Here is a 69,352-nt window from a genome sequence, read left to right on the forward strand (position 1 = left end):
TCTTCTTCTTCTTCTTCTTCTTCTTCTCCTTCTTCTCCTTCTTCTTCTTTTTAAAGATTTTATTTGAGAGAGAGAGAGCATGAGAGGGGGGAGGGACAGAGGGAGAAGCAGAGAGCCCGATGCGGGGACTGGATCCCAGGACTCCAGGATCATGACCTGAGAAGGCAGGAGCTTAACTGACTGAGCCCCCCAGGAGCCCCCACCTCCTGTCTTTGAGCAGGACTCTGGGTGGGTCCTGGTTTCAGGCTGGCTTCCTCAGAAGCAAAGCCTGAGGCAGAAGTGGTGACGGTGATTTATGGGGAAGCTGAGCACAGAGCGTTATAAGGTGAATTAGATCCCCCAAATTCATGTGTCCAAGTCCCAAGTCCCAGGACCTCAGGATGAGAACGTATTTGGACAACGTATTTAAAGAGGTGATTAGGGTAACATGGAAACACTAGGGTGGCCCGACTCCAATCTGACCAGTGTCCTTATAGGAAGAGATGACTAGGACCCCCAGAGGAGCGTCCTGGGCTGGCGGGTACAGAGAAATGGCCCTGTGAGGATGCAGCGAGAAGACAGGCATCTGCGAGCCAAGGAGGGAGAGCTTCTCAGAAACCACCCTGTCAGCACCTTGACCTTGGACTTCAGCCCCTAGATGGTGAGAGAAAGAGGCTCTGTTGTTTAAGCCCCCAGTCTGGGTTCTGTTATGGCAACCTCAGTAACTAACACACACGAGGAAGGAGAGAGGGAGACAGGACGGGCGAGACGGCTAGGATGTTGGCTGGAGAGGAGCACTGACTAGGCCCACGGGGGCTCAGCCTGAGAGCTGTCCCCTGGGGAGGACCCCAGTCCCATGGGGGCTCAGCCTGAGAGCTGTCCCCTGGGGAGGACCCCTGTCCCATGGGGGCTCAGCCTGTGAGCTGTCCCCTGGGGAGGACCCCAGTCCCATGGGGGCTCAGTCTGTGAGCTGTCCCCTGGGGAGGACCCCTGTCCCATGGGGCTCAGCCTGAGAGCTGTCCCCTGGGGAGGACCCCTGTCCCATGGGGGCTCAGTCTGTGAGCTGTCCCCTGGGGAGGACCCCTGTCCCATGGGGCTCAGTCTGTGAGCTGTCCCCTGGGGAGGACCCCTGTCCCATGGGGCTCAGTCTGTGAGCTGTCCCCTGGGGAGGACCCCTGTCCCATGGGGCTCAGCCTGAGAGCTGTCCCCTGGGGAGGACCCCTGTCCCATGGGGCTCAGCCTGAGAGCTGTCCCCTGGGGAGGACCCCTGTCCCATGGGGGCTCAGCCTGAGAGCTGTCCCCTGGGGAGGACCCCAGTCCCATGGGGGCTCAGTCTGTGAGCTGTCCCCTGGGGAGGACCCCTGTCCCATGGGGGCTCAGTCTGTGAGCTGTCCCCTGGGGAGGACCCCTGTCCCATGGGGGCTCAGTCTGTGAGCTGTCCCCTGGGGAGGACCCCTGTCCCATGGGGCTCAGCCTGAGAGCTGTCCCCTGGGGAGGACCCCTGTCCCATGGGGCTCAGTCTGTGAGCTGCCCCCTGGGGAGGACCCCTGTCCCATGGGGGCTCAGTCTGTGAGCTGTCCCCTGGGGAGGACCCCTGTCCCATGGGGTCTCAGTCTGTGAGCTGTCCCCTGGGGAGGACCCCTGTCCCATGGGGTCTCAGTCTGTGAGCTGTCCCCTGGGGAGGACCCCTGTCCCATGGGGGCTCAGCCTGAGAGCTGCCCCCTGGGGAGGACCCCTGTCCCATGGGGGCTCAGCCTGAGAGCTGTCCCCTGGGGAGGACCCCTGTCCCATGGGGGCTCAGTCTGTGAGCTGTCCCCTGGGGAGGACCCCTGTCCCATGGGGCTCAGTCTGTAGATGTCCCCTGGGGAGGACCCCTGTCCCATGGGGGCTCAGTCTGTGAGCTGTCCCCTGGGGAGGACCCCTGTCCCATGGGGCTCAGCCTGAGAGCTGTCCCCTGGGGAGGACCCCTGTCCCATGGGGCTCAGTCTGTGAGCTGCCCCCTGGGGAGGACCCCTGTCCCATGGGGGCTCAGTCTGTGAGCTGTCCCCTGGGGAGGACCCCTGTCCCATGGGGTCTCAGTCTGTGAGCTGTCCCCTGGGGAGGACCCCTGTCCCATGGGGTCTCAGTCTGTGAGCTGTCCCCTGGGGAGGACCCCTGTCCCATGGGGGCTCAGCCTGAGAGCTGCCCCCTGGGGAGGACCCCTGTCCCATGGGGGCTCAGCCTGAGAGCTGTCCCCTGGGGAGGACCCCTGTCCCATGGGGGCTCAGTCTGTGAGCTGTCCCCTGGGGAGGACCCCTGTCCCATGGGGCTCAGTCTGTGAGCTGTCCCCTGGGGAGGACCCCTGTCCCATGGGGCTCAGCCTGTGAACTGTCCCCTGGGGAGGACCCCTGTCCCATGGGGCTCAGCCTGAGAGCTGTCCCCTGGGGAGGACCCCTGTCCCATGGGGGCTCAGCCTGAGAGCTGTCCCCTGGGGAGGACCCCAGTCCCATGGGGGCTCAGTCTGTGAGCTGTCCCCTGGGGAGGACCCCTGTCCCATGGGGCTCAGCCTGTGAACTGTCCCCTGGGGAGGACCCCTGTCCCATGGGGCTCAGCCTGAGAGCTGTCCCCTGGGGAGGACCCCTGTCCCATGGGGCTCAGCCTGAGAGCTGTCCCCTGGGGAGGACCCCTGTCCCATGGGGGCTCAGCCTGAGAGCTGTCCCCTGGGGAGGACCCCAGTCCCATGGGGGCTCAGTCTGTGAGCTGTCCCCTGGGGAGGACCCCTGTCCCATGGGGGCTCAGTCTGTGAACTGTCCCCTGGGGAGGACCCCTGTCCCATGGGGGCTCAGCCTGTGAACTGTCCCCTGGGGAGGACCCCTGTCCCATGGGGGCTCAGCCTGTGAGCTGCCCCCTGGGGAGGACCCCTGTCCCATGGGGCTCAGTCTGTGAGCTGCCCCCTGGGGAGGACCCCTGTCCCATGGGGCTCAGCCTGAGAGCTGTCCCTTGGGGAGGACCTCTGTCCCATGGGGCTCAGCCTGAGAGCTGCCCCCTGGGGAGGACCCCTGTCCCATGGGGCTCAGTCTGAGAGCTGCCCCCTGGGGAGGACCCCTGTCCCATGGGGCTCAGTCTGAGAGCTGCCCCCTGGGGAGGACCCCTGTCCCATGGGGCTCAGTCTGTGAGCTGCCCCCTGGGGAGGACCCCAGTCCCATGGGGGCTCAGCCTGTGAGCTGCCCCCTGGGGAGGACCCCAGTCCCATGGGGGCTCAGCCTGTGAGCTGCCCCCTGGGGAGGACCCCAGTCCCATGGGGGCTCAGCCTGAGAGCTGCCCCCTGAGGAGGACCCCTCCAGAGCTGCAGCAGCCCTGAGCCCTAGCAGCTCACCGCTGGGGTGGGTGCCGAGGGCTGGAGAAGCGGGGTGCGTGGGCACCCACAGCCTCACAGGGGGACGCTGCAGCTGGCGTGACCAATCCCGCTGCCTCGGGAGCTCACGGATCACCGCTGCGAGTAGGGGTGTATTACCATTTGGATATCAGTGCACAGAAGGACAGACACTGATGAGGGGAAGCAACGTGCCCATGGCGCATCTGGACTTTGTGTGAGCACAGAGTCCCCTACTCGGGTCCCCTCTTAGTCCACCCGACATCGTGCAGGTTTATTTAGCACTTTCTACCGCCATGTGCTCATCTATAAAATGGGGGACGCATACCTCCTGCCCCCGCAGTTGCCGTGACAATGACATAGGATCTCCACCAGGCCCGGCGGGGAGCACTCGCTGACTGTCCTTGGTCCGTGTCCTTCCCCGGGCAGGGCTCCTGCGCTCCTTGGCATTCGCACTCCTTCCTGGGCTCCCCAGACCTGGCACTCCCCAGGGCTCCAAACCACCAGGTGCCGGGCATAGTAGGGTGGGCACAGTGTGGACCCAGGTGTTGACGGTGATGGCGGCAACGGTGGTCCCTAGCTTGCTCCTCTGCCCCACGTGGACAGGGCTCCTGGTCGGGCCACGACCAGCAAGGGAAGTCCCTGCACTCCTTCTGCCTCTCCCGCGATGGCAAACCAGGCGGCAGGGAGAAGCCGCATGTCCAGAGTGCCCTAAGGCACCCCTGACACTTCTGTGGCAGGCGCGAGCGAGCGTCACCACCCTCCTCATCTGGCAGAGCAGGGGACAGAACCCAAGATGAGTCAAGGACTCGCGTGAGGTGGCCGGGAATCCCTGTCCCCTGTTGTGCCCCTCTGTGTCCTGCTCCCCATGGACGGCTGTCAGGGACCTCACACACGTCTCACTGTGTCCCTCACCCCCTCGGAGGGGCAGCTTGAAACAGCAAAACCTGGCCTGTAATGACAGCAGCCTGGGTCACACAGGTGTCCAACGTGCAGGGCAGGGAGACAGAGCGTTCGTGTCCCCTTAAGTGAGGGGAAAGGCGGGAGCCACGCAACGGCCACCATGCTGGAGCTGGCGTGAATGCTGCCTGCAATGCCCCGACCACCCCTCGCAGACGTGAAGGGTAGAGCTTGTCTTCGCAGAGCGGCCTCTTTGGAAAGACCTCGTGCGCGAAGGCAGACGCCCACGCCAGCCGGCGGCCCAGCTCCAGCTGTGTTCGGTGAGTTCCCTAACTGGGTAGGAATGCTTTCGGTCACAGCAGTTTGGGCGGTGGCCCTGCCCAGTGGGATGGGACAGTGGAGGGTTTGGCCCAGGAGAGCTGGCCCTGGCTGGGTGAGGTTCCAGAAGGGACACTGTGAGGCCGGGCCCGGCCAGAGGGTCGGTTCACAGCAGCCTGGGTTTATGACATCTGGGGAGAAGTCCCGTGTGCGTTTGGGTGACAATACACATATAAGTAAGTTTTAGGGTGAGGACAGGGAAGGTCACAAAGGATTGCCAGGCCAGAAGGCAGTGTTGATTTGTCTGGCATTGTGTGAAAGGTTTACCCAGGCTGGGAGAACGTTCTAGACAGCTGGACTGAGTGCGGCTCCCCTTTCTGTCCCTCCCAGGAAGCAGAGGAGTCCCTGATTCCCGCCCCTGAGCACTGAGCTCTGGAGTCTGTCCCAAACTGTTCGTTGCCTTCCCTGGGGGAGACCGGCCCTGCCACGTGGGAACCGTGGGCGAGGGACACAAAGGACCCGCGGCGAGCAGATGTCACCCGCCCCGGTGAGTCCGCGCTGCTTAATTTAGGCTCAGTGTGGAATTCTGAATCACCGCTCAGGCACAGCTCAGAGAGGTCGCCTTGTTCTCCAAGGAAAAATGTCCTCGGGAATTTCTCTCCGTGCGTGTTTTCTCACGACCCCTCTCCTTCCCTCCCGTGTCCCATTTCACGTCCCTGTCTGCCGTCACATGTGGCGTCACCCTCCCCTCCCCTCAGCTGCTCGGTGAGCCTCTCCCAGCATCACACGCGGCCTACGGTGCGGCAGCCCCCACCTTTCCTTCCCTCCCATCTGCCGCTTCCTTGTGGCCACTGCGCCACTGACCCCGGGAGGTGGCAGCCCCCGAGGCGGCCGCCTCTGCACCTTGCCACCAGCCAGCCGCTCGCGCGGCCTTTGGGACCTGCTGGAGCACGAAAGCGTTCTTCATTCGCTGCGCTGGACCTGTTCCTAAAACGTGGTCTCTGTTTGAAAAAATGAATCACACAGCCAATGCACTTGGGGAAGTGGTTACAGTGCTTCTGGCAAATTAAGGGTGTTCTTTTTTGGAAAAAAGAAAAAAAAGGTCCTTTGGAGAGTGAATAATCTCTTCCTAATTTCCTTGATTTTGCATGTTGGGTTTCTTGCAGGGAAGCACCCCTTTGGGACTGTGCTCACCATAGAGCAGGACCAGGACGGCCCACAGCTTATCACTCAGGCCGGGCCCCTTGAGGACAACGGAGGGCCTTGGACCCAGGCGCGCTGGGAGCAGGCGGCAGCCGGACCCGAAGCGGGAGCCGGCCTCCATGGTGGCCCTGAGCACAGGTGTGGTGCTGACCTGCCCTGGGGCCCGTCCTTGCCGCTGTCTTCTAGACTCACTCCCGGGGTCCCAGGCCTCTGGGCCCCTTGTCCTGTTCTCAGGCCATGGTCTAGGATCTGCCAGGACCTCGTTTCTGATTCAGGAGTCTACCGGCTCAGCAAACGTGGGGTGCAGGGTCTCTGTCAGCAGGAGCTGCAGGATCAGGAATGAACACGGCCTTAAAATGACTGATCCAAGCCCACTTCCCTGCCCTCTCCCGCCCTCATCCCGCTCCAGTTGAACATTTTCCGCCAGATAGTAACTGAGCAAAATGGGTCTCGCCAGCAGTGGGCCTGGACAGCGGCGGGCTGTGCCTGGGGGCTCCCTGTGCCACATCAGGTCAGGGACCACAGAGGGATCTCGGCTCTTCCAGCGGCTGCACCCGGGAGAGCCTCCCACGGCTACTGGCCTGTCCTGGGTCCCACACAAGCAGGACTGGGGCTGGGGTGCTGGTTAGAAATGAGTCCGCAAAGGTGCAGCCCGCGGGCAATCTCCTTCCATTCCCATGTCTGCATGAGAGAGGCGAAGGGTTGACTCATGCCAGGTCAGCTTCCCGCCGTCTGATGGGCCCCTTCCCTGTGGCCTGCTGGAAAGAGGAACCTGCAAGGCGAGCGCCCGCCCTGGGGGCATGTCGCAGGTGGACGGAGGCGCTCAGCATACTCAAAGCACTGGATCTGCTTGGGTCAAGGACGAGCCCACCTGCATCCCGAGGGTGTGGACACTCCTGGGGGCATGGCTGGGAGATCACTGGGCTTCGTCCCCAGATGAACTGCTGGAACCAGGGAGGGTCAGAGGGCCCAGCACACGTGTTCAGCAGGGAGCCCCCTACCGAGAGAGGACACCCCCACTGAGAACGCGCCCCTTGGTGGGGGTGGGGGGTGCCGTCTCCCCCAGTGCTCTTTGCCTCCCCTCACCTCTATTCTCGGCAGGGCTGATTGCCCAGGGAGAGGAGCCCACACGGCAGGTGGGTGGGTGGGACCGGGCTCCTGCTCCTAGCCCGGGGGAAGACTGGGCTTCTGGGCTGTGGGCGGCAGGCGTGGCCGCCTGGAGGCTTGGCTGGTGGAACGGACATGGTGAGAGAGCCGGCAGCCCCTGAGCAGATGCCTCAGGGGCCGTTGCCACCTCCGGGGGCTCTGATCCCAGGGCCATGATCTTGAGGAGGCGCCCCGTGCAGGGGCTGCATCGTTCTGCTGGGTCTCAAAGCCAGCCCGCCAGGACAGGCACGTGGGCAGGACGTGGGGCTCCTGTCGAAGGGCCCCGTGAGTCTCTGTTCCTGCAGTGTGACCCGTGAGGCTGACTGAGCGAGGGCCGTTGTGGAAAAGAGGCCGGGGCACGCTGGCACTTGCCGTCTTGCTGCTGTGGGTCGGGAGGCCCTGTGCGCATGGCTGTGGGATGAGGGTGGTCCAGCGCAGGCCAGCTTCCATTGCCCTGCCTGGCAAGGCACCGGGTTCTCCCTGGGAGCCCCCCAACTCCCCGTCATAGACTGGGTGGTGCCCGGTGCTGGGTTCTGGGCTAGGTGACCTGCGTGGGCTGAGCCGAGCCCCAGGCCAGCCGCCCCTGAGAGAAAGGAGCACTTCCCCCCTTCTGCCGGCCTTGGAGGGTGAAGGTCCTCAGAGGAAGGAGCCGGCATGCGGACGGGCAGCTGCCTCGTGGGTCTTTTCTCCCTCAGGGGCCAGATGTTTTCCTCATACTTCCCTAAGGACTGGAGGGCCACTTGCAGTCGCTGTCATAGACTCGTCTTTGTTTTGCATTTTTACAGCCTTTGGGGATTGTGCAAACATGGAAGCTCAGGGCTGATCTCAGACACAGACCCCTGCCTCTGTGGGCCGGGAAGGACCTCTGGTCGGGTCAGGAAGCTGGGGCTGTCAGCAACACACGAGGACAGTGCGGACGGCCCTCCCGACAGCTGGACGCACCTCGGGGCCCTGTGTGTGACCGGCCCTGCCTCCTGAGGCCCCGCCGCGGCCGCGGCTCTGCTCCCAGCAGCTGGCTGCAAGACCCAGCCGAGAGGAGCACTTGCCCTGGTCCGGCAGGCCCCCCGCCCACTTCTGGGCACAAGCAGAGAGCGGCTCAAGGGCAGCGGGCGCAGAGCCAGGCCGGCCGCACCAACCCCCTGAAAAATCACCTGGGGGCTGCGCGGAAACTAGCAGAATCCTCTCTGCCCGTGAATAATTCATGAGGATGGAGGACTTCCCAGGCCTGGTGCCAGCTCCCCCGCCAGCCTAGCTGCCAACTGAAGGCCAAGTAACAGCCGGGGGTGGGGGGGAGGAGGGGGCAGGGTGGTGTGTGTCCAGAGCAGGACGACAAGGGTCAGGGTGGCTCTGGTCCGACCGACAGTGGGGAGGCTGCTGTGCCCCCCCGTGGATGTCAGGGCCATGGGCCAAGATGCAAGTGACGCTGAGTGGGGGACGTCAGCGCTGTTCCGGACCCCGGGGGAGGGGGGAGAGCCTTTTGCCCATGGCTAGCCGGGGCCAGGATCCAGCTCAGTGACTCCGGAATCAACCCTGTCCCTGTTCAGGGAAGTCTGGTTAAGTTTCCTGGGAATAAAATGCTGCCCTGGGGGCTGTGGGGGCTGTGACAGGTGCCAGACCCCTGTCTCGGGGTCTCGAGTTCAGACAGGGGGACCCAGGGCTGCATAGCACCGCAGAGAGTCCCCACCCACCACCCCAGGGTGCATTCCAGAGACCGCTGGGTTTTGTTTTTCCTGTTCTTGTCTTCTTTCATTACTTTCCAATCAAAAGCTTCATTTAAAAGCACACTCTGAACTCTGCGGGGAGCAGAGAGGTCGCGGCTGGCTGGCGGGTGGGGTGAGCCCGCGGAGCACAGAGGATCTGAAGGGCAGGGAGGCTGCTCTGCGTGGCACTGCGATGGTGGACACAGGGCATCAGACTTTCGCCCAAACCCACAGAGCTCACACCTCCAGGAGTGATCCTGACGTAAGCCACAGCATCTGCGTGGCGATGACGTCAGTGGGGCCATCGATCTCCGCGATCCCCATGTGGCAAGTGTGCTGCTGCGCTGGGGGCGGGGGCGGCTGCGGCGCGGGGGGACGGGCAGATGGGAAATCTCTGTACCGTGCTCGGCTCTGCTGGGAACCCTGAAACTGTTCTAAAGAATAAAGGCTCATTAATTTTAAAGCTTACGCCTGCAAGTCCTTCAAAATGCACCTTTCCCTAGAACTTCAAATGTATCTCATTATTAAACGACTATGTATTTATTTGAATGTTTAGCTCTATTAAGCCCCTCTGTGACTGCAAGATTTGTTCTCGTTCTCTTTGAGGAGAGACATAGCCCAAGGAACCCTGACACGGGCCCTCGCGTCCCTGGGGACAGCCACGTCAGGGCCCCTGGCTCGGCTTCCTGCTGACTCCCAGACACCCTCTTGTCTCATTCCACCTTCCACCCTTCCAGAACCTTCCCTGACTCTGCCGTATCGCTCAGAGCCCGCACATCAGCAGACCCAGGTTTTGTGGGCCCGAAGCTGTCGCACTTCGGGGCACCGTTCCAAGAAAAAGAATGCAAAATTATAACCACAAAATGTAGGTGCAAAAGTGCCTATTGAGAATGAGAAAAGAAATCATAGAGGATCATATTTTAAACTCCACATACACGACAAAATCAAGAAAAATTATCGATCACTTGACAACCCTGCGTAATTCCCTTTTCTCTCTTTGACTGGATACTGAGGTCGTCTCTTCAGGCAGCAATGATGGCAGACTGTTGTAGCATTTCCTATAAAAACATCTCCTATAAAGAGAATAAAAAGGTAATCCAGGCTTTCCTATTGCATGGTTGATCAAAATTTGTTTTTGATTATTTATGGAATCTTTCTTTACTGATGATGTTGAGCATATTTTCAGGATAATCAATACAGGGAACCCTCTGCTGCGGTGTTCAGCTTTGTTTTTATATGAACTGTCAGGTTTGGAGGACATTCCACAGACCAGCTCTGGCCGCATTCCCCAGCCCACACACTTCCAGAACCGGGCCCCACTGGACGTGCTGGCATCCAGACTCGAGCTCTCACCCTGTGGTCTGTGTGGCGTGGCCACTGAGGCCAGGGCCGCAGAGGTGGGCGTTTCTGGATGGCCACGACCTAGGTATGCCGCCCAGAGGTGGGAGTGAACCACGAGGACAGACATCCACTCTACCCGAGCCAGACGTGGCCCCGACTCTACACCCCAGACGCCTGTGGCTCCTGCAAGGCCCCTGAGGGGCCGTGCCTGGGGTGGGGAGGGGTCCAGAGTGGAGAGAGCGAGGTCATAACTGGTCATGACTGGAATGTCTCACTTCTGCAAAATTTATGCCAGCTCGGGAGAGGCCAGAGTCCGTGCTCCCGCTGTCGGAGGCCCTGCCCTCTGGGTGGGTCTGAGCCCACGTGCCCAACCAGGAGGATGACCCAGAAACAAGCCGCGAAGGGAACGTTCCCGGGGTGTGGGGACAGCCAATCGGAAACTGCCTGCAAAGGACAGAGCCTTGCGCCTCTCCGGGCTCTAGAGGACTTCACTCTTGGCTCTTGAAGGAACCCGCAGCCCGGGTCTGTGGGTGGCGCATCGGGGTATGTCCGGACGACTGACGAGAGCGCTCCTGACAGGACCGGTCAGTCCAGGACGTTCTCAGGAAGCGCCACTCTGGTCCCCCTCCTGCCGTTCCTTGAACAAGGGTGATGGTCACCCGCACAGAGCGTGAGAAGCTGCTCTCCAGCCCCGAGAGCAGTGTCCCCCACCCTGCCCAGCAGCAAAACGGTACTAATTCCCTAGCGTGATGGGGAAAGACGGAGCAGACACTAAACAGAGGGAAATCTTGGGAAGAGGTTGGGGGCGCCTTCATGGGCCTGTCACTCCCCGCTCAGGGAAGCATCTGAACGGGGAAAGGAGGGGCCGAGGTGGGCTCCCTGCAGTATGTAGGAACAGAGCACTGTCCCCGGGTCCCCGCACTGTGGTTGAGAGGCAGTGAGGCCGGTCATCAAAGCGGTGGGCACGGTGCCCCGTGTGAGAAGACCAGTGGTTTCCTCCCCTCCTGCCCCGGGCTTGTCGGCGACGGCTGCCCTCCCCGATCCTTCCCACGGGGCCTTGCTCGCTGAACACCACCTGCTGCAAAGGCAGAGGGTGAGCAGGTGACGGTCCCGCCTCTGTCCCCCCGCCCGGTGCCGCATGGTCACGGGCACTCCTGTGCTTCAGCTTCCGGGGCCCCTCAGCGCCATGAACACCAGCTCAATCCACAAACGTGCGTCGTGCGACTTCCCTGTGCAGACACCAGCGGCACAGCAGCGAGCAGGGCCGACGCGACACTGCTTCGGAGCGTCCGTCCGATCACAGAGCAGACACTGACCCCCAGAATGGCACGCGCACGTGCGCACACGCGTCATTTCCAGCTGTAACGAGCGGCTGCTCGGGGGTGGAAGACAGGGGCCTGGTGCTGGGGGGGAATTAATCACATCTTCCCAGTGACAGACACTTGAGGTCACAGGATGGGGGTGAGCTGGGTGGAGACCAGGCATGGCGGGGGCAGAGGGGCAGGAAGGGAACCCACCCTGGCAAAGGCGTGGGGCTGGGGGGTGGGGTTTGTCAGGAGCTGAAAGGCTGGTGGCCAGCGGGCTGAGAGAAGCCATTGTGTAAGGCTTTACCGGGCAGCCATCGCACGGGTAGGCTCTGATCCACCTTTCCGGATGCTCGCGGAGCTGCTCTGCGGACGTGCTTAGAAGGCAGGGAGCTCCATCCTACGTGCCCCGGCTGGAGATCTCCAGAATACACAGGGGAGGCCTGCGAAGGCCTGGCCAGGTGTCAGCAGTGTAACAGGAGAGCACACAGGCTTCCATCCGTGCGACCTGGTCTGTCCTGGGTGTGGGGTGAGGAAGAGGAGGGGACCAGGGTGTGCCTCTGCTTCTACAATGACAGGTTGGGAAACGGGCAACGGGGCCCTCATCAGTCACAGCAAGTCAAGTCACACTAAGGTAACAAATAGCCCCAAGACTCCGAGGCTTAGGGCCCCCATCTTTCTCTCACTCGTGGACCCTCCCAGAATACGCAGTTGCCATGGCAGGGAGGCTGGGGGAGACTTGGGAATGGTGCCAGTTTCTACAGGCTGTCCCCCGGAAGTCATGTGTCCCTCACTCACTCCCACTGGCCAGGTGAGTCTCACGCCATGACGGAAGCCAGACGGGAAGTGGAACTGTCCCTGGGGCTGGTGGGGTGGAGGGAGACAACGCCAGCCCATTTGGGACACTCAGGGGAAGGGTGCTGAGTAGACTGACCCCCAAGGAGGCCAGTCAGAGCTGGGAATCCCCAGGCCCCGAGAACCACAGCCGAGGCCTGGACGGAGACCCCAGGCTCAGAAGTGGACAGGGATTTGAGTTGGAGGAGGACTCAGAAAGTAGGAGCCAAGCAGCAAGAGGGAAGCCAGATGTGGAGATTTGGGGTTTTGCTCTTTAGTTGTCAAAGTTGTCTTGTTGTTTTTAGGATAAAGAAGGCTTCTTCCTCCTGAGTGGACCAGAGTGATCAGCCCCGTCGTTTAGCTGCCTAACAGAGGAAAGAGTTCGTGCCTCTGGGGGAAAGCAACACTCACCCGCTGTCTGCTGTTCTGTTAACCATAATGCCCAGAAGACAGTAACAGATTATGAGACATGAGAAGAAGTAGGAAAATGTGACCCTTAATCAAGAGGAAAAATTTGGCATGAGAAGCAGACTCACACATGACCCAGATGTTAAAGTTATTGAACAAGGACTTTAGAAAAACTATTACAAATGTGTTAAAGAATTTGGAGAAACATATAAAATGAATTAAAGATGGAGAATTTCAACAAAGAAATGGAATCTCTGAAAGAGAAGCAAAGGCACTCTACACCTGAAAGCTCCATGGCTTTGTTGTATGGGTGTGAGAGAGTGTAGCCAGAAGAAAGGGTGAGACACGAAACAGCATTCTGGACATGGGCTTGAGTGATGGAGACTAACTATGAACACGGGGTGTCACATTGTTTATGCACTAGATTTACGTGAGTTCAACACTACAGTTGGGGTGAACACAAGTCAATATATGTTACCCAAAGTGAGGCATAGACAGGGAAGAAATGGGGACAAAAGGGACAGAATTTAGGGACATATGAGATAATTACAAATAGTCTATCATTCAAGCTCCCATGTAATTGGCATCCCAGAAGAAGAGATAGAGAATGGGACAGAATAAATATTTGAAGAGATGATGGCTGAGGATTTTTCCAAAACTGATAAAAGACATCACCCCATAAACTTAAGACACATTGTAAATTTCAAAGAGGATAAAAGCAAGGAAAACCACTCCCAGGCACATTTTATGGAACCTGCTAAGAACTAAAAATACAGAGAAAACCTTAGACGCTTCCAGAGAAAACGACGCGCTGCCTCCTGGGGAAGAGCAGCAAGAATGACGAGTGCCTTCCAGTTAAGAACAATGGGAGCCAGAAACAAATTAATCCATCTTCAAAGAGCTGATGGAAAGAACTTTCAACCTACAACTCCATACCCAATGAAAACATCCTTCCGAAATGAATATGAAAATGAAGGTTTTTTCAGACAAACAAAAGCTGAAGGAATTTATCACCAGTAGACAGACCTACACAACAAAACAACACCAGAGGAAGCCCTTCAGGCTGAAGGAAAGTGATCCCAGCTGTGAATATAGATCTGTAGAAAGGCAGAGACAGAGAGCCAGAGAAGTCTGGGAAGGAGGGACAAAGGATAAAAGAGAAGGTGGGATGAATGAAGAAGCAAATAGCAAGGTGCAAGGTCCAAAGCCAACCATATCACTAATTACATTAAATGTAAATGGACTAAATATTCCAGTGGAAAACAGAGCTTATCAGACTGGAGAAGAAAATCAAGACTCAACTGTATGCTTTTGCCAAGAGACACAGGTTAAATGTTAGAACACAAAGAGATTGGAAGTAACAGATAGCAATAGACACAGCATCAAACTCTAACCGTAAGAAAATGGACGAGGCTGTGTTAATACTGGACATGTCCACTTCAAGACAAGAGCATCACCTGAGCTAAAGAGGGACGTTTCTCCCTGAGCGAGGTGTTGACTCATCAGGGAGATGAGGAAGAAGTGCTAGGGATGTTTGCAGGGATGTTTGCAGACGTAGGCAAAGAGCCTGCAGGCAGTTTGCACATGACACAAAGAATGAGTGATGTGGATCAGAGTCCCAGGGAAGAGGGAGGCTTGGAAAGGAGACAAGGCTTACCTCCCTTCAAGAAAGAAGAGAGAAAGAGACACAGAGAATGGCTAGCAGGTGAGGAAGCACGTCTGCAGGCAGAGAGCGGGTCCACAGGGGCTCGAGCAATAACTGTGCTCTCGTTTACGAAGTATGTGCCAAGGTCGTTTTCTGGGAGAGTGAGGTAGGTGGTCTATGGGGTCCTTCCTCGTTGGGTGTAAATGGGAAAAAGGAGGGAGGATGTCAGAACTCCATCCAATAGCCCCCCTACAAATACTAACTGGTACCCACCGTCTATCCAGCAGCGGGCTGGGGGCCAGGACCCAGGGTGAAAAGCTGGACATGGTCACCATGCTGATTCTGATTCATAAGCGGAGTCCCTCCACCCCCAGGCCACACGCAGGAAGGAGCCTACCTGTGCTGTGTGACCTTGGGCGAGCCCTGGCCTTCCTGGCCTTCAGTTTTCTCAGCTGGATACGGGGTACTTCCCCTGGCTGGATGGTGCCTGGGCGGCTCTACCTGCCCAACAACCTTTGATTCCATCAGGAAGGTCTTCAGGATTCCTTCAGATGGCCCATGTAGGAAGTAGGTCTAGTCGCGGGGCTCACACCTCCTGGGACGGCCCTGGTCAGGCAGTGAGGCAGGTTGGGCTCACCTGGACCCAGGTGCGCAGGCCTAGTGGGAACACAACAGGTGGTTTAGATGGGGTGGAGGGGGAGAGTGGAAACACAGCTCTGGCTGATGTGTGACCTGGCAGCTTTGTGTGCGTGTAAGAGGAAAGTGTAGTTCTGTGTGTGTGTGTGTGTGTGTGCACATGTGACACGTGTGTGCATGGCACACATGCTTGCAGGGTCTACCCACACATAATTTGTCTGATGTCCTTTGGTCTCGGCCCTGCCAGCAACTCTCTGAGAGGCAGCGCGCTCCCTGCAGAAACTGAGCAGGCAGGAAGGAGCCTTTGCCCTCAGGACGGGGCTCCTCCAGGTGCCCCAGCAGCCGGCGCTCTGGCCCCCGTGGGCTGTCGGGTGGGGTGGGTGCCCTCTGGTTGGCCCTGAGCCTGGTCAGCCCCACACAGGACAGACGGTGGACAGCTTGGAGGGCTCCCGCAGGGCAGCCAGACCAATTGTGGCGGCCCACCTCCCCCGTGCCCTTCCCTTCTGGTGGCCGCCTGGACCGTCCCAGGGCTCGGCTGCAAGGCCCTCGACCAGGCCGATGGAGAAGCATCAGAAAGTGGAGCCCACCACGTGTTCCTTTTCCGGGGGACTCGGTCTCAGGAGACTGGGGAGCTCCACGCTTGGGGTGCCCCAGGGCAGGTACCAGGCAGCCTCAGACAGGTCACTGAACACACCGAGTGCCAGCCACACAACGGGGGCCAGGACGGGGGTGGCCGACCGGATGAAGCCCCCAGCACAGCACCAGGTCAAGGAGCATTTGCTGCCCCTTCCTGTGTTTATCCAATGGAATAACAAGGGTCCCCGGGGGCCGAGCTGGCGAGACCTGGCCCACCCTCTTCTGGGAGGATCCACACTGACCCTCGGGCCTTTCCTGCCGCAGAGGCTGCCTGCCGTCCGGAGCACCGCCTGGTCACTGCCCGGGACGGCAGCTCATGTGGGCAAGCAGACGGACAGTGGCTTCTCTGCGTCCCTCCCACGGCCATCCTCTGTGCTGGGGGCCCGCTGCTGTGCAGCGTCCTGCCCTGGGGGGGTCAGGCCCCTGATGGGTGCTGCTGTTTACTGGGCTTCTGCCGGGGTCTGCTGGGGCTGGCCCTGGGCTCCAGTGAGCAGCGGGCCCCACCCGCGCCTATCCACCTGGGGTTCAGGCTCTGCGGGGACGGCCCTGATCAGATGGCTTTCATCGTGTGTCACATCACTCAAGGGCAGAAACCAGACACCAGCCTCAGGGCGCAGGGAGGGAGATACTCCTCTTCGTGCAAAATTTAAGTGGGAGTCACTAAAAACTCACTTATCAAGATCAACGCTATTTTAGGGCAACTCTCTTAAAAATCAAAATTAACTCAAAATTCAGAGTGAACGAAATATCAAACTTTTAAACAAAGTAGGCTCCGCCCCTGCTGTCCCTCACTGCAGGGGAATGGGCCCCCCCGGGGCTTCCCTAGTGAGGCACCAGCCAGAGCCCCTGCTCCCGGGGAATCCCTGCCAGGAAGAGAGCGAGCCTCCCTCCCGCGCTTCCTTCCTTCCGAGGGAAAACATTCCAGGGATGTGGTGAGAAAATTCCTCCTCCCGGGGCTTTCCCGGAGTGCAGGGGTGCGTGGGCCCCCAGGGCAGGGTCCGAGCCCCCTCTACCCTCTCTCCCTGGTGGAATGGGGCTCCTGGAGGCACAGAAGGGGCTGAGCCGAGGTTGACCATTAGTCAGAAGGAAGCAGAAGGTCGTTTCAGTGCCTCTGATCGCATTTTCTTTGTTTAAACGTCCTTGCCAGTCACCAGTGCTCTTGAGGGTAGATCGAAGGAACAGGTGAACGCTGCCTCTGGATTCCTCCAGCTGGGAAAGGCCTGGAAAGTCCCTTCCAATGGCAGTGGGCTGGGTCTTGGCTTGGGATGGGGATGCTTTGCCACATATGGGCTGGACAAGAAATTCGTTCAAACCCGGGTCACTTGAGGAGCGTTTCATAAAGATGCCATCTGCAGATGTGTAGACAGATGGGGGTGCTCTGGGGGCTGGAGGGTCCTGGGAGGTCCGGGAGCAGACCTTGGGAGCCTGGGAGGGCGGCGTATGCGCCTGCTGTGTTGGTCAGAGCACTCCAGAGAACATGCGTGCACACACACGCACACGCACACACACGCACACATGTGCACACACACATGGGAGAGGAGTCCGCCATGGCTGTGCAACACCTCCTTCCAGAACTTAGCAGCTGAAAACATCAAGCATTTATTACCGTCCACTTCTGTGGCTCAGGGATTTGGGAATTCTGACTCAGGGCTGATCCCCAGCTTGCAGCGAAGACGTCAGACAGGCTTGCGTCATCGGACGGTGTCGCCGGGGCAGGAGGGTCTGTTCTCAAGAGCGCGGGTTCCACGGCTGCCGGCAGGGGCCTCTGCTTCTTGGCGTGTGGCCCTTCCCCGGAGCTGCTTACAACACGGCAGCCGGCCTCCCCAGGAGTAAGTGATCCAAGACGGATAAGGTGGAAATCACTGTGTCATTCGTGACCTGTCCCAGGCTTCGCGCACCATTGCACAGAGCAGCTCGGACTCCACAAGCGCAGCAACGCCAGGAGGTGGGGGGTTCCTGGGGCTGCCTTGGGAGCTAGCAATGGCCCATCGAGCACTGGGGCTGTGAGTGACAGTTTGGGTGAGGTTCTCACTAGAGCCCTGGAATTGGGGACCAGGGGCCCACATGGCAGCAGCCCTGAGCCACCCCTGACCCTCCCACTCCCCCTACACGGCACACCCATTCCTAGAGTCCCTCCAGGGACACATATCTCCCTGCAGGGCTTCATGAGATGATTCACCAGGACAGACACGGGGCTGCTGCCCCGCCCAGCCTGGGAGTGGGGCTGGGGGACGTCAGAGCTGCTGGCACCCGAGAGTGGGGGGCAACCCGGAGAGGGGAGGGCAAACACGCCTGCACCCTCTTCCAAGCCCCACGAGACGCAGCCCAGCTCCGGGGGCGGGGCACGCGGGGTGGACAGCACTGGGACAACCCCAAGTGCCCGGGCGGGGTGGCGGCTTGCACGGGGCAGGGAGGAGGCAGAGTGTGCCTGGGAGGTGCCGTGGGTCCAAACGAGATGGTCCCGCCTACGAGATGGTCCCGCTCCCGCTGAGCCGAGGCTCTACAACCACGGTGTGCAGAGAGAGCGCAGCTGTCATGGGCTCGCGGCTTTCCTGCAGGAACATACCGCACCTGCGGGGTCCAGAGAAGCCGTGACAATGGTGCGAGTGTTTGTCTGCAGTTTTAGCCTGTGTTTTCAGTGAAGAGGAGAGAGTGAGGACAGAAGGTAGCTAGAAAGGGAGGCACTGAGGGGCAGAGTGAGCTGGAGACCTGCGTGTACTGCACACCCCGCACCACTGTTCCCTGTGCTCAGAGGACCCCGGGCCCGGATACACCCTGTGTGGCTGGGTGGGGGGTTCGGGAGCACCTGCAGAGCAGGGAGGCCTCCGTTGGCCCTTGAGGAGAGACGACCTTGGAAGCGGCCAGCCCCAGCTGGTGGGAGGGGGGTGCCCAGGGGACAACACTGCTCATTGCACGTCACGAACCAAATGCAGGTGAACCCCTTCCCCACCCCTGAGAGCAGGATGGTCCTGTTAACAATGGTGCTGGCGGGGCACATTCTCACAAAGACCTAACCCCTTCTTCCAGAGTCTGGAACGTGGTAATTGGGATACCGATTCAGATGAACTTAAGAAGACAATGTGTTGGGGCGCCTGAGTGCTGTAGTCATTAAGCGTCTGCCTTCGGTTCAGGGCGTGATCCCGGCGTTCCAGGATCAAGCCCCGCATCAGGCCCCTCCGCTGGGAGCCTGCGTCTTCCTCTCCCACTCGCCCTGCTTGTGTTCCCTCTCTCGCTGGCTGTCTCTCTCTCTGTCAAATAAATAAATAAAATATTTAAAAAAAAAAGAAGAAGAAGAGGACAATTTGTTGGCTTCCATACTGTACCACCCAGAGCAGCTTCAGGCATGGCTCGATCCAGGACCCCAAATAATGACCTCAATGCTCTGCCTCTGCCAAGGCTGGCACTGCCATCCTGTCGGGATGACCGTGGTAGACAGTGTCCAGCCTCCATTCCGTGTTTTCCATCCCACCGTTGCCAAAGTCAACCTTGTAAGCCACTGGTTTGGATTTGGAGTTGAACAATGCATCATTGTGAGAAGGGCCTCAGGGGCAAGGAAAGCCTGCCCACCCCTTCCTCCTGTCAGTTCTGTTGCAGTTTCATCCTTCTACTGGAGGCCACCAAAGGAGGAAGAGGCGGACCCGGGCAACTGAGGTTTCCCCAAAGATGACCTTTGTCACTTTATAACTTCCCCAGAGCCCATGTGTTCCACTCTCTAAGGCCAAGAAAAAGGGGAAAGGGGTCAAGAAAGATCATACCGATCCATGTGCCGGGCATGGTGCAAGGTGGCTGCGGGTATGGAGACACTTAAAATGCACAACGTTCCTGCAAGGAACTCACCCATCCTGCTGGGGATACTGCCCACCCTCCCTCTCCTGTCCGCCAGGCAGCAGACCTCTCTCCCTCCTACGGGCTGACCTTGTCCAGTATAAGGACAGATGTGTAACTCATCTGCCAGCCACAGTGGTTGGCTGTGGGGTATGCACCTGACCCAAGCCATACCATGAGTACCCCCTCTGGGATTTGTTTACAGAGTGACCAGAAAACCGACCTCTTCCTACTTGGGACTGTTAACTTGGTAGGAGGCAAATGTGGGATTGTCAAAGGCCACCTCCACCTCGTGGGACAGAGTTGGCACCCAGAATTAAGTCAATAAAAGACAAACAGAATCAAGACATGCAGAGATAGGCAGAGCTTTGAGACCATGATTTGGGCTCCTGGATCCAGCCAAGCCTGAAGCTGTTCCTGGGGGATGTAGTAATCCTGGGAAATATAAGCCAATGAATTCCCTTTTTATTTATGTTCGTTTGAATGGAGATTCTGAGCCAAGAGAGTTCTAATAGAGACCAACACTCATGCAGGGATGCCAGCTTAATACCGGGGTGCTCAGGTAGCGGGGCAGAAAGGTACCACAGAAACCAGGGGAAGGGCAGGGCTGGGTCTTGAAGGACGTGTGCAGGTACTCAGGCAAGTGTTCTCAGGGTGTCCTGGCAGGAGAGTGCATAAGCATCAGAGAGGCTGGGGGCAGGCCAGCCCAGGAAGGACGGAGGACCGGCAGGGGGCGGCGCGGTGAAGGCCAGGTGCTGCAAAGCCGAGAGGTGGGCATCTGGGCACGGGGCTGCCTCTTTCCATCCGGGAGCACCATGGGATTAAACACACAAGACACCTGCTCATGGCAACCAAACATAATTTGCAACTCAATCCTTGGCCTGCATTTCCTTCCAGCAGCGTGATGGGATGCATGGACCCAGCATCTCTTCCTGAAGTCCCCGCACCCCCACTGGCTGACCCCACCCAGCAGAAAGACACTGCCTCACCTTCCTTTCCCAAACTCCCCGTTCAGCCACAAAGTAGATCTCTTCCCCTCTCCTTCCACCTCTCTGCCTCTCACCTCCATCTGCCTGATTCATGGGGGCCATCAAAACTCTTCAGGCAGCACCCCCAGCCTCCAGCCTGGGAGCCCCGGTCCCTGCCTGTTTGCACCCTAGGGCAGGGGAGAGCCCCAAAACCCCAACGAGGCCTCAGAGGGCTCCTGGCGGCACAGAGCCAGGCAGGGAGCTGGTCAGGACTCCTGAAAGCCATGCTGGCCTCCGTACAGGGTGGAGTCCGTGCCCGGCGTGGGCCTTGCCTGGGCAAGCTCACCGGCTGCCTCTGCCCCAGGTCACGAGTAGGCGCCGGCATCCGAGGCTTCCCAAGCCAAGCGCAGCCAGGGTGAGCAGGGAAGCTCGTCACGACTCCACACCTGGGTGAGTCACCCCGGGAGCATCTGCTTGGGGTAAAGGGGCCTCCCTCCCACTCTCAGTCCATTGCACCTGGGTCAGGCTGGGGAAGTGGTCCCCAAGTCATTGTCTGAGTTAGACTTACGCGTCCACTCACACCAGAGCTGTGATTGGACGGGCCTAGAAGCCGGCGTTGGCAAGAGCAGCGCTCCCTGCGGGGTGGGGCCTTCGCTGAGCGGGGCTGGGGAAGCGTGGGCACCCCCACCCACGGCAGACTACACCTGTACTCGTGGGGAGGGGGCCTCCTGGCAGACAGAGCCTCCCAAGGGGCCCAGAAGGATCCTGACGGGTCCTCAGGAACTCGGAGTCAAGCCTGTGGGGCTCCCTGCATTTGGCTCTGAGTCTGTCCCCCAAGATAAGCTCTGAGTCTGTCCCCAGATAAGCAAGATAAAGCACAAGTCACCTAGGGCTCAAAGTCAAGGATGAAATGCCACCTGAAGAGAACTCGTGTTTACACAAAAACTTAGAATAACGTCTGTGCAGAGACTCGGCGAGCTCACACCCAGCGAGCCCGTGACTCAGCACTGCGCCCCGAGGCCCGAGCGCTGGCACCGAAGGTGGCCCCGCAGGCCCGGGAGCGCGCGCGGTGAGCTGTGACCCCAGCCCCGTTTCCCCGGGGACGCTGGGCTTCATAGGAACCCGGAGCTGGGGCAGAGCGGCCCCTCCGCCTCCCGGGGGCTCCGCGCACCTGCAGGCTGGGCCCGCTCTCCCCACAGGGCCTTCCTTGCAGCCGGTCTTTGTGACAGTATTTGACAATAAACGAAGGCTCCCGAGCCCTGTTTACAGTAAACGTTCATTTCCTTCTGCCTGGATGCACAGGATTCGGCCCGGAAAGAAGATCTGCCTGGATCCGGTTTCTGGAGCAGAGATGACCTCAGGCCTCGCCTCGCCGCCCTGGCCGTCTCACCGGACAGACCCTCGGCCTCTGGACTGCAGAGGCCTCGGACTCAGGAGCGTGCGCGTGCACACACACACACGCACACACGTGTGCACACACGTGCGCGCACACATGTGTGCATACACACAGCGCTCTCCCTCGCAGTGGGGCTACTGCAGCTCAGCACAGCCGGCCTGGACAGTGGCCAGCACTGGCGCCACCGGCCCGGCTCTCGGAGAATCCAGGACCCCGGTGACACGGGGCCCGATGAGCGGCTCAAGCAGGGCGTGAGGGGCAGCAGGCCCCACAGAGCTCAAGAGCCCGGACTAGCGCAGAGCGCCCCAGGCAGGGGGAACCGAGCGCCACAGGCCCAGAGGGGACAGAGGCCGTCTGTCCATGGCCCTCCCCACACAAGGACACAGGGTATGTACCCCGTCCTCCTCTGAGGAAGGCCTGTCCTACGTCTTGCGCTACGGGGGGAGGGGAGGGGAGGAGAGAGGGGAGGTCACGTCCTGTGGTCACCCCTCCCTGTCACATCAACCCACACGAGACTCCCTTCTCCTGCCAGGAGCTCGCCCACCTAGCCCTGGTGGTCGGTGGTACTGTCCCCAGGCTCTCGGAACGCTGACCTGGAGTCGCGCAGGCCGGCACGATCTACAAGCTGAGCCCGTGGGAGTCACCAGATCCCTCGAGCTTCCTCCCCTGCAGCTTGGGGGCAAAATATTTGCTTTTTCAGCCTGTGGTGGTGACCAAGTCAGAACAAGCTGCGAGACGGGTTCTGTGCCTGCACCCGGGTCCACACGTGTGGGCGTGTGTGTGTGTGTGTGCGTGTGTGTGTGTGCACGTGCAAACATACATCACCGAGCGGCCCGCTCCAGCTTGGATTCTGCCCAGCCTCCTGGCCACCCCCTCCTGTTCCCTGGCCCCCTCTCATAAAAACCGGCTCGAGAATGCACATCCCACTTGGGGTGAAGCAGGAGGAGTCGGGGGGCCGGGGCCCGGGGAGGGGGCTGGGGGTGCAGGCGCACCACCCACACCCTCTCTCCTGCTTCCTGCAGGCTGAGCCCGGGGTTCAGCTTCCTCATCAGGGTGCGGGAGACACGAAGCCTGCCCCGCCAAGTGGGTGTGAGGGTGAGTCACTGCATGTGACAGCCGGCACCTCGCCAGAGGGCATCGGGGGGGCAGAGATAGCACGGGGGTCCTGCCCCCTGCTAGCCTCAGGGCTGCAGGGCTCGCTGCCCCCGGCCATTGGCGGCCCTGCAGTCACTCCTCCCCGCTCTGTCCTTGGTTTCCCTGCAGCTCCCCAGGCCTTTCCTGGGGAGCCCCTGCTGTCCTGAGCCCTGACACATCGTGGAAGAAGGCTTTCCTTTCTGAGCGATGATCACGAGTATGTTTCCAGGGCTGCCCCCCCCGGGAGCAGACGGCCCTCACTCACTACATCCTATCACCTCTCCGCCCCTCGTTCCCCTCTGCCCCAAGTCCTGCTCCAGGCGCCCCACAGAGGAGCAGCCATCGTGGGGCCAGCCATGGGGCGCCCCAGCCTGCCCACAGGCAGCACCACCTGCTTCTCGGACTTTGCGGGGGGCCCTGCCGCACAGGGGGCCTGGAAACCCAGGGGTGAGGTGATGGGAAGTGCTGTCCCGAGACGCCCTGCCTGCTCTGCTCAGCAGCCCAGCGAGCGGTCTCCGTGTGTGTCCGCGGATCTGGCTGCGAGAGGGCTGGGGGCCTGAGGGAAGAGCAGCCCGGCGCCCGCTGCCCCCGCCGCCCCCACTGCCACCTTCCATGTCCTGGGCACTTGTGACACTGCCGTGTGGGAAGCCACTTCCTTCCCGTGTGTTCATTTCCCTTTTTCCCAAAAGGGAAGACCACCAGCCCTTGGCCTAGCACAAGCCCTCACCAAGGACAGCGTGTTCCCAGGCCTGGCTTGGAGGGGGCCTGGCGCCCAGGGGCAGCAGGGAACTTCCGTGTCCTTCTTGTATACAAGTCGAGAGACGTGTCACCAGCCCCCAGAGGGGAAGGGACTGAGGGCCAGTAAGTGGCCATTGAGTCTGGCTGCAGGGGTCCCGCAGCCGTGGAGCAGCTTTCCCCCTCCGTGGCCTACCCACAGCCTCTGCACCAGGAGGCTGCCCTCCCCTCACCATCCCAGGTCACCCAGCACAACCGTCGGGTCCCCGTGGCCAGCACCCTCACCTGAGCCCCCCCGCTGAGGCCAGGAGGTAGCATGAGGTGCCATGGCCGCCGATCGGCAGCTGGCCTGCTGGGCGAGCCCCTGCCTCAGCCCCTGCTTGCTGGCCCCACACCCAACTGTCCATAGTCGCTGGGGACCACATTGGCCCCAACGTAAGCCACTCACCCCCCACCTCCTTGTCACGCCCCTTCTGTGGTTGGCGTGGGGCAGACCGTGTGCCAGGCTCTGCACCTCCACCCCTCCACTCCTCCCGGGTGGTCCTGAGCGACCAGCTCTCCCAGCTCGACCCTCCACTGACCCCTCCAGGAACCCCTCCGGGAACCCCTCCACGTGCCAGCCCTGGCGCACCTGCACCCCACTCCGCAGAGTGCCCCTCGTCTAGCCTGAGCCTGCCTCCTGATGTCTCCCTCCCCTCAGCCCTGCGCCCTGGGAGCAAGGCTGCCCCTTGGCGGGTGGGGCAAGGTGGCCCATGGCCGAGGTCCCCGAGAGCCCAGGAGACCCCCAGGCCATTCCACAGATAAAGCGCGGACCTCACGGGCAGCCAGTTCTGCTCAGCCAACAGCTCCACAGGGATGGACACGGCGTTGTCTGCCCAGCAGGGAATAGCAGCGACTCACGTTGGCCCAGCATCCTCGTCACATTCTGCCCATGCCTGCCTGGACCCTCCCCCGACCACCTGGGGTACGTGCCGCCGTTAGCCACCTCGTGGCAGGGGAAGACCGGGCTGGAGAGGCTGCGGCCCAGCCGGGCCACAGAGCATGGGGCTTGCTGCCTCCACTTGCAGACGACTGGCTCCCCAGTCCTGTCTGAATAAGTGAAGTCCCACAGATGGACACGGCCCGACCTCTGTGCCAGGCTTACACGAGCGCACCTGTCCTCACTACGACTTCATCCCCGTATCCGTCGGTGGAAGCCCTTGCGCTTTTCAAACTCTGTCCTTGTTGTTATCAGAGAAATAAGTCTTATGCAAACACTGCTCTACAAAACACGATAAAAGTGGGCGGCTTTGTGGAAGCCCACGGCCTCCCCATGTGACATGTGCTCGTGTGTCCAAAGTGACCCATGGGAGGTGGACAGGGTGGAGGGGGGCTGCAGCCCCTCTTCCTGCGGAGACAAAATGAAGCAGTGGAGACACAGCCCAGCAGAAGCCACGCAAAGAGGACGGGACAAAGCGCGAAGAAGAGACAGCCCCGAGGTGAGAAGCAAGGTGGCGCCCTGAGACCCAGCACACCGGTTATGTCCGCGGTTAGAGGGGCAAACTCCCCATGTACAGAGCAGAGACGGCCGGACGGTGTTCTCCTCCAAGGCCCCACTACGGGCCGTCTACAAGAAATAGGAAGACAGGCCGAGAGTGTGCAGGCGGTAAAGCGCCCACCATGCCACGCCAAGCTCGCGGAGCCGGAAGGGCTGTGTTAACATCGGGGCGGACTCCGGAACAAGGAGGATCCACGAAGGAAAGAGGGCCAGTCCACCGTGAAAACACGGCAATTCCTCAAGATGAAACGGTCCTAAAAAGCACGTAGCTGATTAGGGAGAGCTGAGCGCATGCAGCGGAGCTGAAGCAATCGACCCAGGAGGGTGAGGGCGCTCTGCGCGCTCCTGTCTTAAAGACACATGAAAAAGGAAGACACAAAACCAGCAGAACAGAGAGGACGCGGACAGCAGTGTCACCCACCATGTCGTCTATCGTTACGGAGCACGCCTCCCGACAGCCGCGGGACACATGTTCAGTGCCAGCGCACCGCACCAGCGCACCAGGCTCCACGTGACGGGAGACGTGGCTGCAGATTCCAGACAGTGAGAGGAGACTAGGAAGGTATTGTGAACCTCCGAGGAATGGATCCAACAACCCAGATGAAACGCGCAAGTGCCTGAAAAGCACAAACTTCTGAAGCGCCCTCAAAAATGCAATAGGGACTCGGCGTCGCTCTCAGCGCGGCCATGAGATTGTGCGGTTTACAGCCGCCCCGCAGAGCAGCTCGGGCCCCACGTGCTCTCGCTGATGCTGCCCTCCACCAAACCTTTAGGAAAGAAAGAACACCAATTCCACACAAACAGAGAGACTCGGTACAGATTATGGAGAAGGACAAGCTGACTCTAAAATGTACACGGAAATGCGAAGGACCAGGAAAAGCGAAACCAACATAGAGAAAGCAGCCCAGAATTAGAAGGTTTACACTACCCAACCTCATCAAGACTTCAGCCGCAATAATAAAATAATCAAGACAGTGTGGTGTCGCCGCCGGAGAGACATCCCGCTCAGCAGAACAGAACAGCGTCTGGAAATAGGCCCTTCCATTTATGGTTACTTGATTTCCAACAAATGTTTCAAATTGATTCAATGGGGGCAAAGGAGAGACTTTTCAATAAACGGTTCTGGGACACCTGGATACCCGCAGAGAAGGAATAAGCCTCCACTGTTGTCCCAAACCACAGGCAAAACGAATCCCAAAGTGCACTGCAGACGTGGACCAAAAGCTAGACGCGTCAGAAGCCTCCGGAAGGGAGCACGGGAGAGCCTCTCGACGCGGGGGAGGCAGGGGTCTCTTAGGACAGCAGAAAAAATAAAATACGTAGGACTTCATGAAAATTGAAACTTTGAACTCCTCTCTTCTGGTGAAAGGCAAGCCCCAGGCGGGAGAAACATTCTGTGTGTTCACATACATACGTGTGTGTGCCCACGTACACGTGTAGATCTGTAGGCACACACGTGTAGATGTTCACACAGTCACATACATGCACACACACGTATGACGAAGAAACTTACACGTGAAATATGTAAGGAATTCCTACAACTCAACAATAAGAATCCAAACAAACCAATTAAATATTTGGCGAAGACTTAAACTTGAGAAACAGAACGGCCAATAATCACATGGAAAGACGCTAACCATCACCAGTCATCAGGAAAATGAAAATAAATGCACAATGAAGCCATAATAAGACACCACTGCACACCTTTTGGAATGGCATCACATGTGCCGAGCGCGGGGGAGGGTGCGAGCCGCCGGGTCGCCCACACGCTGCGGGCAGCACTGTGAACTGCCGTAGCCCCTTGGGTTGTGGTTTGGCAGCTTCTGGTAAAGTGAACAGCGGTCGTGGCCCATGACACAGGCCTCGTGTCTCCGCGTTCCCCCAGGAGAAATGAAACACGTCCACACAAATGCTCGGGCGCAGATCCTCACGGCAGCCACACTGGACTAGCCCAAAATGGAGATGATGGTCCCCCGGCCCGCCAGCAGGTGCGTGCAGCACAAGCTCTGAGGCGGCCACCCTGGGCGGACGCAGGGCAGCGCTCTGCAGACAGCGCCTGGACCAGCCTCCAGGCAACCATGCGAGAGAAAGAAGCCAGGCAAACGGAGGGCACACGAGGCACGGTCTGTTCATAGGAAACCCCAGAAAATGCACGACTAACCCACAGTGACACAGAGCAGGCCAGCAGCTGCCTGAGGCCAGGGCAGAAGGAAGGGCCCCTGCCGAGGACCTGGGGGCTTTCTGGGGCACAGCAGGGCCAGGGCTGCCCAGGTCCGTGCACTGTCCAAGCTCACTGAACCGCACACTTGGGAGGGGCGCATCGTGCTGTGTGCCAGCCGTGCCTCAGCAGAGCTGCTCTGTTCTGGGGGTGCGTTTTTCTGTGGGGGTTCACACCCCTGTGCTCCTCACGGTCTTTGATCCGTGGTCCAGGGGGACCTAGGAACCCAAGTTCATACTTGAGCCCCTGCGGCTGGAAGTGGACACACCTGTGAAGGGAGAGAGCTACCTGAGTCAGTACGTGCAACAGCATCCTTAAGACGAGTGGCTGAGCCTTGAGCAAGCTGGTCCACAGACACTTCGCTCCTGGGAGCTACGGGCCTCGCACGCCAGGTCAACACGTGGTAGCCGAAGCCACACAGCCTACATACAGCAGCCTGGCCGGGGACAGGCGCAGGGGGCTGCAGAGCCCACTTGGGGGCACACAGCGAGGCTGAGCCCCGCACCCCCCTCAGGGCCCCTCGAGGCTCCGGCCGCCCAGAGCGTCAGCTCGGTGCAGGACGTTGGAGCTCTTCCCACGCGAGCACCAGCCGAGGCGTGGTCAGGCGTGCTGTCTTCCCTGGGCCAGCCGACAGACCGTGGCATTTCCCGGGACCCTTGGGGGGCGGCTGGCTGTCCTCTGTCATGTCCTCTGGCTCACTGTCCCCCACAGGGACTCTACTGTCCATGTCAGGCATCACGCCGAGAGAATCTAGAACCTACACAGAACCACATAAAAGTGGCCATCTTAGCCATGTTCAAATGTCCATTCATGTTGTTACATGGCCCTCACCACCGTCTGTCTCCAGGACTTTCCCTCGTCCCCACACTGACCTCTGTCACCATGAATCACTGACTCCCTGTGCCCCTTCCCCAGTCCCTGGTGCCCAGCATCCCCCTTTCTGTCTCTACGGATCTGACTGCTTTGGGCGCCCCTGTAAGTGGGTCACACGGGATCTGTCCTGTGCCTGGCTCAGTGCACTCAGCGTAATGTCCTCAAGGTTTGTGTCCGTTACAGTAGGAGTCAGATTCCCTCCTTTTCACGGCTGAATGCTATTCCCCCGTGCGAGGGGACATCACGCTTGTCCGTTCACGCACCAGCGGGCGTGTGGCTGCTTCCACCCCTGGCTACCGAGTCACTGTTGTGAGCCCGGGGGTGCAAGGATCTGCTGGGAGTCTGCTTTCCGCTGTCTGCAGTCTGTGCTCACAGCGGGACGACAGGGTGATCGTTCACTTTGTTACGGAGGCACCCGCTGGCTTTCCCCCGAAGCACCGTCCTCTCCCACCAGCAGTGCACGGGGTTCCAATGGCTATTTTACAGTTTTTGATAATGACCATCCCAACAGGTGTAAAGAGATTGAAGAACTTTTTAACCAGAAACTATTTGCCAAGGAATCCAGATGAGGAGAATCCTTTGTTCACCCAGCGGCCACATCTCCGCTATTGCCAGGACTCGGTAAAATCAATTTTAAGAGACTGGGAGCGATCGGCCGTGAGGCTCTTCTAAATCCTTGACTCACAAGCGGGTTCACAGAGCATCACAGGGGAAGGAGTAAGGCGTGAATGGCGCTCTGGGGTGGGGGGAGAACCAGCTGAAGACCGTCAGGGCTGCAAGGTGCCCAGCACGTTCGCGGAGCCCGCCGCCCACCACCCCAGGAAGGCGGGGAGAACAGCACAGTCCGGGTGCCCTGGGCCCCAGGCAGCTCCTCCCGCGCCCTGACCCTGACTGACACTCAGTGGCGGGGTGGACGCGGCTGCGGCCAGGGGGCCGTGGGATCCTTGCAGCCAGGCCGATGTGGGAGCTGGTGCCGTGCCCCCTTCTTTAAGATGCAAACTCTGAGTGCAGCTGGAGGAAGCGTGTCATAAGGAAGGCACTCCCGCAGAGATGAACCACAGGGAAAGGTCAAGGGTTTTCCCGCAAATATTTTATTTAAATATTAAATTAAAAAACATACACCCACTAATCATTTGGCATACATTTCTCATGTTAACATAAGAAATAAAATAATTAAATCAGTTATGGTAAAAAAACAGACTATATACATCTTAGATCACGTAGTGCCTATAACCAGGCGCCCAGCCGGCCCCACAGCGCGGTGGAGAAACTACAAAACACACGTCGCACACACCTACACACGAGACGCAGAGACACACTCACAGCAAGAAAGAAAATCTCCGTGAAAGTAAAGTGCTTGTCATGGTTCTGAGGCCTTTGATCTGTGGCGTTAGAACAGCGAGGAGTGGAACAAGGGAGCCGCCTTGGTGTGGGAGCCAGCCGTGCGGCCTCTGCGCCCCCGGAGGCCCGGCCCCGGCTGCCCGGACGCCCTCCTGCCCCCAGGCCCCCTCCACGAGCCGGCAGGAGGCTTTGGTGATCTCTGCGGCCAGGCACGAGGACAGTCCCTTCCCCGAGGCCTGCGAGAGCCACGGGGCAGTAGCAGCGGCGCCGGCGGGGGACCGGTAGCAGCAAGCTGGGCAGACGCCAGCCCCAGGCGCACGCCCCACGGCCTCCCTGCCCGCTGGGAGCCCGGGCAGTCTTTGGCTTCTACAAATGCCCACCTTTCCCCTGTTAATACTGTAGGTCGTAAGAGCCAAAGTGAGCTGAAGGCACCTGGGTCGGTAAAGGATCGGGGACTGACGGGTGCAGAGGGGGTGAGGCGGCCCACCTGCCAGGGGAGGACGCACGTGCCTCCCTCCTCCACACCGACCCGGTGCTGGCGCTTTGTAACGTTACCAGAGAGGAAAATTTAAACCAGGAACACAAAAGTGTAGTAAAAAATATAAAAAATAAGTAGTGTATATTCGTCTCCTATTTATATACATGTACATTTGCTTTAAAAAAGGAACAAAGCTTGAACAACACTGATCTGACCTCTCATTTCATTCTCTCGAACGAAAGCCTACCAAGTGTGAGGCCTGGAGAAGGCAGGGCTAACCCCAGATCGCGAGCCGGCCGCGGGCAGGCGGGGTCGCCAGCAGGGACCCGTCCCCCGCCTGCTCCTGCCCGCCACACGCCTGCTGTATTGCACATCCCCCACCCCAGTTGGTTGTTCTTTTTGGACCCTGATAATGAAATGCATAAAAACTTAATTAGCAGCGGAAATAAGATGGGCAGCAGGAAGAAAACTCTCTGGGGCCCTCCAAGGCACGCGGGGGATCCAGGGCACGCACCCTGGGCCGGAGCCCCCGACTCACAGTCCCCCACCCCCTTCCAGTTTCTTTCTGCAGCTCCTCTGAAGAATCCTGGAAACCCGACTCGAGCAGTTGATAAAATTCTCATCTAAAATAAGGAAAAAAACGTCCATGGGGTTCTGATTTCAGGGTAGAGAATTTCAGGAATTTGTAGATTATTTTCTCCTGGGCTGGCCAATAGAGCTTTTCAAAAACGGATGCGTAAAGCAGGAAGTTCACAGTTCTCACTCTGAAGCATAAATGTTTCGGGAAGTGGAGAATTGTCAACTGAACAAAAAAGGGTACTGAACACACACAGGCACACACACGATGAACACACGGCTCACACATGGTTTCTTCCGAGGCAATCCCTCCGCGGCCCCACCGCCCCCGTGGTCCCCTCCCGCCGCCCCTGACCGACCGCAGTGGCGCTGGCCCGTTCAGCCCAGCCCTGTCACCTCTCGCCCCGCCGCCCTCCTTCCCCTTCCCATCCACCCACCCCGACACGCCCCTCAATTATTATTTTTCTTCAGAAAGTTTCCAGGCCCTACTCAGAGTTACATTTGCTCAGTGCAAAGAAAAAATAAAACAAAAAATCAACTAAAAAGCCAAAACACCAAACGTATTGCTTGTTTCGCTTCTAGAAACTTATTGGCTTCGAGTCCGGAAACATCTTCACATCCTCTGACATTATTGCTTCGAAGGGCCAGCGGCCCGAGCGGAGGCGGGGCCCTCACTGCACCAGCACAAACGTGCCCAGCTGGCCCGCAGTCAGGTCCTCCATCTCACAGTCCGCCTGCGGCAGCCCCGCAGCCACAAAGCTGGGGGGCAGCGTGGCGGCAGGATAGGGGGCCGTGGCATGGCTGATGTGCAGGTGGGTGTCCAGCAGCTGGGCTGCCGAGGCCACCGGGGAGCCCCCGGCTTGCAGGAGGTGGGGTGGCAGCAGCGGGCCGGGCCCCAGCCCCAGCTCCTTCTGGAGTCCCGACACGAGGAGAGCGCCGTCACACGGGGCAAGGACCAGCGGGGCCGGGGGCAGCTGGGGGGCCTGCTGGCAGCTGGGTGGGCCTGCCGGGTGGTGCTGCAGCTGGAGCAACCTGGAGGGGCGCGAGGGGGCAGGGAGGGAGACCAGGTCACTGCCGCTCTGCCTGCTGTGCCTCCCACCAAGTTCCGCCACCCTGCCAGGCGCACAGGCTGCCGGGGTTCCCCGCCACCAGGGCCGAAGGGCCGCCCCGATGAGCCGCGGGCTGGAGCTGCTCCCGACACGCAGCGCTGTGCAATTAATCCCCCGAGCAATTCCTGACATTTCCATTCTCCGTCCTGCTTTTGCAGCAGCTCAGAGACGCCAACCAGACGTGACATTCTCATTCACTGCCCCCTCCATCCCCCCACTTACAGGCGGGCTTCAAAGCGAGAAAACCCAACTGCTCCCCACCTCCGCCACCATCTATAGGGAACAAGGCCCTACCTCACGGCTCTCCCCATGCTGGGGGAGGTGCACTCATCTGATTACACGGACAAGGGGACCAGCTTAAGAGATAAGGTTACTCAAGAAACCCAGCTGTCCGGGAGTCCTCCCGCAGGGAGCGTGACGGGCGCGAGGCGGGCATACCTTTGCTGGTGCAGAACCTCTTCCAGCAGGCTCCGGCCCTCCCGGCTGCTGGCTCCGCTGCCGTGCAGGCCCGGGCTCTGGGCGGGCAGCTGGAAGGCGCTCAGGCCTCCCCTGGAGGCCCGGCTGGAGGAGGAGGGCTGGCACACCTGACGAGCCAGCCCCTTGATCTTGTTTAGACCCAGGAGCCCTTTGGTCCTTGCGTTCTTCCTCAACTGCTGCCGGAAAGCTTTCAGCCCTGGGGGGGAGGTGCACAACCAGGATGGTCAGTGGATCTCTGTCCCAAGGCTTGCTGGGGCTTGCAGACCTCAGGGAGGCATAAGGAAGGGACCCCGTACAAACGTGATGGGATAGATGGACGGCACGCCTTCCTATGGGGGTTATGGGTACTCTCTGGTTACCCGATCACTTCTCACCACAGCCCCCTCCTGGGGCACAGGTGTGAGTCTGGGCACAGGACCCTTTGGGGAAGGAGGGCATGAGCAGTGCCTTGGGACCAGAGAGGGACCCAGGCAGGCAGGTGCGAGCTGCCTTCTCCAGAGTAGAGCTGGTGGGCCTCCCAGTGTCTCCTGGGCTTTTCGGACCAGCCACCAGGAGACTGCGTGAGTTCGTCCTAGAAGACCGGGACACCTAGGACCTGGGAGTACTGCCACTCGGCCACGCCCGGCTACACACCGGGGACACGCCTTCTGCCCCAGGATAAAGTGATGCCCTCCAGGGGCACAGAGCATCCTCTGGGAAGGGGAAGTGTGCACGGAAGGGGAAGTCACCTTGAGTGAGCGACGTGTCCGATGCCCTCCGGCCTTCCTGGAAGCTGATGGGGAGCAGAGTGACCCCTCCTGGGGCCCCCTGGGCCTGCAGCACTGGGGTGGCAGACTGGGCTCCCAAGAGCGGTGAGGCCAGTCTGAGAGGACAGCAGGTGCCCAGCAGCCCCTGAGCGGCCAGGCGTCCACTGAGGCCCACGGGGCCGTCGCCTGCTGAGAAGGTCAGACAGCTGTCGGAGCTGGTGCCTTCTGCAGGGCTCGTGGCAGAGGAAGAGATGACGATACCTACGAAGAAGCATGCGCTCTTGAGGGGGGCCCCTGATGCTCCCCAAGGCCAGAAGCAGCCCCCGGCACCCGACAGTTCTCACTACAAATCAGAAGCGGCCACAGCTCTAGCAGAGAAACTGGCACGGAAACCTTCTCCGTACTAGCCTCCTTGTCTCTACCCTCAGCCGTGGTGAGGAGGGGTCCACGACGGCCAGAGCCTATCAGAGTCTGGGAGCTGCGACAGTGGCCGGCCACCAAGAGGGTGCAGCTGCCTCTGCGGCTGACTCGGGGCTCCCACAAGGACGCACAGCGGCCTGGACGGAGGACCTGCCCTCCTGGCACCTGGGGGCAGCTAAGCCCCATACGTCTGCCACCGGAGGGCCATGTGTGGTCTTGGTGCGTGATCTGCACAGCCTCGGGAGTCAAACAACTGACCAATCCGGACACATGTACTTAGAAGCCGCCCGGCAAGAAAGGTACACTTCACATCGGTCGGTCAGAGCCTCAACCGTCAACCCGCCCCCCGGGCCGCACTCCAGGCCCCTGTCCCCAGCCCACAGGGACACTTACACGGAGGGGCGCACGGGGAGAAGCAGGTGGAGACCTCGGCCAGCGTGTGCCTGCGGCCTGTGCTGCCAGACAGGGGCTTCTGGGCCTCCTGCTCCTCCTCCAGGCCCGGGCCCTGCCTGACCTCCTCACTGATGGACGTGTCCAGCAGGCCGCTGGGGGAGATGGAGCGATGCCGGAACACTCCGTTGCAGTTGGCGTCCAGGGGGAAGAGCAAGGGCTGCAAGGGGACAGACACAAACCAGTAACTCCCAGGGCTCTGTGGGACCCAGGCGGGGGACGTCACTCCAGCTGAGAGAACCCCTCCCCGATGGCCACCCAGTGAAGGTCACACACCTGGAGTGAGCTGAGGGGGTCACAGTCTGTGTCAGCCTGCAGGACAGACTGCCCCAAGGCCTGGGGCTGAGGACACAGCAGGGAGGATCGAAAAGAGTCACCGGACAGGCCTTCCTGAGGCACCTGTGGGTCGGCAGAGGACAGACACCATCAGGAACTGGCTCTGGGGACCGTCACAAGCAGCATGACAAGAAAGACCCCACTGGCTTTGTTGTGGGGCTGACAGACGCCAGCCATTAGCTGCCTGGGCTAAGGACATACGCAGCCTCCTCTCTAAGGCCACCCTGCACAGGGTCACCAAAAGGTGTCAAGAGGCCAGAGCGGGGACAGTTAAGGAACAAGTGGCCGCAGGGTGGTGCCTGACCCTCCGCAGAGTGGCCAGCACCCCCCCTCCAGTCTGTGGCTCACACAGGAAATCCCCCCATGCCTAATGGGCAGGAGACGTGACCTGGGGGCCAGTGGGCTCTGCGTCTCACTCCCGGGCCTGTCAGGGCAAGGGATTCTAACGGGCGGGGGTGGGGGGCGCAATCCAAGGCCGAGCTCGCGAAGGAGATGGCTCCCCCACCTCAAAGCCGCTGAGATCTGAGCTCCTGGGCCTCTGCTGCCGGGCCGGGCCAGGCCGGGCGGACGGCGGAGTGTGCCGATACTCCTTCAGCCGCTCGAGGAGGAGGTAATAAATGGCAGCAAAGTGGTTGTAGCTGCTGTTCTGTAGTGACTGGGGGGGAGGGCGGAGAGAAGCGGGGTCAGGGTGAGGCCAGCAGAGAGGGGCGCGGGCGGCAGGGCTCCCGCACGGGGGTGGGGCCTCGGACGCTTCTCATCGAGTGGCTGAGGCTCCCGACAAAACTGTTCCCAGGGTTATTCTTGGGTGGCCGAGAATATCCTTTAGAGGAGTGGACAGCTGGCCCTTAAATTAGCCCATGTTCCCATTTTAACTCGACGGGCCAGTGCCTGCTTTTCCTCGCAAGGAGCGCCTCTGCGGCAGAGTACGCGCGGGGCCGGGCGGGGCGGGCGCTCACCTCCACGGTCCGCTGCCGGTCGATGCCGAGGCTGTGCATGATGCCCAGGGCCTGCTCATCGTAGTGGCCCCGGCCGGAGCCGGAGCCGGGCGCGGAGAAGGCGGGGCAGGCCTGCCGTGGCACGGAGGGCCCGGCCTGCATCCATCTGTGCTGCCGGATCTGGGCGATGGTGATGCGCTTGGCGGGGTCCACCACCAGCATGCGGCGGATCAGCGTCTCGCAGTCTGCAGGGCGACAGAGGCCCGCTGAGCCCAGGGCGGGGGCACTGCACCCATCCCCACCACCACCCGCCTGGCGCCCGCCACGGCCCTGCTGGGGACGAGACTCCCTTCCCGGGGGCACACAGACGGTGGCTATCCTGAAGAACGCTGAGACTGGGAGCAGTGGCCTGGGCTATCAGTTCAGAACTGCCACCAAGGAGAGCCACCAATCCAGGGCTCAGCCCTCGGGGGGGGGGACGGATGACAACACGGTCTTCCTAACTTGCTCAGACAGAGGGCCACTTAGACTCCCCAGTGACCAGGCCAGCATCCCTGGTGCTGGGGCCGGCGGGGACCTGAGACCAGGCCCTCTCCAGGGGACAGCAGGGCCAAGGCACCCGCCTGCCCCGTAAGTAGGGCATGGAGAAAACACCCAGTGGGTTGGGTCTCTCTTGTGGACAGATCGTAAACACCCCACGGTAACGCGGGGCTGATTCACAGACCTGCCGGCACACTCAGACACAGTCAAGCAGGCATTTCAGGAAATAAATTCCTCCTCCCTAAAACTCTCATCCCGGGTTGCCCAACAGTTCCTGCAGCAGGCTGACAGCTGGGATGCAGCTGGGGGAGGAGGCTGGCGGCACCTACCTTGAGACATGAAGAAGGGGATGCGGAAGCGGCCTTCCAGCACCCGCTGCCGCAGAGCCGGCAAGTTGGGCCCGTCGAAGGGGAGCGAGCCGCAGACGAGGACGTACAGCACGACGCCGAGACTCTGCAAAGGACCACAGGGCCGTGAGTCAGCGCCCGGGCTACTTAGCTGCTCAGGAGAGCGCGGGAGGCCCACGGGCACCGCACACGCACACGCAGGCTCCTACCCAGATGTCAAGCTGGGGGCCTTCGTACTCCTTCCCTTCAAAGACTTCCGGGGCTGCGTACGGAGGGCTCCCACACCACGTGGACAGGGGCTCTCCTGACTTGTAGAAATTCCCAAATCCAAAATCTGAGGGACAAAAGACGGACGGTGAGCTCACGGCAGACACAGCAGGGTGGCCCTGGGAGGCAAGCGCCCCACCCCCGCCCTTGCCTGCCAGCTTGATGTCCATGCTGCCGTCCAGCAACAGGTTCTCCGTCTTGAGGTCCCGGTGCACAATGTGATGGCTGTGGCAGTACTCCACGGCCGACAGAATCTGCCAGAACTTCTTGCGCGCTTCATTCTCGCTGAGGTGCCCGTTGGAAGTCAAATAATCTGAGGAGCGACAACACAAAGCTATAGCCCGAAAATTCCAGAGGCCGGCCAGCCTCTGGGGCACAGCAGAAGAACGCTGTTGAGTTTTAGGATGGGTGGACCCAGATGCTGGAGGAGCGATTCCTGACAAGTCTGACTGCTTGCTTTCAACAGATACCAAAAAGAGGTGCGGCTTACCAAACATTTCTCCATTTTTTGCGAACTCGGTGACAATGTAAAGCATATCCTTTGTTTCCATGACCTAAAAACACAAAGACCTAACGTTTAACCACACGGAAAGGGAACATACCAGTGGTATAAATAATCCACTTGAACCCCAGTAAATTTTTAACTTTTCCAGGATGAGTGCATCCATTATCTTTAAAAAGGAAAAGAAAATAAACACTTCTGCATTAAAGGAACAAATATGGGGTTCCTATTCAGAAAAAGGATTTAGAACATCAGAGGGGAATTCTTCACCAGCCTGCCTACCCTAACCCACCAGAACCCGCCCGTATCAGTGTGAACCCAACTGCCTCACCGCCCGGAGGCCTCACACCCGGACCCCGGGACACCGGGAGAGCGCTGCTGGGGCTTTCTGCTAGAAGCCCGGCATGCAACGGCCGAGCCAGGCCAGGGGCCAGCACCCACTGAATAATAGATGCACACCCCTCCTTCCCACCTGCCTCACTGACATGATAACTTAGGGACCGAGAGGCGGCTCTGCCAGGTAAGCAACAACAGACTGCTCTTTGTACAGCAAACCTCTCGGCCTGTGTCAATAGCAACAGCCAAGGTCAAACACACCCGCCAGGTTCATGTCCTGATTGAGAATTTTATCTCGCTTTGAAAACAATTTTTAAAAGAGTCTAAAACATAGCTAATTGGGCAACAAGGTAGAATTTAAACCTGTGGCACCGAAAGAAGGAAAGCCAACTCACGGCCCTGTATTTAAAATATTTCAGAGAGACACACAGAGACAGCACGTTCTTACAGAAACAGACTTCTTTAGGGTTCAAAACATAGTTGTTCCTTAAAAAAGACACCGTAAAGACAACTGCTTTCAGCCATAAATCTAACAAGAAAGTGAATCCAGTGCAGGTCAGTGAGACTTTTCACCGTCCTGGCCCTCAGCGTGTGTGGCAGATTTGAGAGTAAGAACACGGTTTATTCCTTTCCTCAATTCAAGAGAGAGATGGAAGGAGAACGAAGAGTGAACACATTTTGAGTTTTAGAAATCCTCAAGGCAAGGGGGAAGCATCTCCCCAAGGTTGTGTAGCCTGGGCCAGCTGGATGAGAATGACACACCAGTGTCAGACCCCGAGGAGGGACAGGTGCGGCTGCCCAGAGAGCAATGAGAACGTGCACCCCAGAAAGGACCTCCAACCCCGGGGACGTGAGCCGTGTGCCGTCTAACTGGGCTGCTTCACACAGTGGTGCGCAGAGGGACAGGGAGGTGCACCCCGGCTCGTCCCTCCGGCAAAGTCAAAATCAGGGCTCAGCCCACTGCTGCGGAACCGGGCCAGGCACTGCTCTCAGGCACTGACATCAGGGACCACGAGGAAACGACTGAGCAAAGCAGCACAACTCAGAGATGAACACCGCACAGACCAGAGTGGATGGCGACGGGAGCCCTGCACGTAATGACTCTGAGTAAACGGTCATTCAGGGGAACACAAGCCCGATGACGCCATTTCGGAGGGATAATTTTCTATTCTCGTTCCCTCTCCTACCACACTGTGCCCCCAGCCTTGCCGACTGCACAGACGCACACACCGTGCCATACTCATCTCAGAGTCACAGGCCTTCACGAGAACCACCACAAGGAACTGACACCCAACCCACCTGGATGGAACACCGAGCATTTGCAACGAACTTCTTCTGCGAGCACACGGGGAGCTCAACACGAGACTGCTTAGCTTTGCTGTCCTAATTAAATCGACGCTTACATTCCAAAGATATAATTTCTTAGTTTCAACACGATAACAAAAATAAAGTCATGAAACAAACCAACAGGCAGACTGGGCGAGGCGTGTTCTTAACCTGGATTAAATGACAAGTTCCCTGTTCTCACTGTGGCAAAAGTATTTTCATCTCTCCGTTTTTGATGGAAGAGTTTAAATGGGAAGACAGGTGCTCCCTGCTGCCTTTGCAAAAAGATAAGTTTACAAAAATGGGTAAGAGCAGCCAGTTTTCAAGTCTAATAATTATCTGCCAAGGTGGAAGTGTCTGTTTCACTGAGATCTGTCCTTCTACACGACTGCTTGGCTTGTGGCAACACACAGATCTGGTTGTTTTCATAGTAAACTAAATGTAACCACCCACATCTAAGCATCTAAAACTGGAATGGATGACAATACTAACTAAAATTTTGATGAAGCAAATCTCAAGTACGATCCAAAAGCAAGAAAACAATTGAAAATACATCTGAAGAGCTTACAAAAATCAATTTACCCTCCACAACCAACTCCCTGACTGCCACACATAACCAAAGATGGGCAAAATTCAGAAACTGCAGATGTATTGCTGCACATAACACACTTGCTAGGAGCAACAGCAAAAGGCAAACTTGAGTCCTTACCTGGTAAAGCTTTATGATGTGAGGATGATTCAGAAGCTTCATGATCTGAACCTCACGATATATTTTCTCCAAATTGCTTGAATCTAATCGAGTTTTATCGATTATTTTTATTGCAACCTACGGTTTAAAAAAAAGATATTTTGTTTAAAAAAAAACACCTTTCCTTTACACATTATATTTTTTGCTGTTTAATTTCTAAAACACTTTATGTCCCCAAAAGATCACAAAAAGTTGGGGGGAAAAATAACCAGAGTAACCATCAGTAGTACTGAAAACAGTCAAAGTTAAGTAAGTTTCCTAAGTCCCTGCCGGCTCCCTTTACAGGGCTCCGCCGGATCCCAAGCACCACACTCCTGCGTTATGTGGTCATTTCCCTCCCTACCGTCCCCTAATATCTGTATTATTCAGAATCATAATATAAAGCATTTTGTCTTCACGGAACTGAAAACTGTCAGCGCTGAGACATTACACGATGAACGCTAAGGACAGGGATTCTGCCCAGCAGCCCCCAGGATGGGTCCCCCCAGGACAGGCCGGGTGGCCGCCCCACGCACCTGGGTTTTAGTGACTCGATGTCGGGCCAGCTTCACCACGGCGAAATTGCCCTTGCCCAGGGTCCGCTCGACATCGTAGAAGCCCACCCGGAGGGGCTTCTGTTGGCCCTGGCTAGAGCCCGCGGGGGCCGCGCTCAACTCGGACATGATCACCATGGCTCCGCGCCGCACCTGCGGGCCACCGGGAGCGCGCTCAGCGCCGGACCGACCCGACCCAGCCCGGCCCCGGGGGGGGGGGGCGCGGCCCCGCTCCCTGCCGCCCCCGCGCTCTGCTCCAATCCAACCTCCTCAGCCCGCCGGGCGCGTGCCCGCTCTCACGCCCTCCCCGCCGCCGGGGTCCGCTCCACTCCGGTCCCTAAGACCCTCAGCCCTGCGGGGCGCCTGGACCACTCCACCCCGCCGCCCGCGGCCGGCTCCAACCCACCCGCGGATCCCCCAGCCCTGGGGAGCGCGTGGGCCCGCTCCCACCCCCACCGCCCCCTGCTGTTGCTCAGCTCCATCCCGACCCCCGTTCCCCTAGCCCCGCGGGGCTCCTGGACTCACTCCCACCCCGCCGCCCGGACCCCCAGCCCCGCGGGGCGCTGCGACCCGCTCCCACGCCGCACCCCCGCCCCTGCCCCGCCGCCCGCAGTCGGCTCTATCCAGATCCCCCGATCCCCCAGCCCCGCGGGGCACCTGGACCCGCTCCCGCACCATCCCTTGCCCCGCCGCGGGCGGCCGCCTCCATCCCTAACGCCGGCCCCGCAGGGCGCCTGGACACACTCCCAACGCGCCGCTCGAGGTCGGTTCCATCTCGACCCCCAGACCCTTTAAGCCCCGCGGGGCTTGTAACCCGCTCCCACGCCGCCCCCTGCCCCGCCGCCCGCGGTCGGCTCCATTTCGACCCCCAGACCCCATTAGGCCCGCGGGGTCTGGAAACCCGCTGCTACACCGCCCCTCGCTCCGCCGCCCGCGGTCCGCTCCATCCCGACCTCTGGACCGCGAGCCCCGCGGGGCTGGTAACCCGCTCCCGCGCCGCCCCCCACCCGCCCCACAACAAAGGGGAGCCCGGTAGCGGCGGCGGGGCGAGCGGCGTCCGGGTCCGCGACCCCCACGCGCGCGCCTACGGGCCCCGGAGCCCGGCGCGGCAGTCGGAAACGGGAGCCTCGGAGCCCCGGAGCCCGGCCCAGCCGCTCCGAGCCCAGAGGCTGCCACCCTGGCCTCGCCGCCGCCTCACCTCTGCCACCCTCCAAGCGCCGAGGCAGGGCCGCCGCTCGCCCCGCGGTCCCCGCCGCGCGCTCCGCCGCTCGCGCTGCTCGGGCGCCTGCTGCTCTGGCGCTTGCTGCTCGGGCCGCCACCGCCGCCGCCGCCCGGGCCGTGCCGCATGTCAGCTCTGAGGCCGCGCCGCGCGCTCGGGCAGCACGCGCCGCCCGCTGCTGGCCCCGCCCCGGCCCCGCCCCGGCCCCGCCCCGGCCGCCACCGCGCCGGCCCCGCCCCGCCCCGCCGGCCCCGCCCCCGCCGCCGCCGCCGCCGGATTGATACATCCCCATTGACGTCGCTTTGACGCCAGAGCGACGCGCGGCCGAGCGCCAGGCGAAGGGAGAGCGGGAGATCGGGCCGTTGCCAAGAGACTGGCGGCTCTGACGCGCGCGCTGATGGGGCCGTCGCCCTGGCGACCGCGGAGCGGTGACGTCAGGGGCGCCGGCCGCCCCAGGCCCGCCGAGGCCTGCCCTCCCGCCCGCTCCCGCGTTCCCGCCGGCGCGCGCCCCCTACCGGGCGCCGCAGGCGCTGCAGGCAGCTTGGCCTCCAGTCTCCGGGCTCAGCCTTCCGCCTGCACGCGAGCTCACAGCAGCCTTCGCGCGGCGCCCCCTCTTGTCGCGCTCCCCCCAAAGGCTTGGTTCTAGTGGCTCCCAAACCCCACCAAGTGCAGCACAGCAGTGGCTGCGTCCTCTCTAGACCCCTAGTTCAGGGTCCCCGTTATCGGGGAATGGGGCCCATGTGTCCCCCAATTTACAACGGAAGTGCTCGGCCTTGGCGCCTCTACTAGGAGAAGTAGCAGGTGGGGCTCGGGGAAGCTCGCAGACTTGCAGAATGGGGCCACACGGGGTGCCAGGTGCCCGCACGCCATCTCCCACTCCCCGAATCGGCCCGCCCCATCCCAGAGAAGCGCCGAGGGCCGCCGGGGACCCTGTGGAGCTCCGCGGCTCCGGCTGTGCAGGGTCTGCGGGCAGCCCGCCTCCGGTCAGGTTCTGCGCGAATCTCTATTGTTTAGCTAGTGAGAAACATAAACACAGGGAACCGGATCCGCGTCTTCTGACCACCTACCTCCCGACCCGCACAGGTGGCCGGGGGGCGGGGGGGGGTAGGATGGGGGGCTTCTCCCGGCCGTGCCCCATCCGCGGCGCGCCGGGGGCGTGGCTCAGCTCGCCCTGCCCTTTCTCCATCGAAACTGCTGGTCAGCGGCTCGTGGGGACAGGAGGGGGTGCTGGGACCTTTGTCAGGGAATCCCCGGGCTTTGAGGAAGTCACCTGGCGGCATGGAGAGCGGCGAAAAGGCCCAGAAGGCCGATTCCTGGGAAGCCAGAGGTGTCGGTGGGAGTGGGTCTTCAGGTTCTTGGGACCAGCTATGGGAAACCGAGTTAGCAACACCGTTAGCGAGGCGGTGTTGGCGCGGTCCTCAGACAGGTGCCCCGGTGCTGTGCGTCCAGACACGGGAAGGACTCTGCTCCTTGGGGGAGTAGCCCCTCTGCAGAGGGCCAACAGGTGGGGTCCCCTTCAGGCTAGGACTTCTCCTTGCCAGCACTGGACACTCTGCAGGTCCTGTGCGGTGGGTTACTTCTGTCTGCTGCCTGTTTCCCCGGAGCGGCAGGGGAGCAGTCCCGTGCCTCTCCAGACTGGTGCCCTGCAGCCTTGTCCCTGTTAAAGGGGAGGCTGGACAGGATGAAAATGGCACTGGGTGACAACCTCCGTGGGTACTGTTGCTCACTCCGTGTTCCTTTATGCCTCAGCAGAAAATAAAACCTTCTTTAAGGGAAGACTGAGGCTATGGGTGAATGGTATTTTTTGAACATTAGGCATTAGGAAGGCAGTGGTGTGGGATTAAACTCTATAACCTCGAATCATTTTCCCTTGTGTTACATGAAAATCTACTTCATAGGAGGGCCTGGGGTGCAAGACTTTAGTGAGATGGATGCAGAACTTGGAAGCCTTCTTCCGGAGGCTTCCATGTGTGGGCAGTCTCCTGGAGACGTGGCTGGCCTGGCAAGGGTACCACATCAGACTCAGATGTGCTTCTCCTGATGCCCTGGCAGCAGCCAGACCAAATATTTCCCGATCGCCCCTCCCTGAGTGGTCTTTTGTAGGTCAGTTTTGAAAGGCCTCTCGAGGAGGCCTAACCCCAGAGTTTTCCTTCGTCTTTCAGAAGCGTCCTTATTATTTGTCCCGGATTTATCTGCCGAGAATTTGGAGGAGGATTTTTACTCTTTTCCAGCTGAATCATTGACAACTGCTTTTCTTCCCTTCTGGGGGGTCCCACTAAACTCCTAGAAGAGCGAGACTCAGAGAGAAGAAGCCGGGGACCTGAGCACTCACCTGCTGCCCTTCATTCTGAGACCTCAGAACTTTCCACAGGCTCATCCAGGGGACACCCAGCAAACTGGGCTCCTCTGCCCCCTCCCACCCCAGGTTTAGCCAAGTCTTTTGAAAGGTCATAGGTGTTTGCAAACACCTGGCTGGCTGTTTGGAAACATTCTGTCATCACCGAATAAAACCTGCAGCCAACAGAGCCAAAGCTGCCTTCCCAGAGAAGGTCCCTGAACCCGGGCACCTTTGACCCCCCACTCTCAGCCCGTCCTGAGCTTCCGACCATCTGAACAGCCCTGTGTGGGCTGTGGCCGCCTCCCGGCCCTTGGGCGGTGAGGGCGTTGTGCAGACAATGCTGGCTGGGCCGGGGAAGTTCTGACCTCAGAGCGGCTGTCATCTCTCCCAGTGGGGTTCCTCCTGGCACCCCTAGGAGTTTGCCATTGACGGGCCTCTGGTCCCAAGTGTCTTTGATTATTGTTTGCATCCTTGGCACATGGAGGCCAGAACTCCTTCCAGAATCCTTGATTTCTTTTCAGATGTCTAGTCTTGCCTGCTTTGCACATGTTATGAGGGAGAAAAAAAATACATAGCGTGTGCTTCGGTCGGGGTAAGCAAACGGTCAGACAAATGCCGCACTTAACGTAACGGAAGCAATGCTCTCAAAGTCTGCAAGAACGTACTGTTGGGCACGTGTGTGTGCGTGTGTGTGTGTGTTTTGTATATTGTTGCAGATGTGGGAGAGGCAGTAACTCAGATTTCTTTTCCATTTGGAATTTCTTAACCCTGACTTATAATTGCAGTGTTTCTGGAATTCATCTTAATGTTTTTAGGTCTTGAGATGGGGGGACCCTAGCAAGTGGGTCTCTTTAATATTCACACGTTCCTGGCTGGGCTGGGCAAGAACAAGTCATCAAATTCTCAAAATAAGTCAGTAAGTGCAGAGCGGGTCTGAAGACAGCATTGATACAGATGCAGGCGTGCACCCAGCCTGGCCGCGGGCGGTGTTCTGAACTGGCTCCCTCCAGGTGAAAGGTGGTGGGGACGGCAGCGCCCCGTTCAAGATGGCTTTCCCTTTGTCACCAGTAGGAAGACAAGACACTTTTCCTTCTGGACACTCTCCTCCTAGATTCCCGAGGCCCTTCTTTGTCCTCCGGCTGTTTCATTTGGTTTTGTGGGGCTTACTTAAGGCATCAGCCCAATGACTGCAGGTATCTGAAGATAAGCTGGGCTGCAGCAGCATCCTCAGAGCTCAGGGGTGGCCCTGGTTCCCTCTCCTCTGTGTTACCTTTGCAGATGCGTGCACACCGCATCAGGGAATCACTGCCCCGGCCTGGGGCTCGGCAGATAGAAGAAAGCACGAAGCCTCAATGAACAGCCAGCTCTGATGTTATCGCCTCCTATATCACCGCTCCTCTGGGACGCATTTGGTCTGCAACTGTCTCGGTCGTGGTCACACTCCTCAGTCCAGGCCCTCTGCAGGCTGGGAGGGAAGGCATCCTGGGTCTTGGGGACACTGGGGCGGGGGTATGGGCCCTGAGGAGGCCTGGAAAGGCAGCCACGGGACAGGCAGGGCAGAATTCCAACACCCTGGGCTTATACACATAGACACACCAGCAAACTCTTTCTATTCTCGGGCCAGTTGGCTCTCGAATGCAGAGTTCTAGAGCTCTGGCTCCCATTTCCATCTCTGTCACCAGTGAGGAATCACCGATGTGGCTAATGGGCTTGCCTGATATCAAAATGAGTCTGTGGTCGATGCCAACAGACCTTCGGGTGTCTGTCTCGCTCATCAGTGTTTTGTAGACAGCGGTCTTAAGGGAGCTGGGGGTGGGAGGACACCTAGGACAGGGCCAGGGAGCAGCAAGGGCCTGAAACAGAGGCATCAGTACTTACCAGGGGCTCATTTAAGAAAAGTAGCACCCAGAAACCTGGTGGGGATGTTCACATATCCTGGTCCCATCCCCAGAGTAAAGCAGCTGCCCTCAGGTGAAGGAAAACCACACCTGTAAATGCCATGGTTCCCCACTGTTTTTCTGCCGGTCCCAAGCAACTGGGGAGACAGGTTCTTTTCTTTTTTTTTTTTTTTAAGATTTTATTTTATTTATTTGACAGAGAGAGAGACAGCCAGCGAGAGAGGGAACACAAGCAGGGGGAGTGGGAGAGGAAGAAGCAGGCTCCCAGAGGAGGAGCCCGATGTGGGGCTTGATCCCAGATCGCCAGGATCACGCCCTGAGCCAAAGGCAGACGCTTAACAACGGAGCCACCCAGGCGCCCCGTGGGAGACAAGTGATGACCCTCCATGTTGCAGGGTGGAGGAAGCCTCTGGGACACTCTGGCCTTGTGCAGACCAAGAACCAGGACCAGGAGCCCCAGTGTGGCCACATCCCTTATTCTGGGCTTTGTGTAGGCGATGCACGGAGCGCCCCGATTCCTTCTGGGAGTAGCGATTCTTGTCTGATCGTCTCCAGGGTACCCACTGGCATCAGCATGCAATACTGTCCTTTTCGTGACTAGTCACTCATTCAGACACGATGTGAGTTGCTCTTGTTCGTCAGAACTGTGAATAGGCACGTGCCCAGACCACGGCGTGGACGGTGACCGCCTTGCTGGCAGGGACGGAGTGGGCAGGGAGGGGCAGGCTCACCAGGGAGGGGAGGTCCAGGCGTATGGTGCCCGGGAGTCACCCACCAGGAGTCCACCCCGGCTCACGAGCGTCTGCCGTGTGTCGTGCCTGATTTGGGAGTGGAGCCCAGTAGGAAGGAAACAGACAAGGTGCCTTTTCTCGAGGGTAGACATCTAATTAAGGAGACAGACAACAGGACATGAGATGATGAGGAAGATGCTTTCCGAAGCTAAGAACGAGGGAGAGAAAGTGATTCCAGGTGACAGAGTGGAGGTGCTGGGCAGAGGAAGGGGCCTTGCACGGGGAGCTCCTTCCATGTCCCCCGAGAGAAGGCAGAGGGTGTGGACACAGGGCAGGAGGGCAGGAGGAGGCTGCTGAGGGGACACAGGAGAGGGGGAATCCGGGCCAGCTCCCAGGCTGGACAGGCACAGACGGTGGACACGCTGGGCATCGTCGAATGTGCATTTACAAGTTACTGCACGGGCGGCCGTGTGACTTTTCTCTGGAGGTGCTTGGATGAGGACCGGTGTGGCCTAAGTGTGTATCTGGACTCAAGCAGGGGTGGGGCATTGCCAGGCGAGGGGGGTGGCGGGGAAAGAGACCAGGATGAGGAGGGGAAAGGAGTTTGGGGTGTTCTTCTGGCAGTGGACCCATCCTGAGTGTGGCTTCCCCATGGGGGAAGGAGGGATAGAGCGCAGGGGTGCAGGTCTGGGCGGAAGGGGGGGGAGGCACAGGGCGGCGGGGGGAGTTTAAGCGATTTGCCCAGCCCAGACCCTGGGGCGGAGGCAGAGGAATCCCCCGTCCAGGAGCAGCTTCCTGGGGGAACCCATGGCAGGACAGGCAGTGGCAAAGAGGCAGGGACACTGGGTCTCTGCGGCCATGGGATGGATCCCAGGCACTTTCAGCAGTGCCGAGGGGGCACAAAATCAATAGAAATTGTTCAGTAGGAAATTAAGAAAATACAGAAGTATGTAAAGACAAAACCAGAAAACACTGGTGATGCTATCGGCAGTGTGAGATTTCTCCCCCAGGCTTTTCATAAAAACAGCACGGACACCCTTTCCGCCCACCGTTTGCACCAGCTACATACGGGAAGCTGTTGCCATGTCATGAACGGTCATCCGCGTCAGCCTGGAATCCTGCAGCGCAGGGGGCTGAATCATCCCCGATTTAACCCCTGGTTGTCCTCCCCTCCATGCTGACATCTTGGTCCCTCTGATGAGGCTTTCCTCTGACATTCCCGGGAGGCCGGTTTGGAGATGATGCGGCTGTCGGAGAGGCGAGAGGCCTCTGGGTCACAACCGGACACCCGGCCTGGCCAGCTCAGGATGGCGCAGGCCCAGCACGGAGGGTGGTCCCTGGAGGCCAAGGGCAGGAGCGCAGGAACCGCGGGGCATGCAGATCCTGGGGACCTGCAGACTCAGGCCACAGCAAGGCTTGGGGGCCCTGGAGAGCAGAGAGCACCTCACCTCCCCCCCCCCCCGGTTGCCAAGGTGACTCGGAGGCCTCTGATTGCCCAGGAGGACATGCGGCTTTGGGCTCCGCACGGCGTCTTTTCCGTACAGCCTGCAAAGGTGCTTTCATTCTTTCTGACCTGGTTTCCATGGTTTTTGGTATCGTTGTTGTGTTGTTTGCTTAAAAAGAAAACACGTAGGCTTATGTCATGAGGAGGCAAAGACGTCACAGGCATCAACGAGTAAAAATGACTAGAAGCTGGTGCGCAGACCACACACCTGCAGTGACATCTCCCACGTACAGAGTGACAAGCAATGAGCCGTGCAGAGACAGGACATGACACCAAGTGGGACAGAGCCCAGTGGGGCTAGCACTCCTCGGTGGTGGTCCCTTCGAAGCCAGAGAGAACAAAAATGTTGTGGGGCAGAAAACAGCTCAGCCCCAAACCACGCAGAACAGGTGAGAGTTTTCAGGTGGGCAGAGACTCTCGGGACCAGCTGGCCCAGGAAGAAGGACCCACCAGCCCTGCCTCAGGGCCGGGAATCTCTGGTTCACTCCAAGACCTGGAAGGAAGCTTCTAGAGCCGTCTCACAAACCAAAGACCTAAAACCAGCAGGCAAGGCTCAGGACCCGGGCCACCAGGATTGGAACCACAGAAGTGTGAGATCTGCAAAGCAGCTGGGTCTGCTCAGAGCCACTGTGCAGGTGTGGAGGACGCGGTGGACCGCCTCCCAGCTCCCCGGCCATGTCCGCCAGCAGAGGGGACATGAGCCGTGTGATGGTGTGATGTGGTGTGAGCTATTCTGAACCCCAAAGTGGTTTTATCACCTGAAGAGCAGAGGTGGCCCCTGCATCCTTGCCAACCACCCCCCCCCCCCCCCGCTCCAGCATTGCCTCCATCCCGACAGAGGGCAGCCCAGGAGCTCCCAGGGCAAATACGCTCTCGGCGCAGGCCTGCAGTACCACGCGGAGTCTGGGCTCCCCGCACCGCTGCTGGGAAGTCTCTCGTCCTTGCCACTGGCTGTCGGGCCCCCAGGGCTGGGGACTAGTCAGTGGCAGCTGAGCCATGGGAGGAAGGCGGGCTGTCCACTCCAGGCCAACTCACGGCCCAGCTCCCACTGACCTGGCTCAATGACCTGTGGTCCCAGTGTCCTCAGGTTGGTGTGAGGAGTACCTGAGAGGCTTTTGGGAGCCCCTCAGTGCAGGGAGGGCCCACAAGGGGCAACTGTGCCATAATAGGGCAAGTTCAGTAGTGGGATATCCCAGAGGAGCTGGCAGCGAGGGGCACCTGATGTGCAGGGCCATGGGCTCTGTGGGCCGTGGGGCGAGGGACAGATGGAGCCCACGGCGGCGGGAGGCTCAGCCGAGCAGGGCAGACATGTGGGTGTCAGGAAGCTGGGGCGGCACGGTCCACTGAACAGGACTGTGACGTGAGACGTCTTGCTGTGCCTTGGCCTCGGGCCCCGGAACTGAAGTCACCCTGACCGCGCGGCTCCCATCTCTCCGCTCCGGGAGTGCCCTCCTCCAGGTCCCCCCACCCAGAGCTCAGCCACTCAGAGAAGGCACCCAGATGGCGGCCGCCACACCTCCCCCTCCCTTCTCAGTCCCTCCACCTCCTGGGTGCTCGCCCCAGGTTCCTGGGCCCCAGGACCCTGCTCCTTCCAGGCCTGAGCCGGCGTCCTCCCCAAGTGGGGCCCAGCGGCACCCAAAGACACCCCCAGGCCCAGCCGCTGCAAGTCATCTGGGTCAGACGCTCTCTCACTCTCTGCCCCTGAAACCAGATGAGGGACGGGGAGAGAGGACGAGGTAGGAGACATTCAGGTTCTAGGGACAGAAGTTTTCCTTTGTACGATTCCTATAGGCCTCAGGATGGGGTTCGACAGCTCTCAGGGCACCCTTCCTCCCTGTTAATTAAGAGTCTGGGCTCACACACAGGGAGGTGGCCATATGCCCCATAGCCCGTATTTTGATGTGTGGATGGCCAAGCAGGGACATTCAGGCCCACACAGCTCGCTGTACCCCACCCTACCTGTTCCGTGTGTCTGAGGATGCCGGCCTGGGTCAGGGGCCAACAGGTCTGAGGGTCCCCCTAGATATGCTCGGTCTCAGACCTCCATTCCAGAGGCCCCTCTCCAGTCCCAGCCAACATTCAGTCCTGGTCTGAAGGGGGTTGATTTTCCTAGCTGGTGTCTTTAGTCCTTGGGTCAAAGGCAACAGCCTCTGGGCCTCCTGGGCTCACATCTGAAGAGTAGGACCCTCGGTGTGCTGAAAACCACCCAGCTTCCTGGGGCAGCCAGAAGGTTGGGCCTCAACCTTGAGTTGTTTCTCTATCGGCTTATTTATATCCATGTGTATGTTCAGGGGTGTGGCTAGAACAGGTGTCTAAAGGCTCCTACCCCTGCCCAGAGTAAGCTATTCTTCTGAGGAGAGGCCCAGGGCGGGGCAGGATGCTGGGGCCATGGCCCTGGACCCCGGAATTCCTGCTCTGGCCACATTCTCCTGACTCTGGGGAGAAGCCCAGGCTGGGGCAGGGGGAGGTCAGGAGCTTACTGAACAGAAAAGCAGAGACAGGTGGGCCAGACACAATCCGGGCTATGCGGGTGTCACCCTCTGTTCCTGGGAGCCCCACCCACTACGTCATCTCTATTCCCTTTAAAAAGCCAGGTCCACAAAACCGCAATGAGACATCACTTCGCATCCATCAGGATGGCTAGCACAAAAAAAAAAAACAAAAACGAAAACAGCAGGTGTTGTCCAGGATGTGATTTTGGACCCTCGTGCACTGTGAGTGGGAACGTTCAACGGGGCGGCTGCCGTGGAAACAGTATGGTGGCTCTCCAAAAAGCCGCACCAGGATCCCCACACGAGCCAGCGCTTCCACGGCAGGGCCTATGCCCCCGAGAACTGAAAGCAGGGACTTGAAGAGGTGTTCTTCAGGATTCTTCACAAGAGCTCAAACGTGCAAGCAATCCGAGCGTCCCGCGGTGGATGAATGATCTCCGCGGTGTGGGACAGCCACTCACCGGAGTACTACGAAGCCCTAAAAAGGAAGGGCGTCCTGACACCTGCCACGACACGCACGAGCCTCGAAGACGCCTGCCGAGTGACCTGAGCCGGTCGCTGAAGGGCAGATGTTCTGATCACGAACACAAGATTCCTACAGAGGCCAGATTCCTAGAGACAGAAAGTAGAATGGGGTTTGCAGGAGGGGGATGGGAGGCAGTGTCTCATGGGGACAGAGTTTCTGTTTGGAAAGATGGAAAGTTCTGGAGATGGCTGGCAGTGACGTTTGCACAACAGTGTGAATGAGCTTAATGCCACAGAGCTGTGCACTTAAAAATGGTTAAAATGAGGGGCACCTGGGTGGCGCGGTTGGTTAAGAGTCTGACTCATGATTTCAGGTCAGGTCATGATCTCAAGGTCGTGGGGTCGATCCTCACATCGGACTCAGCGCTCAGCAGCGAGTCTGCATGAGATTCTTCCTCTCCCCCTGCCCCTCCCCACTGCCCTCTCTCTGTCTCTAAAATAAATAAAATCTTCTTAAAGAGTGGTTAAAATAGTGAATTTTATGTTATTTATATTTTATCACAATGAAACCCAAAACCTGAAAAAAACCAGTGAGGTTCAAGCGTCCAGCAAGAGCTCAAAGCAGCACAGGCCCCCAGCAGCCTCCACCTCCGTCCTCGAAGACCAGAGGCCACGTCTGGCACTGAGGCAGGCCCAGAACGTGGGCTCTCAGGTGCACGCTGGCCTCTGACCCTGCCTGCCGCTCTGAGCCATCACTGCACGCCTGCAAGGACTTTTCCCAGGAGCCCTTGCCACGGGAGGACACCGCGGCTTGGTCATCCCCACTTCACCCTTCCCTCCATCCAAAGTGAGGAGCCCCCCTATCCCTACAGCAGGAGTCACTGCAGTCCCCTGCTGCCCCGTCCCCAGCGTCCTGCTCTGGTGACCCTGCACTGAGGCCCAGCACAAGGGAGGCGGGCCCTGCTGACCCGAAGAGGCCTGGGGTCCCAGCACGCCTGCTGAAGGACCAGCAGCTGCAAGAGGCGGGCGGCCAGCCCGGAGGCGGGGGCTCCCCACCTTTCACTGTCTCCTATTCATAATCACACCAGGAACCGTGATCACGTTCTCGGGCAAGGCTCCAACAGCCCCGGCAGACGGCAGCCCTTCCCGCCACCCCAGATCACAGCCCTTCCCCCGACCCCAGATCACGTGCTTCTCTCCGGGGAGCACCGGCACCTGGACGCAAGCTCCCGTGGACCACGGTGTGTGGGCGCGTGTGGTTCGTAGGTCTGTGGCACAGCAGTCTCTGTGTGTCAGGTCCCGCCGGGAAAGAGGAAATGATGGCCCTTAGGGTTACTGGAACTTGAGCACCCCATGTCCAAAGGAGCAGGGTGGGGCTCCAGCCCCTGTACCCACTCCACTCACAGGGAGGCCCTGCACCCAGGCCACGGCCACCCACAGTCCCACGATCTGCACATGCTTGGTCAGGCAGACGGTGAGGCTCCACTCCCCGGGGGGTTTGGCTGCCGCTGGGACGGGTCTCTCACGAGTCCCCTCCAGCAGCCGTGACCCCCGACCCCACAGCCTTCCAGGGAAGGACGTTTCCTTCAGGTCCTCACATGGGGTAGGATTTCAACATCTCTTTTGGTGGAAAATGATTCCATCCGTAACAGTGTGTGTGCATTTTAATGTGTGATTCTTCAGTGTCCTTACTAAGACTGATTCTTGTTTTCATGTTACTTGGCCATTTCTATTTCTTTAGAGGGTCATTTTCTCCTTTTCTGCCTTGTTTTCTGTGACTGGGTTTTAGCCAAGTCTCCCTAGGTTGTGAAAACAAGTAATGGAACCCAAACGGCTTTCAGCTAAGAAGAGAAGTTTGTGGTTTGAGGGTGGGCTTCAGGCTGAGCTCGATCTAGGCCTTCGTATGAAGTGTCTCTGTGCTCTTGCATCTCTTTGCCACCATCTCGCAGCTCAGCGGCCCTGTGTGGACTTCGTTTTCCTGCAGCTCTTGGCATCTTGCCGCGGTGCCAGCGGACATCCGGGGAGCGCACGACTTCTGCTCAGTAGTTCAGCCGGCAGCCAGTGCGCAGCCCAGGGAGGCCCTTCATCAGCCAGGAGTGCGCCCATGTCTGACCTCTGGAGCGGAAGTGTAGCTCAGCGCACTGAATCCCGTGGGCTCAGCGTGAGGGAGGGGTAGCTCCTGGGGCCCTGTCACCATGGGAAGGAGCCCAGACACCTTCGGGGGCGGGGCGGGGTGCGGGAATCAAAGGGTGTCGCCTAGTAGGGTAAGTGTTTTTCTTATTGACTCTGAGAACTCTTCATATAGTAAGAATATGAACCTTCAGCTCTTTCTTCCACATATGGTTATCACACTTGCCTTTGTGGGTCTCTTCCTGGAGGCCAAGGCTGCCTTTTGAGCTGTGTCGCTCCCGTGGTGCCCTTGCCCTACGGCACCCTTGTGTCATGACCTTAAATCAGGGGTTGGTTAGGCCGCATTCCCCGGGCGTGGGTGATGCCATCCGATAGAAAAGGAAAAACACCTGTGGCCAGTCCTTCAGTCAGCGACTAAGCATTTAAAGGCTTATCTGGCAGTACAGACGTCACAGGTGCTCACGAAAGCAAGGCTCCGTCCCTGCGCCTCATAAAAGCACGGCCACACCTACCACAGCTCGTGAGGCCCGGCAGTAAAAGGAAGCAAGTGTCAAGGTCTGCTGCTCGGGGTGCAGGCTGTGGGTGCTCACGCACGCTCAGAGATGCGATAAGGGACGTCCTCGGAGCTCGTTAACCTTGTGATGGGCCTCCGGACGGCGGGCAAACAGAGCGGGCGGCCTGAGCCTCCCAGAGGCTGGTGCTGCCGGCCCAGGAGGGCTCCCAGGAGCCAGGGCTCCAGAAGTCCGGCTCCGTGATACCCGCCCTCCAGGCCGCTGCCTGCTCTCCCCTCCCCCACACCCTCCCTCTGCTCCTTTCCAAGGGGTAGATTCTCAAACACTAGGGAGGATGGCTGTGTGGATGCTCTGCTCTTCCCCCTCCACCCAAGCCCAGTCGTGAGGCTTAAATTCAAGGGTAACAGAGTGCGTCTGGGGTTCCTGATAAGGGGGCTGGAGCCCTGGGAGCCCGGGGACAACACGTTCCCTTCTGCACGGCTGCCGGGGAAGGAGCTGCAGGGGCCGGGCTGCGGCAGGGAGGGCAGCCAGGCGTGTGGGAGGCTCACAGCCACTTGCGGCCGGGAGATGGCCCTCAGGGTGCGGGCCGGCTCTGCTAAGGGGGGCGCCCCTTTCACAGCCCAGGAAGGGGGTCTTCAGGGCTGACAGAGCAGCCTCGGGAAGTGACTGGAGGGACCAGGGTGGGGGCAAAGGCGTTGGAGGCAGGGAGAGGGTCATGGGGCGGGCAGGGGAGAAGCAGTAGGAGGTGGTAGGGGGTGGAGGACAAGTGGGGAGGCAGATGGAGCAGGGGTATGGGCTCATGCGGTCCCGAGCGTCATCAGCCCCTGGGCCTGCTATCTGTAGCCTGGAGAGCCGGGACCCAGGAGCGCTGAGGTTCTGAGTCCCCGTCTGATTCGAGGGCAGGACGAGGAGATGCCCCAGCTCCCCTCTTCTACCCGAGGGCTCTGTGCGCATTTGCCCCAGGCCCCTCCTGACTCACGGCCCCTTCTCTCCAAATGCCCAGTCCCTAGGGAGGTGGAGCTGGACCGTCCAGTCAGGAGCCTTCCAGGGCCTGCTGCCCGGGGAGGGGGGGTCAGGGCCAGGAGAGACGGGGTCCCGTGGGGGCTGGCCCCACATGCACACCCCTCCTGTTACCTCTCCAGGTAGGGGGTCACCCCTTTCAGCTTGGGGCCAACATGGAGCTAGGCCCGGGGCTCCGCAGTGACGGGGAGCGTGACGGCTTACCCCACCCCACCGTGTGGTTTGTCCTGGGTCCTGCGCACCCCCAGGGAGGGGCCGAGCTGTCACAGAGCAGCAGTGGGGGTGTGTCTGTGATTGGGGGAACAGTCTGACCTTCCTGTACTTTACTGTATTCAGTACACATGATTTTCTTCCTTTGTAGAGATTTCCGACAACTTCACGAATCAGAAAAATGCTTGCAAGCCCTTCAGGGTCAATCTGGTTGGTAGGGATATGGCCCGGTGGTCCTGCACACACTCACACTGTCCCACACACTGCCACACTTACACTCACACGTACACGTACGCGTGTACACACGTAGTAACATCCACACGCCCCCCTTCTGCCACCCACTCCTTGTGGCCCGCCCTGCTCAGCCCCCCAGTGTGTCCCCCACCCCCAGGCACCATATCCCACAGCCCTTCCCAGCCACCTGGCATCACTGCAGGCCTCCAGGCCCGTGGGACTAAAGTGACACCACAGGCGCTCGGCTACACCCCTCTGCGTAAACGTGCATGCCACCATTCACTCAGCGGGCTGCCCCCCAGGGCCTGCTGCACCTGCTTCCTGCTCCGAGACCTGTTAGACGCGGCTGGCCAGCGTAGCAGCCCTCAGCCAACCAGCCCAGTGGGCACAGTCCCCCGGCTGCAGGAAGGTCTCCGGGCTGGGGCTGGCCGCCCACAGGGTCGGGTTCTTGGCCTTGTGGGGCCAGAAGGGCCAAAGGAGCCCAACAGGCAGGCCGAGGCCCAGGGGCAACCCCAACCCCGCCAGCTGAGGGGTGTGAGCACCCAGGAGGGAGATGCCGGGCAGCCTGAGAAGGAGGGCCCAGCCCAGGGAGCAGGGCCCAGGGGCCCAGGCTGGAGGTGGGAGGAGGCCTGGGCCCAAGGCTGAGCAAGAATCAGCAAGAAGATGGTCAGAGGCAAAAGGAGGGGCCTGGGTTTCCTCCAGGCCTTTCCCCCGGTGGAGACCCCTCTGAAGACGCCTGCGAAGGAGCGTCCGCCTGACCACCGAGGCCCTGGGCCCCCGAGGTGCATGCAGCCCAAACGGAGCAGTTTTTTCCAAGCTGACCGTAAAAACCCCGGGAGAGCGAGCAGGGGTGTCTGCAGGCCGTCCGGCTTAGCCGAGCGCAGGTGGCAGACTCAGACAGCGGGCACTCCCCCACAAGGACCTGGAGCCAGGGCCGGGTCCCTGCAGGACACGTGCCTGCAGCGCAGCCGCTGAGGCTGAAGGCCGGTGGCTCCCAGCCCCTTGGTCCCCAAGCCCAGGCTCCCAGCAGACAAGTAGCCCTGCCCAGACCCCTGCCATCTGACGCCACCCGCCACCACCTGCCGCCAGCTTCCTGAGCCGCCAGCAGCTGCTTCTGCGGCAGTCATGGGTTCATGCTCATTTCACTCAGGGACGCCCCTGTCTCTGGCCTTGTCCCAGTTCTGGAAGTGCGCCCCACGCCCTCCTGAATGCCGGGGTAGCCGCAGGATGGTGGACAGTGGGCTCACGGGTGCACTGAGGTCATTGTCTCTGACCCGTGCCCTTCCCGGCTGCCCGAGGGCGTTCCGCGGACACAGGTGTGCCCAGCCTGTCTGAACTCCGAGGGCAAAGTCCCACGGGGGGCGGTGCTGGGCCGTGGCTCCGTGGCCGCAGAGGCCCCCTGTGGAAGTGTGGTCTATGCACTTGCTCGCGGCCAGTCCTTCTCGCATCCCCCCCTCCCTCAGCCACGGCGCTACCTGCTCCCCAGCCTTCCTGGGGTCACCTCCAGATAAGCCACCTTCACCTGAGAGAACGTGACTTTACCCCCAGCACGTGCAGGAGCACGGCCCCGAGGCCCAGGCCACTTCCTCTCCTCCCAGTCCTGACAGGTAGGAGCCCAGGAAGGGGGAGCGGGGCACCTGGAGGGGTGTGTTGGCTCAGCACAGTGAGGAAACGCCTCCCAGAAGGACGCAGCCAGAGCTGGTGCAGGGCCGGAGGGCGAAGCCGGTCCCTCAGCCACAGCCGCGCCCTCCGATCGGGCCAAGGCTCCTGGCCGCCGGGAGGTTGTCCTGCATTGGTTCCTTCCCCTTCTCGGAGCCTGAGAATCCCCACCTGATTGAGATTAGGTTGGAAATGACCTCTGCCGCAGCCCTCGGGGGATTCAATCAGGGGAAGAGGTGTGGAACCTACTAGAATATTGCTGGGAATGCCCTGACTCGTTACCCGCCTGCAGTTGGAAAGGCTCTTAGCCGCAGCTGCGACCTTGTGGGAGCTCAGGGGCGTCCCCACCTGAGCCTCTGCCGGGTCGGAGCCGAGCACGCTGGGAACATCCCGCCAGCACACCTGCACCCCCCCAGCGGGACCATCCGGAGCTTCCTGGGATCCACCTTCAGGAAACCGACATTGTCAAATACAAGTTTAAAGAAAATGAAGTTACCCAGGAATTGGTTTTTTTGTACAATAAATTCCCCAAAGGATTCCCCTCAGAATGGCCTGACCAGTGAACACTCTAACTCCCACCCTTTCCTGGAAACAAGTCACGCAGATCAGGGGTCCAGCAGCAGGAGAGAAGGGGCCTGGGATGGCCCCAGACAGGCACGCATCGCATCGAGGGCCAGCCACGGGCTCTGACCAGTGACGGGCAAGGCACGAGGGCAGAGTGACCGTCGCTTCGATGTGCTTATTTGCTGTAGAGGGTCTGCGAGGCCAGGGCAGTGAAACCCATCAGTGCAGAGCAGGGCCCCCAGACGAGTCATGTGGGCCTCCGGCGGGGCGTGTCAGGCCCGTGGGGGGAAGGGGGCTGCAGGGCTGACTCACCCACTGGCACACAGGTGAGGAGCACTCCTCCTCATCACCTGGCCAGCCCCCTGCTTCCCCCAGCCTGACCCCACACGATGTCCCCGAAAGCAAGGCTAAGGGGCAAGGGGCTGGTGGCCGACTCCCCACACCCCACGCTCCATCTCGTCTCCACCCAGAACGTCTGTCCTCCCTCCTGGCATGCGGTGGGACTGCATTGCTCATTGCGGGGGTGCGGGGCAGCCCCAGGAGTTGAGCGGAACCTCTGCTCGCAGCGCACTTGGGCCCCAGTGACACGAGTGAGCAGAGCGCGAGCAGGGCTCCCGGGCAGCCGTCCCCAGACAGCAAGCAGGAGCGATGCCCTTGCCCCCGGGGGCTTTGGGTGCGGCCCCCGCAGCATTGCTGAGCCCATCTGGCCTGGTATGGTCCTTGCCTAAAAATGGGGGTGTCTAAAAATGGCAGCCCCCCCATGGCACCAGAGCGGGGAAGGGAGGGAAAAAGCTTTGTGGACTGCAGTGTCTACGCAAATGCGGCAGGGTCCTGGGGCCATCACACAGCAGAGCAGGGGCTCGACAGCAGACGTTCACGGTCTCCCCATCCTGGAGGCTGGTGTCCGAGACCCAGCTGTGGGCACGGCCGGCTCCTCCCGAGGCCTCTCTCCCAAGAGTGTGGACACCCTCCTCTCCGTGTGTGCTCGCGGGGTCTCCTCTCTGCGTGTCTGTGTCCTTACCCCCTCTCATAAGGACACCGTCATGTGGGATCAGCCCACCCTAACGGCACGATTTGAGCTCAGTCTCCTCTGTAAGGCCCCATCTCCACGTACGGTCCCACCCTGGGGGGCTGGGGGCCAGGGCTTCCATGCAGGAATGTGGGAGGGACACAGAGCCTGTGACAACATGAAGGAAAGGGGGGACTTCCCTAGAGCTGCTGGACATTTCCTCTCACGTGCACCTGAAAATTATGCCGTATCTTGTTTTAAGTAAAGGGGGAAGAAAACCAAGATTTCTCCTCGGGTGTGAACTCAGGAAGAAGACCCTGCCGACAGACAGGGCACTTCTCAGCTCCTCTGCCCCGTCGATGCCCCTCAGGGTCTAATCGCATGTGGGTGCCAACACCCTGCCGACTGTCCCGCTGTGGGATTTGTCTCCTGTGTGTACCCACGAGCAGGTCAGTGCATCACCCCCGCCAGGGATCCTGGCTGTGAGACCGGTGCCGCCAACCCCGGGGCTGGCACTGCCCCCCACCCCACCCCTGCCCAGGACCACGGAGGGCGCACCCCAGGCCCCTCCCGACTGCAGGGGCATGGTCCCTCTTTCTTAGAGAGGCCTGCCCTGATGGCCACCACATAGCCACGTCCCTCCGTTCAAATAGTCTGGCCGGCCAACCAGCAGCCCTGCTTGGCTTTCCCAGCAGCCCCTGCTATGCAGCTCCCTGCCTCGGTGCCCCTGAGTGTGGTTGGCTGTGGCAATGGCAGTGAGCCCCAGGCCCCTCCACTGACCTCCCGGGAGACCCCCAGGGAGCCTGGGCTCTTGCAACAGGAAGCCTGTGTCTCCGTTTCAAGAGTCTTTCTTTCTGCAACAGCTTTTTAAAAAATGAATGTGAATGAGCCAGAGTATCAACGGAAGACAGGGCTGGGACAGGCCCTGCCAGCCGCTCTGGGGCCCGTGGGGACCCGGCTGTGGCTGGAGCCCAGGTGGGCAAAGGGTAGCCAGGCAGGGAGGAGGGCAGAGCCCTAGCTGTACCACGCTCCCCAGCCCCGCGGCAGGTCTGGGGGCTCCCGGCTTCCTCCTGACCTGCCTCTGTCCACCTCCTCTCCAGACCTGCTCCTTCCACACAGCGCCGAGAAGAGCACCCAAGGCCCACTTTGCAGGGACGTCGGACTGGGGAGGGGTGTGTGTGTGTGTGCTGCATTTCCAGAAAGTTCTCTCCAAGTGCAGAGTGATACGTAAACCCTGGGGATTTGCTGTGATTATATCAGGTTTCTCATCGATTACCGAGGAGTGGGGGGCTGATGTCAGCAGGGCACTCGGCTCCTGTGGCAGCAAATCAGTCCACTGCTTCCGCCTGCGCTGTTCCCTGCCGCCCACCCGAAGCACGACCTGGGCAACATCAGGCGAGGTGTGGCACGAAATGTCCATCTCAACATAGTTGTCCTGTCACGGGCTGCACGAGCTCAAGGCCCCTAGGCCCAGACCCCGCTGCGGTCAGGAGGCATGGTGTTGGGAAGAAGCCCAGAGTGGCCCATCGTGGTTCAGAGTAGCCCGATGTGACCCAGGGTGACCCAGGGTGGCCCAGCATGGTCCAGAGTAGCCCGATGTGACCAGGGTGACCCAGGGTGGCCCAGCGTGGTCCAGAGTAGCCCGATGTGACCCAGGGTGACCCAGGGTGGCCCAGCGTGGTCCAGAGTAGCCCGATGTGACGCAGGGTGACCCAGGGTGGCCCAGCGTGGTCCAGAGTAGCCCGATGTGACCCAGGGTGACCCAGGGTGGCCCAGCGTGGTCCAGAGTAGCCCGATGTGACCCAGGGTGATCCAGGGTGGCCCAGCGTGGTCCAGAGTAGCCCGATGTGACCCAGGGTGGCCCAGGGTGGCCCAGCATGGTCTAGAGTAGCCCGATGTGACCAGGGTGGCCTGGTGTGGCCAAGGGGGCCCAAGATGCCCCCCGCCCCATGGCTAGGGTAGTCCAATGTGGTCCAGGGTGGCCCGCAGTGGCCCTGACTCAGAGGCTGCCCCCCTCCTGCCAGCCGAGCTGCTCCCTTCCCCCATGTGGGGCGGCCTCAGGGCGTGCTCTGGCCTAGGGCCTGGCGAGTGCCCCATGAGGCCGGCCAGCCCCGGCCCCCAGCCCTCCCTGCTCAGCAGGCACGCTGAGGTGAGGGAGCACCTGTGGGCGGTGGTGTTTGTCCCCGCCACGTCAGCTCTACACCAGGCACGTCCCCACATCTTCCTCTCATTCATCCCCCCGAGGACCCTTACTGTCATTGCCGTTTCATGTGAGGAAACGCCGTTCAGAGCCCCAGGACTTTGTACGTGGCTGGGGTGGGGGGGCACAGCCAGGCTCCACCCCCACAGCATCTGTTAGGGGCCCAAGTGCCACCGATGGCTTCCACGCTTTGCCATCTGTGTGTCAGATGTGGCTGAGGGCTCTGTGAGCGTGGGAACACTGACGAAGTGCATCAGGCCGACTCAGATGAGACCCGTCCACTGTCCCCTCCGTGGTGGGCCCGCTGGGCTCCAGATGTGGCTGGGCCAACGACGGGTGGTGTGGCCCCAAACGTGGATCCCCCGCCTGCTGGAGAGGTCCTGGGCCCCTTCCAGCCCTGACCCAGCCCGGCCCTGCACGCGGGAGCCTGTTGGAGGCGCGGCGGTCAGGCCGAGGCTGGGGGAGCGGCTGTCACCAAGGAGGCCCCCGCCGGGCCGCAGCCTGCCAGCATCCTGGACGCCGCTTCTGGGGCCCCTGGCGGGATCCGAGCCCCCGGGGCGGATTCATGCTGCATGCCTTATATGCTGGGCCGTCGGCTTCCGTCCATATCCTCTTCATCAAAAGTGTGTGGAGGGCCCTCTGGGGGGCAGGACGGAGCCAGACGGGGCCCCCACGGTGCCCTCCCGAGTGTCGCATGTGGCAACAGGGACAGGTCTGATGGCCTTCCCCCGTGTGCACGCACAGGATCACTGGGCCCACCTGGAAATGTGACTCTGGCCACGCTCTGTGCAGGACATGTGGAGGCCTCGGCCCCAGGACCACTGCCCTGCTCCCGCTCCCCACACGGCCCGGTGTGTGACCACCGTGCCTTCTGTTTCTGTGTGCTCTGACATCTAGGGCCCGCTGGCCCTGCTGGAGTGTCTCTTCCTGCGCAGAGCCCACACCCCCAGACCATCCCCCACCCCAGTCACCCTGGGCCGGGAGCCACACGACCAGGGACAGCCCCGTGTCCCTCCAGTCTTCCGAAATTATGCAAACGAGCCAGTCTTCAGCCCGCTGACCCTGCCTCACCCATCCCTTCCCTTGGAAACCACGGGGAGGCTCCTGCCCCCATCCCGCCCCCTCCCGACCCGGCCTGGTGCTTCCCCAACATGGTGTGCCACAAACTCTCCGGTCTGTTGGCCTCACCAGATGAACAACAAACAAAAGCTAGATTTTAAAACCCTGTGTGCACAGAGAGCAGTTAGGCCTCCCCTGGCAATTTCCCAGCCCCTGGGAGCAGCCTTCCCCCTCGGCTGAGTGCTCGAGAGTGTCATGGCTCCAGGCCCCTTGCCCCCAAGGGACACGGAGACGTGAGCTCCAGGCCTCAGAGGGCCCTGCATTGCCCTCCATGGGACCTGGTGGGATCTGTGCCCTTGCTGGCTCCCCTAGCCCTGGGCCCTATGGCCCATGTCCCCTCCTCATCATGGGGCAGGGGCAGGCACCGGTCCCTGTCCTCGGGGGCCGGGCCCTTGAGGGGCTGCTTCAGGTGTTCGCAGAGAGGAGTCGGGCATGGGGCAGGGCTGTTTCATGGAGATCCCACACCCTGGAGCTGCTGAGCACCCCTAGACCCCCGCGAAGGGGACACCTGCCTCAGGACGGACCCCAGGACCAGCGAGATGGGTAGCATCGTCTGGGCTAGCCCGGCCCCCTCTGCACTCGCTGCCGGAGCCTCGGTCTGGCTTGGGGTCCTTGTATTTCTCATTTCCACCCTCCGTCCCACGTGGCATTGCCCCTCTGCTTATGTTCCCACACATTCTGGTAGAAGGGCTGCCAGAGCCACACAGCCAACGCTTCCGCTGCCCCAGATCCCGTAATCCCTGCACATTCCCTTCGTTCCATGCCGCCCCTGGACCACCAGGAGCTCGTCACCTGCCATCCTGCCCTGCCTCTTCCACCCCCGCTGCCGGCCGTGACTCAGCGCCCTAATCCGCAGAGCTCTGTCCTCCGGAGAGCGCCTGGGCGCTGTGCCCACGCTGGAATCCGGCCCCTGCCGCTTCAGACTCTGTGCCACTCCGGACCCTCCCTGACCTCCTGGAATCCCCGGGTTGGAAGACTCAGCCCTGCTCTCTCCCTCAGTCCCCGCTGGCTGGCTCCGCACCACATTGCCCAGCTGACTCTCGGGGACCATCTCCCAGAATGTGCCAGAACAGGAAGGCAGCTGCGATAGCGGGAAGGGATGGGAGCCCCAAGTGTCTGCCTGCCTGAGCGAGGCTGCTCAGGGGGAGACGGACACCCACAGCCCAGGCCTCCGCAGAGGCAGGACAAACATGGGAGTCTCTCTTCAAGGAGAGCAAGTCTGGGGCGCCTGGGTGGCTCCGTGGGTTAGGAGTCCGACTCTTGACTTCGTCCCAGGTCATGCTCTCAGGGTCATGAGATCGAGCCCCGTGTCAGGCTCTGTGCTCAGTGGGGAGTCTGTGTGAGGTTCTCTCTCCCTCTCCCTCTGCCTCCCGCCCCCCGCCCCCACCCCCACATGCACACACATGCTCTTTCTCTCTATTGCTCTTTCTAAAGAAAAAGAGAAAAAGAACCGCCTGGAGGTGCCCCTTTCTAAGGGTTTTCCACAATCTTCAAGAGCAGAGAGCAGCGGGCTCAGGTAGGAGGGGTCAAGATTCCTAGCTGGGGTCATGATGGGTCACGAAGTTGCCCCAGTGGACCCCTGACCCCAGTGCAGACAAGGCCATCCCACTCCCAGCAGAGGACGGTCCGTGTTCCCGCAAACAGACATCAGAAGGAGCGGCACAGGCAACGGGCTGACGCAGACTGGACTTCGCCCTGTTTGTGTCTCCCTGGGACGTCCCGGCAGGACACACCTTGCTAGCTGTGCAGGGAGCCAGGGCGGGTGGGGGGTGGCTTGGGTTTCCGCTCAGCAGATCTGACCTCAAGGGGCTGGCGGCTCCCTTTCCGGGGCCCCGGGAGATTTGGGAAGCAGATGACCCCAGGTGGAAGCCGCACACCAGCCTCTCAGCGCCTCTGCCACCTGCTACGGGCACTTGCTCTGGGGGATCAGCCCACAGGAGGGCAGGAGAGCCTGCGGCGCCCTTCCCAGCAGAGGCACGCCCTCCCCCAGGAACCCGACCCCTGCAGCGTGGTGGGGGGCGCTCTGGTCACATGGGTCTGCTGGGTCAGTGTTGGGCTCCTGACTCGGGCTCCCTTGGGTGGCGAGTCTGGGAGGCCGTGCAGCCAGAGCCCCCTCCCCGTCAGTTACCAGGAGAGTGTGTCTGGGTCTCCCCTGGGCCAGGCAAGCTGGAGCACAGCACCCCTCCCTCCGCTGCACCCCTCGCCCCTCCTCCTGTCCACCTGCTGCCTCCCCAGGGGCAGCTACACGCCGCTGACGTTTACCACACTCCTACTCTGGGGGTATTTTTACCATGTGTGTAAAATAGAGTGTGTCATTCTGCTTGACTTCGAGCTGACGTGCCATTTGAGGCCTATCGAGTTTTCGGGTGAGTTTTTTTATCACAAAGTCCAATAGGCTGAACAATGTCCCCCGCCCCCCACCCAGGTTCCCGTCCGCGCAGAACCTCAGAATGGGGGCCAGGTGGGCAAGATGATGGGGACAGTGAAAAGTTATGGAGCAGAGAAGCGGAGGGAGACGGGGACCCGGGAGCCACGGGATGCTCGAGGGGTGATGGGAGAGACAGGGCCGCGCGTGAGTGGCTCCACCCCCACGGTGAGCCCGCCGGGCCAGAGGCCCTGCTGTGTCCCGGCCAGCTGAGAACCCACCGATCCTCACCCCCCAGACTCCGCTCCCCCATCTGTAAAACTGGGGAAGCCGTAGGACCTGCCTCTGAGTTGTAAGGACAGTAAAGTTGGGCGGCCGGTGGGCTGGGCAGTGCGCCTACTTTACAAACGGGGAGGTAGTGATGTTTTACTAAAACTGGCTCACCCATCCCTGGGCAAGCAAGCAAAGCCTGGCCTTTGGCAGAACTACGGGTTTTTCCATCTGTGAATAGCCCAGACCAGGCCTCAAGCCCTCAATGTCTGTGTGCTGATAAGAGACTCCCCGGGACCCCCCTGGCGCGCGCGAAGCAGGACAGGCAGCAGCCTGGGGCTTATCTTCCCCGCAGGTCTGGATGCCTTTCTAATTCAGGGCTTTCCAAGCAGTCTGGGGTTCCTTAAATGGTCAAACGTGGCCTGATCACTGCTGGCCTCGTCATCAGCTCTGTGTTCAGTCGCCTGAGACGTCTGTAGGTGGGAAGGGTCACGGCTGCCCAGCCCGTGGCCGGCTCATGGTCCACAGCAGCGGCCTGGGAAGGAAAGCACTTCCCCTGAGCGCTGACACCCGCAGGACCGCACTTGGCTCCTAGGGCGCACCCCGGCACCGGGGGGCGGACCGTGCACGACTGCTTTGGCCATTCACCAAATAAGCTCCCCTTTCCACTGAAAAAGTCCCCTCCACGCTCTGGTGAAGACAGCACATATCTGAAATCAAGGAAGATTCTAACTGGAAAGCGCGGCTGATGACTCTCGAGGGCTCCCCACAGAGCGGACGCAGGTGCTGCCAGTGTGAGGGGGGCTGCCGAGCAGCCCCGGGCATGGCCGGGATGGCACAGCAGGGGAGGTGGAGGGTGACAGTGTTGGGCCAGGGCCCCAAGGTGCAGGGGCGGCGAGGCGGCCGGCACATGGAATGAGGGTCCACAGCCTCCTTCTTTCTCAAGATAAATCACAGCAGCCCTGTGAGGGGGCGTCCTCTGTGGGGTGCAGGGGCCGACAGACCGCATCCGAGTCTCCTCGGGGAGAAGAGGCCACGTGGTCGAGCCCCCAGCCCGGGCTGGCTGTCATGGGGTCCCATCCCAGCAGGGAGGTCCCTGAGCTACGCGGGACCCACGCTTGGCCGGGACACCTCAGGGGCCCAGGGGCTTAAGGAAATTAGAAAGTAGGCCCTTTATGGAGTTCAGGGGACCCCGCTCCTGAAGAAGAGGTCAACGGGCCCCCCTCCAGGCCAGCCAGGCTGGTTCCAGACTTGCCACTTCCATGAGGGCCCCTGTGCGTGGCGTCCAGATGGTCGCATGAGGGCTCAGGTCCCCAAGGCCAAGCCCACACTCTGCCGTCCCCAGTGCCAGGGGTGCATGGGCCCCACTCGCTGTGGTGACAGCAGCCTCACAGGGGCAAGGTCCTGGCTTTGAAGAAAGCGCCTCCTGACATGGCCTGTGCAGGTGGGAGGTCTGCTTCCGGCTGCCCCCGGGGGCCTTGGGGGGGCGGCTGCTGTCCTGCCGGTCTGGCCTCTGCTGCTCCTTCTCTGCACGCCTCCATCCCTTCCATGGCGCCCAACCCCCATTGAGGGACACGTTTGCTCCCTCAGCTGACCTCCCCTCCACCCCTGCAAGGGGAGGGGTGCAGTTATCTGGCTTCATGACAAGATCTAAGAGTTGCTTCCCCCCCACATGTCACTGTGAGTGTTGGGGGTCCTGCTGAGTGTGGCCCAGTGGGGTTCAAACCCTGTCTGTCCATCTGTCTGTCTGGAGTGGCGCCGTCCAGTCTCCCACCCCAAGTTCAGCCCCTGGCCTGGCCAGGATGAAGTTTCACAAGACTGAGCAGCCCCTCCCCGACACCCCTCCTCCCTGGCACAACTGTGTCCCCCACCTCCCTCCTTCCCTCCTCTGCCGTCCGCCCTCGGTCTGGAGCTTGCGCTGAGATCACACTCAGGGGCCATGCTCTCCTTGCTCACACAGCCACTGCGAAGCCGGGCCGGAGCTGGGGAGGAGGACGGGCTGCCTCGAGAGCCCTGGGGCCTCGCTCTGCCCTTCCCAGAAAGCCCTGGGAAAGCACCTGTGCACAGCCCCGACCCTGCCGTGCCAACTCCCCTGAGTTCCACTCTCCTGCCCAGGAAAGCCTCCCTCCCCAGGCTGCCGGTGGAGGCTGGTGCAGTGAGCTCCCAGGCGAACTTCCTGAGGCAGAGCCCATTCCCTGTCTGCGAGTATGCCCGGAACCTGCCTCCTCGGCCAGGGAAGCCTGCTGGGTCTTGACCCTTTTCTTTATGGAAGCATCTTCCCAGTGGGGAGCAGGGAGAAAGCCGTGTCCATTATCGAAGTGTAAGGAAGGAAGAGGCCTCGGGACGCAAGGGCTTGGCTGGTCCGGCTTTGAGGGGACGGAGGTCTCTGCAGGGGTGCTAGCCCCGTCCACACCGTGCCGCAGACCCGGATTGAAGGTCAGGGCTTGAGCACGTCCACCACATGCCAAGCGCTGTGCTAGAGGTGGGGGGTGTCCGGGAGAGAACCCAGACACCCCGTGTCCTCCAGGAGCCTTCAGCCCAGGAGAGAACACACCTGGGCCTAGTTCTGAGTGACTGCAGCACGGCCCGTCATGACCCAGCGGCTCTCTCCCCACAGGCCACCCTGGGCCCTCACCTCCCTGACCCCGGGGCCCAGCATCATGGCTGGAAGGAAAGGGGGTCCCAGGGACCAGAGGCAGAGGCGGGGACAGCAAAAGCTCGAGAGAACAGGTAAGCTGCTATTTTGTCCATGCTCAGGCATGTCCTTCAACGGGGACACGTGAGCCCTGGGAGCGTGGTAGACACCATTCCAGGGCCCTAAACACAAACCGTGTGAAGCTGAGCTGAGAATCCGTGATGGGCACACACACCAGGCGTGTATTCCAGGCCACCTCCAATCATGAAGGGTCCCAGGAGACCCGCCTGGCCCTGGCCTGCCTCTCAGGACAAGTGTCCCCTCCCAGAGACTCGGCCCCTCTTGTAGAACACGCTGAATTGGGTGGAGAGAGCACGGGCCACGGGGTTTTGGCCCCAGACTGTGACCGGGTCTCGAGCCCCGCTGCTGGGTGCAAAGGGACACGTTGGCCGCAGCTGGCCTGCTTGGGGGCAGGGGTTTGAAAAGAGCACCACTCCACACACTGAGGTGGGTGGAGTCGCTGCTCTTGAAACCAGGCGAGCCCCCCCAGGAGTGGCCAGGGCCGTGGCCCCGTGCCACATCCCTGCTGGTGCAAAGGGGCCATTGCCGCCCCCTGGTATCGTGAGTCCCCGGCGAGGCAGTGCCCTCTTACCAGGAGGCCCGACGGCCCCATCCTCCCCGTTGCTCAGGACCGTGGCAGAGGCCCCAGGGACACACCAGGGCTGGGTGGCCTGCCTGCTGACTATTCCTGTGGGGGCACAGAGGGGGACACAGGCCCCAGGGTGGCAGCTCAGCACAGAGGGAGTGGAGGGGCCCCAGGGGCTCCCCGGCTTGCCAGTTGTTCGAGCACCCTGGGGAGACGAGCAGAACCAAGTTCAGAGCCGTGGCCGCCGAGTGCCGCCAGACGGAAGGTGTTAATAGCCGTTCCCTGGTGACCTTCTCCTCCCCAGTCTCATCAATCGCAATTTTCCCGTCAGGGTTCCCAGTTAGAGATGCAGAGCTCCTGGGAATGGCCCTGAGCCTGATGTCAGCCATTTGCTCAGTGCACGCGGGAGCAGCGGGGCCGCGCTTCTCGGCTCCCGGATGCGGCTCCGGCAGAGAATCTGGAGTCTGGGGGTGGGGCGGTGGGGAGGACCTGTTGGGGCTGTGAGCCTGGCAGAGGCGTGCTCCACGAGGGGGGTTGAGCGGGCTCCGGACGAGGGTCCTGGGGCCGCCTTGACAAAGCAGCACAGACGGGCGGCGTCAATAACGGAAATGTATTCTCTCCCAGCGGCCCGGGCGCAGGGCATCGGCAGGCTGGCTCCTCCGAGCACTGTTCCAGGCGCTCCCAGTTTCTGGCGTCTGCTGGCCGTCTTGGCATTCCTGGGCTCGGGGGAGCCCGGCTCCGCTCTGAGAGGAAGGGGGCTTGGGGGTGCTTCACGCAATGCTGCCCGGCTTGGGCAGGACCCCCGCACACACGTGTGTGCGCGCACACACACACACACACACACACACACACACACAGCGCCCATCTCTGACCGAGTTCTGAGACCCCCACCTCATGGCCGTGGACAGCTCTCCAGAGGCTCCGCTGGGAGATGGGGAGCTCGGCCCCATTTGAACCCCACAATGTCGACACCCCAACCAGGCAGCTGGCCTGCCTCCTGACATTCCCTTCCCCCTAAAACCCCGGCTAAGTGATGGCTCTTTGCACAGAATGAACCCCTGCTTTTCAGTCCTAAGTCTGGAAGCAGGCCCGAGGTGCACGCAGGCCAGGTCACGGTGAGGGCCTTCCCGCAAGGGTGCCGACCTCCAGCCTCTGCCTTCTGAGTGTGTGTTGACGGGGAAATCTTCAGGGGTCCTCTCTCAAATGAAAAAATAACACATATGCTTTTAAGGGTTAGTTTATATTCATGAGATTTCCTTTTTTGAGAGACAGCGATGGGGGAGGGGCAGACGGGGAAAGAGAGAAGCAGACTCCCTGCTGAGCAGGGAGCCCGACACGGGGCTCGATCCCAGGACCCTGAGATCATGACCTGAGCTGAAGCCACGAGTTGGATGCTCAACCGACAGCCCCCCAGGTACCCCCATATTTGAGATTTACAACAAATAGCTGGTAACAAAAAATAAACCGAATTTGTTCTTGATTCTAAAAGTCATGCTTTCCCGTGAGCCCTTGAGCATTTGGGGTGCTGGCAGGCAGGGGAGAGCCAGGACACTCAGGACAGAAGGGCCTGCGGGCTTCAGGGCCACGGGCAGAAGTGCAGTGAGGGGAGGCTGGGAAGGGGTGCAGCCTCGTCCTCACTGGTCAGGGGGCTTCGGGCTTCCCTTGGCAACACCACCAGCCACTCCCAGAGGCCACAGCCACTTCAGTTTACAGAGGCTATTCACCATCGGCCCCTCCTCCCGGCACCACTCACATCCCCCCACCCCCCATGTATGGGGTTATTCCACTCCCTGGGTTGAAGAACGCATTCATGGACCCACTTCACAGATGGAGACACTGAGGTGCAGACAAGGTTCTTCCTGGGTCCCAGGTCCCATGAGCAGTTAGTGGGGCCCCTTCCTCTTCCATCTCCTGAGTCCCCTCCCAGGTGCCTGGCAGGTGTCCCCCTACACCCTGGCCCTGGCCCTGCCTCCCTTCCCGCTCCGTGGCCCAGCCTCGCACCCCCAAGCTCCGGACTAACCTTCAAAGTGGAGACAACTGTTTAAATATTAAATGGTCCTTGGAACACCTGGGCTTCCATTAAGACTCTGAATTAAAAGCAAAAGAGAGACATTTTAAAGATCGCTGGAGTTCTGAAAAGCTGAATTATCGATGTTTGTGTCCCGGGGCTGCGTCCACGCCTCGTCCCCTTGGCTGTGGGTGCCCCTGGCTCCTGGAGGCTGGTGGGTCCTCCCTTCGGGGTGCATTGGCCAGGAGTGTGCGTGGGTGGGGTGGGGACACAAGCCAGCCTGTCCTTGAGGGGCCTAGGGTCCCGACGTGCTCAGCGATAGCCCCGCGAGAGGAGAGCTCAGGAGCTGGGTCCCGGCCGTGCCTCCTCCATCACTCAGGGGGCCTGCGGGGGCCCAGCCAGGGCAGCAGCCAGGCATCGGCCAGCCCCACGGCAGCAGGAGAGGCCGGGACCAGCAGGCGAGCCCCCTGCGTGGGGAGGGGCCTGCACCCCGCCTGGACCGATTTACCTTCTCTCTCAGATGCTGCCCTGGGAAGGCCGTGCACGGCGGTGGAGGTTGGGCTGGCGCC

The 69,352-nt window shown here is 60.5% G+C and overlaps 1 protein-coding gene across 1 annotated transcript; it reads right to left on the reverse strand.

Moving 5' to 3' along the window:
• Positions 1-29,156: 29,156 nt before the first annotated feature.
• On the reverse strand, positions 29,157-40,906 carry SIK1 (salt inducible kinase 1). Its single transcript, XM_045774180.2, has 14 exons — positions 40,754-40,906; positions 39,538-39,708; positions 38,984-39,100; positions 36,601-36,664; positions 36,262-36,423; positions 36,053-36,177; positions 35,826-35,949; positions 34,978-35,201; positions 34,527-34,676; positions 33,962-34,084; positions 33,629-33,845; positions 32,798-33,076; positions 32,031-32,265; positions 29,157-31,515 (listed from the first exon to the last, which is right to left on the reverse strand). Exons 2-14 carry the CDS (start codon positions 39,691-39,693, stop codon positions 31,155-31,157), a joined length of 2,337 nt encoding a protein of 778 aa, XP_045630136.1. The 5' UTR covers positions 39,694-39,708; positions 40,754-40,906; the 3' UTR covers positions 29,157-31,154.
• Between the last annotated feature and the right edge of the window lie 28,446 nt (positions 40,907-69,352).

This window comes from Ursus americanus, chromosome 4, assembly GCF_024610735.1.
Source record: "Ursus americanus isolate L20-20 chromosome 4, mUrsAme1.1.p, whole genome shotgun sequence".
In the NCBI taxonomy this organism is placed as follows: Eukaryota; Metazoa; Chordata; class Mammalia; order Carnivora; family Ursidae; genus Ursus; species Ursus americanus.

Bases quoted from the DNA above. Each gene is read 5' to 3' on its own strand.
- SIK1 (XM_045774180.2), bottom strand. From the start codon at position 39,693: ATGGTGATCATGTCCGAGTTGAGCGCGGCCCCCGCGGGCTCTAGCCAG. The intron at 35,950-36,052 runs GTAGGAGCCTGC...GGTCCTTTGCAG, and splicing joins GCCCCCAGCTTGACATCTGG to AGTCTCGGCGTCGTGCTGTA. The intron at 33,846-33,961 runs GTGTGTGACCTT...GTCCCCTTGCAG, and splicing joins ACCCCCTCAGCTCACTCCAG to CCCTTGCTCTTCCCCCTGGA.